The 72,089-nt window shown below is 39.2% G+C and overlaps 1 long non-coding RNA gene across 1 annotated transcript; it reads right to left on the bottom strand.

Moving 5' to 3' along the window:
• Positions 1-36,957: 36,957 nt before the first annotated feature.
• Positions 36,958-59,554, bottom strand: LOC123371010. The gene is made up of 3 exons (XR_006579685.1): positions 59,303-59,554; positions 39,484-39,557; positions 36,958-37,013 (listed from the first exon to the last, which is right to left on the bottom strand). It is a non-coding gene; the product is annotated as an uncharacterized LOC123371010 (long non-coding RNA).
• Positions 59,555-72,089: the final 12,535 nt, after the last annotated feature.

Below are 72,089 nucleotides of genomic sequence, written 5' to 3'. Positions count from 1 at the left end.
ACTCTGTTCAGTCCAAACATTGACACGTTTCAGACTCTGAGACAGGTTGAGATCAGACACGGAGAGGATGCATATCAAGACTTTGTTTTTTTTTTTCAAAAGAGCTGTAACCCTCAAGTGCATTCAAGAATAAAGTTTCTGTGGCTAAGAAAGTCCTTTGCTAAGCTTGTATTCCTTGCTTGCCTGTAACCATGTCCCCAAAGAGGTTAAACTAGAAACCAAAGTACCGACAGCCTAGGTGGAGCTCTGGGGAAGCATGCATAAGTGACTGTGGGGCTCAGAAGGCTTAAGGCACTAGTTTCAGGGTCTAGGTTGCCTGGACTGTGAAGTCCCATATCCCAGGGAAAGGACCCGATTAGGCCTCTGAGCCTGGGATTGTGCCTTCCAGACCCCTAATTAGAAGCAGTGACTAGACTATATACCCAGGCTCAGCTGGCTTGGGATCCAGCAGTTGGATCCATTCACAACTGTCTGGTGTCTATACAGAAGGGTACTGGTCCAAGTGGTAATGGTAGAGAGGAAGAGGAAGACCAATTATGTCAAAGGTGATGAAAATGGAAAAGAGGCCCTTTGCACTGGATCAGTGATGACCTCAGTGATAGGCAGCATCAGTGAACTATGGAGGGGACAAACTAATTATGGGGGACTAAGGAGGAATCTAGGGAAGCCAAATAGTATTGATGAAATGCTTAGGAAGTTTGGAGGCAAATGGAAGGAGCAAGATGTGCTATTTCAAAAGATAACCCAGTTATGTTATGGTCTCTCGCAGGCCTCATGTCTGAAGGTTAAAGGAGAAAAAGGCAGATGGGTAGAAGAGTAAAAGTGGAAGAGGTTAAAGGGAAATGGGCGGGGCAAGAGATACATTGCTGAGGATAAGAGGCAGGACACAAGGAGGGAGGAAAGTGACTAAATTAAAGGAAGAGAGAATACATTTTTAGAGGGGGGAACCCACATGTTTTTTTTTTAAATGCTCTGCATGATGTGGAGGTTATTGGGATGGTAGCATATGTAATGGGCACATGCCAAGGCTAGAAACTGAATTAAGCAGATAGAGTGGAAAGGGTGTGTGTGGGAGAAGACAGTCAAAGAAGAAAAGATCTCATATTGATGGTCTGAAGGTTGTAGAGGTAACATAGAAATGATGGAGAGATTGCAGTGCTCAAATCAACTTTCATATAACTGACCTGTGAGACACCATTATATCAGTTGTGCCTCAAACTTTTATTTTCATATTCACAATGTTTACAAAATCATTGATTTTAATAAATGATCAACTGAAATGTATTTATGAAAGTTATAGAAGATTCCTTGCTTGCCAAGCCATGCAGTACTAGCTAAAATCTAGCCCTAGAAAGGCTTGAGATATTGAATCATAAAATCCCAGCCCAAACATTGTAGCATTATTAACATAACCTGAAAATGAAACTTACTGGTCTATTTTCGTTATTCAAACTGGAGAAAATGTGAAAGGTAAGTAGGCAGTATACAGAATTTTTTCTTTAAATTCTTTCACTTTCCATAAACTAAGCTGCTATTTCTAACATTTATTTAAAAAATAAGGGGCTAGATCCTCAGCTGGTGCACATGGACATAACTCCATTGAAGTCAGTGGAGCTACACCTGTTTGCACCAGCTGAGGATCAGCAGGCCCATGAGTTTTAACCAGATAGTTCCCTTTTAAATCAGTATTCTGTCCATGGTTTAGAGCACAGCTCAATGTTCCGCCACTGGAACTTTTCACCACAGGTGAGAAAGCTAGATTTCTGCCTTTCATGTGAGATTTTTCTGACACCTTTTTCTCTACATTTTGATCACAAAACCCTTGTTGCCTCAATAACTAAAGTGTTTTGGGTGAATAACATGCATTTAAAGCTTCCTGTGTTTTTATAAACATGTTGAATACGCATAGAGAAGTACACAATACATTAGGAAACACAAACAGTGAGATAAAACCAGACAAAAAAACCTTCTGATAGCTCATGAGTCAGATAATATTCCTACTCCAGCCTGCATGCCACCTTCAGACTAGCACCACAGACAGAAGTGTGAGGTTGAGGGTCACTGCACACTATGAATTTTAAAATAATGGAAACTTTTGTGCTAAGAAACTTTGTGCTGCTCCACTGTGAGATACAGTGTTAAGTAGCCTTTAAAAGTTCTCATTTCTTGTGTGTGGTCTACTGTTTCTGCACTATACTGTAGATTTCATCATGCAAACAAATGATTCAGGGCAATTTAGAACAATATATACCTATATTATACACTGGGTCTTTGCATAGAAGTCTTATTAATGTCTTCTTGGATACTTATGACACACAAGTACTATGAAGGCCATCTAAGTATTGAAAAGTAGAATTAATAATATTGAGGGACGTACACTTTTGTACAGCTTCCTATACAGCACTCATGTCAGGAAATGGTTTATAAATTTGCACTCTATCTGATCTGAGTCCTGTTGTATGCAGCTATGCTATAGTCACCTATACTGTGTCAGCGCAGCTGGAGGGCTCTTCACTAGGCTATAACAGACGCAAGGAGATAAATACACAGCTGTGGATCTGTGTGACATAAGGAAAACCCCTACCCACTCTTTTTACTCCAGCTATGCCCTTCTCTACAATGTCAGCAACAGGGAAGGAGTGTGCATATGACCTCCCTGCATCCTTTTTTTTTTTTTGAGGGGGTGGGGGAGCAGGGGAGTTGAATGGCTCCCCTCTGGCTGACCGAAGGAAGGGAACTGTGCTTTATGGCTAGGATGGGAGGGGATGAAAACTGTTGCAAAAAGGGACAGTGTGGTCTCTGATTCATCCCCTAGGAATGAAGGGTTTAAAGGGACAGTCCTGTGCCTGAAGCTCCCTTTTACATTGAGCAGTCTGAAGCAGAACCCACCCTCCCTCCCATTTATGTGGTAAAATACCAGATTTGGTCAAGATCTGCTGTGGGCATTATGCTACCTGTCCCTTTTTTAGGGAGTCTGGGAAGGAATTTTTCCCTTACCACCATATTGGATTGGGTGCAGTTGGGGGTTTTTCGCCTTCCCCACAGCAGGTTCAGGAAGGGCTCTGTTTGAGTATGGCATGAAGGGCGGTAGGCCATATGTCACAACTGATTATTAAAGTGTAGGGTGGATGTCCACTGCAGGTACTCTATAGGAAAGGTATACAGTGATCAGATAAATGGCTTGGAAAAGGACTTAAAAAGAGGTGTTCATTAAAGGAACCAAATCCTATGATTGGTACAGCAGGGAGCCAACCCCCCATTCTTATAGCCCACCTTAACCCTTCTACGAGGGGGGTGGATGGTAAGGTCCTGGCAATGGATTTGCTGGAGGGACCTGGATGTAAAAAAGAGAGAGAGCTGGTGGGAGCCCCCCGGGTAATTATGGAATAAACATGGGGTTACCTGCATCCTTATCTACTGGGTAGTCTCAGCCATCTAATAATAAAGTTGCGGCCTAATTAAACCCATGTCAAATGTCTCCTATTCTTCTTTCAGTATAGTTAGTCAAATAGCCTTTGTCTCACTGTTCTATCCCAGACATAGGGATATTCTGGTATTATTTACTCAAGCAGGCCACATTTACGTGGCTTTGAGTGGCAAATGTTAGAAGCCCTGCTATGTTACTGTAACCTTTTTCACTTCTTCATGTGTTGCCCACAGGGAGAATCCAGGATAGGGACTCTGTTTACTCTGTCCCACAAGACCTTAAAGGGCCTGCCTTCACATACAACTTTAGTGGATTTTTCACACTCCTGAGTGACATATTTATACAGAGATAGGTCTGCAGTGTAGACCTGGCCAAACCCTCCGAACTGCCAAGTAATGTATTTACCTGTTTATGAAAGGCAACTAATATAAATACAGTAAAGTCTGGTCTGCACCACAGACCTATATTGGTATAAATGTCACTCAGGGGTGTGAAAAATCCACACCCCAGAGTTTTGTAGTTATACCGACCTAACTTCTGGTACAGACAGTGCTATGTTGGCAGAAGGGCTTCTCCCATCGACATAGCTACTGCCTTTTGGGGAGGTGGATTAACTCTTCCATTGGTGTAGTAGCACCTTCACTAAAAATCAGTTCAGCTGCACTGATGCAGCATTTTAAGTGTAGACTTACCCTAAGATGTGAGACACTGAAGTTCTTTGACACTACTGATCAGACATCTATGATAAGCTAACACCAAGACATTTGGAGCTAGGTTGTGGATAGACTCTTCATGTGTGTGCAAGCGAAAGGTGCAAGGATCCTCCCGCTACTTGCCACCCCTGCACATGGGCCCAGCCAGAGGCTCAACCTTTGTTCCCTGCTGAACATGGAAACTGCTCAGAGACAGAATCCTTTCAATCAGTGGCCAATTGAAAAGTGGTTATGGGGGAGGCAAAGCCCTGACCAACCCTACCCACAATACTGGCAATTGCATATTTTGTGTTCAGAAGGAGCTCTGGAAGTCACTGTGCCTCTTGTAGCTTTCTCTGGGGCAGTGTGGCTCCCTTATTCAGAGGCTGTGCCTTAATAGTCTTTCATACTTTGCCTACTGCACTGGAAATCGTTACATTGTTAGTATACACATTCATAAGGACAATGGGGTGGGAGATGAAGTTTTTAGAACTTTGCTATTAGGGTCCATTATTGAAATATTTCTATTTTGCTGTCTGACCAAACTGTCCCGGCTTCAATGAGAGTTTCAGCTGGCCAAGGACAGCAGTAGCGGCAGTCTCACTACAATTAAAGATGTAACATAGAAAACATTACTTTATCAAAATAAAAACTGAGAAAATACTGCTACCAGCACTGTAATAACTGTGTATCACTGGCCTATTATTACAGCTGAGTGGACAGTCATAGGGGAAACAGTATTCTACATGCTCTCCTTCCAAAACAGTTCACTGCAGGTAATTTTAATGGGGCTGTTAATAACCTGGCACCAGTCCCAGCCAGATGTAGCACATTTAAATGTTGTTCTTATAGCTATGTCACAACTGTTGACATTGCATGTCAGTAATGGAAAATTGCCACTGCACCAAACAACCATCTTCATTATATGGAATCACCTTGTTAATCTGCAGCCAAATGCAACTTGAGGCGGAAAGAGAGTTTAGATTGCACCCATCTGTATACTATCACTCCAGGTGGCAGGTCATTCTTCAGGATTAGAGATTGAATCAGTCTTTCCATCATCAATAAGCCCTCCTCCACAACAAGTGCCTGTCAATCCAATATTTTACTTTCAGTACCATGAGGACTGCACAGCATGGTAATGAAATTTCTCTATAAGTAGGCCAGGGACATCTATACCAGAGGGATACATCTCTTTAAAAAGCTCAGTGAAATGAGACAGTGTACTGCGCGCTGTAGGCAATAACTTGGTTTCAAGCATGAGCCTAAACATTTAGGGATATATATCTACAAGTTAAAACTAAATCTGAATACTTGGGGCTATTTTATTAATATAGTAATTAGTACTCGGCACATAGCTGTTATTGCTTGCTGGCCTTAAAGAAATCCATTTCTGTAACAAAGTAAGTTTATCCCTGGTACAAACCTTCTGCACTTTAACTTTCTGCCAAAGCAGACTGCAAATGACCTTGTCTAAAACTGATCCTCTTAAAGTGCCCACAGCTAAAATTGACTATGGGATTCAGGCTATTAGGATTATTCTTAGAGGAGGCTACTCAGTTCTCCCCCACAGCAAGGGGAACTTCCATAGCTCTTCTGCCAGCTTTCCCAGGCAGCTTAGCCACACTGGGATGGCGGCTGCCCTTCGGATATTCCTGTCTATTGATCAGTCTCCTCCTTTCTTACTCATTTACCAGATGAAAGCTTGTGCTGTCATGCAGGTATAATTCATAAAGTGTAAAAAAAAAGACACAAATGACCAATCATAAAAATTGCACAGACAGACCACAAATCCCAAGCTACGTCTTCACTACAGACCTTACAACAGCACAGCTATACGTCTTCACTACAGACCTTACAACAGCACAGCTATACCACTGCCATCAGAAAATTAAACCACCCCCAACAAGTGATGGTATCTATGTTGGCAGGGGAATGTATCCTGCTGACAGGGTGCTGTGCACACCACTGCTTCTGTTGGTGTAACCTATGTCAGTTGGGATATGTTTTTTCACGCACACCCTGAGCGACGTAAGTTTTACTGACTAAAGTACTGCTGTAGACATAGCCTCAGTGATGATTGAACCTGGTGATATTCTAAACAAAGAGAGCTGTCAGCATGCTTGTAGCTGTTTCAATTGTTTTACATTGTCTCAACAGACATTCTAGGCTACAGAGTAATGCCCAGAGTGACAATCCTGCATGTTTACATGGCCTTACCTGATACCTTTTTTCACCATCCTTCTTTTAATGGAATTGATTCAATATCTGAAGCTTTCAGATACTATGGTGATAGGTTTAGTATAAAAACCTATGAATTATAGAGATTAGCTGTAGCAAATAGAGTATGTAGGTAAGACTCCAGATAAATTAAAATATATTTTCTTTCTAAAATATAAATATTTATAGGCATTTACTCCTCAGCTCTACTTGGTTATGTTATCACTTTTAGAGTTTTAACCAAAAGTGGATAACTGAAATATGTTTTCTTAAAGCACTGAGATATGAAAATATCTGCATTTTGCAGTATTTCACAATCTGTTGTTAATTTGCGAGGTCATACAAGAAATGTGTAGGTTTTTGCTAAACTTCTAGCAAACTCCAAACTAACAATTATGATCATTTAACTGAAGTGACTATGTGACATTTTCACAGACTGTTAAAAATAGGAAAGCAGCTGAAACAGAAGAGATAGTGACAACAGAACAATAGAAGCAATAGAAAGGATCTAAAGAAAGACTCTGTGAAGAAAATGGAAAAGTAGATTGAAATAAATACTAGAAAACATCAGGTGCCTGAGAAAATTGGCATAAAATGGTTTGGTTATGGCTTGCTACATTGGCAATAAAAGAAAATGCTTTTAGATGATATTGGGTACTGTTTTAATTATATTTTCTTAAGATATAGGCCAGATTCTTGTTTCTATTCCAGCCACTTTGTGTTGCTCGAGTGATACAACGGGGCCAGAATTTGTATCTGGCCAGCAGAGAATTCCTGTTGTGGAGGGAAACTCCCCATTGTCATAATGCCAGTGAAGCTGCCTCCTGTGCCAACTGTTCCTCGGACCCCACCTTCCTAGTATAGGGAGAGATAGGGAGGGGCCATGCTGGATCTCTACTTGGCTGAGCTTTGACTGACATGTGGTTCCTTATGGACCATATGCCAGTGGTATAAATTAGAACTGCCTATAGGCTGCTCTAACATGAGGGACTGGTGCAAAGTAGCTCACAGAATCAGAGATCCATAAGCACATCCCTGATGGCCCCTGCATCCTGCACTGATAAGAGCTTGTACACAGGAGAAAATCTAGCCCGACCTTTTTTTTTTTTTATTATGGACAGGCAGGGGTGCAACAGTTGCATGATATAGTATTAAATTGTTATCTATATTGAGCTACAGTGGAGTATGATGCTTACTGGATGTAGTGATTCATAGACTCAGTCTGAGGTCTTTTATCAGAAATATAGCAGTAACAAAACCAACTGCCTTGTAATGAACATTATCTGTGGAATGATTGGAATATGAAGCTTTCCTTCCACTGTCCCAAGCGGTTCTATCATCTGTAAATCAGTAAGATCCTTTCCCTCTGCATGTCTTATTGATTTTACAGATGATAGAAGAATTGGATGCTATGAAAGGAAATTTCCATGTTCCAGTACAGAAAGGAAAAGAGTGGTCATGTCGCTAAAGCACAGTGCATGGAGTCAGAAAATCTGAGCTCTATTATCGATTCTAACACATATTTCTTCTTTAACCTTGGGCAAATTACTGGACATTATTGTGGCTGTTTTCCGCCTCATAAAATGGGGATAGAATACTCACCTCACAAGAGTGTTGTGAAGTTTAATTAATTAATAGTTGTAGTGTACTTTAAGGTCTCCGGATAGAAGGCAAGTGATACATTCAGTGTATTATTTTAGCAATTTGTATAGTGCTTATTGACATGGCAGGTGGGCATTTCACTTATAGAGATTAAAACCAGTAGAAAGGACAACATTATAAAAATAAAAAATCATCTTGAATTTTAAATAGGCCTCACTTCATGCTCTGAAGGTTCTAGTCTAGGGCTATGAGTGGCTTCCAAAGGGAATAAATTCCAAGAGTAAAATCCGGGTCCCATTGAAGTCAATGGGCATTTTGATATTGACTTCCACTGGCCCAAAATTTCTAACCAAAAGCTTTGAGCCACCTTTGTGTTTTCTGTGTTCTCTGTATGCACACTAAAATGAATGTACCACACGTTGTGGTCTATGCAGGAGTCACCAGTCACTCATATCTGATGTATCACTCAGGTTCTGGAAGATCATCACAGCAAAGCTTTTGACAGTATAACTCAGGGGCTGGCAACCGGTGGCTCGCGGCTCGCCAGGGTAAGCACCCTGGCGGGCCGGCCCGGTTTGTTTATCTGCCGCGTCGGCAAGTTCGGCCGATCGTGGCTCCCACTGGCCGCGGTTCGCGGTCCCAGGCCAATGCGGGAGGCAGGAAGCCGCGGCCAGAACATCCCTCGGCTCGCGCCGCTTCCTGCCTCCTGCATTGGCCTGGGACCGCAAACCGCAGCCAGTGGGAGCCGCGATCGGCCGAACTTGCCAACGCCGCAGATAAACAAACCGGGCCGGCCCGCCAGGGTGCTTACCCTGGCGAGCCGCGAGCCACCGGTTGCCGACCCCTGATAACTGAAACACTCTTTAATGTATGATGAATAAGTCAAAGTCATTTACTGTATGCACTTTTCCAAGAGTAAGGCAGAGGACAGGTGGGCCATTCTTACAGCAAGGAATGACATATGGGAATTAATTTTGAAAGAACTCATGGAGCTGGGGATGGGGAAATGGAAAAAGGACAGAATAAAAGATATTGACTCAAACTGGTAAATATATTTATATAAATTTTAATATGAACTCAGTTGTTGTATATCATAGTATATTTGCAGTGATATATGCACATATACTATGGTGATAGGTATGGAAGAGATAGATAATCACTATTTTTATTGCTTTTTGTTTTGCTAGTTTTGTGGAAGTATTAAATCCCCTTTAATGGAGTTCTACAATATGCTGACTGAACAAGAAAATATACAGAATGGTGATTTCTACCACTATATTAGTAAATGTCAGCCCTGTTATATGTATTCAGTGATTTTCTTAATGAAAACGTCAGCATAACCTTGGCATTTTCCGCCTTTCATTTAATTCTTGCACTCTTCTTTCATCTGTTAGTTGACCTTTGCATGCACTTGGTAGTTTGCCTAGGGTGCTGTCACACCTCCAATGTTATTTTCTAATGATGGTCTTTTGCTGCCAAATTGAAATAGAATCTCTAGGAAGGAGTTCCGGGACCTTGTTCCCAATTCAGTCCAATGATGAAAATTTCAAAATATTGCTACTATGACTTTTAACTCCTTTTCTCAAAGAGAATCAATGACCATTTTTTTACAAGAAAGAAAGAAAGAAAGAAAATACATAATCTGCTCAAATATTGCAATGCTACAGCATTCTATGGCTGAAGAGCTGCAGTCATTGAAGAAACAGCTGTGGTACCAGTAATATAAAACCACTGAAAAATAACTTTTGAATAAGTGAGCCAGATATATGTTCTTAGCATAAAACCAGAGGGATGATGTACCATTATATTTTGGGGGTGTTTTATAAAGGAGACAGTGATAGGAGCAATAACACATTTTACTCAACACACATCATGTTGCAGAGGAAAAATTTTCAACTGGTTTGCCTCTCACCACCTTCTGGACATCAGAACAAGTGTATACATTCTTGATGTACAATGAAACACTTCATCACCTTGTTCCCTGACTGTCCTTTCTGAACAAACTATACCCTGCTTTACCAGTATTCCAGTTATGATATTTATCGCATCAGGTGCTGTGATGTCAATTATACCATTATTTTGTTTGTGAATTAAGACTTCCAGTTCTTCCTGTTTATTCACCATACTTATTTCATTTGTATATAGACATCTAAGACGTTGAGCAGAATCTTCCATTGTGTTCCTCTATTTCTCCTAACATGCTATTGTTATTTTACATTCCCCACCTCTCTGACTTCCAGCCCTTTGTCAAGGCCATCTTTTAGACTTACACGTGGGCTTTTATCAACTGCTCTCCCTTTGAAGCTAGTTTAAAACCCTCCTCACTAGGTTGTCAGGCAGCAACCTCCAGGGATTATATCCTATAAATAAGGACAAATCTTAGTCCTATATATGGAACAGAAAGCAGGATGAAAACCTCTTTCTACTGTGTATGTTGGTTCTCCATAATTTTTATTGTTGGGTCGAGCGGCTCTGTCTCCACTGCATTATCAGGATCCTCAAGTTGGCTCGTGGACAGGGAACTCGTGTTGCCCATAAGCAACTCTCTGCATAGATTGACCAACTGCTTATTATATGCAAGCATCTTTAAAAGGCAAGACATAGGGGCTACAGTAAACACTATGGTATGCCAAAAGGGGAGTGACATGCACCAACACAATGTCTTTGCTCTACACCCTGATTGCACTGGGTTTAAAGAGATCTATGGGCCTCTTTAAAATTCTCTAGGATTGACTGTCATTCAGCCACAGAGAATGCTTGTGCCTACCTCATGAATATCAGGGAAGGTACTGAATAGATTAATTGCATCACTTTACCCCAACCTCCAGTACTTACGGACTTTGTTTGTGGGCCAAGAAAGCGGTTGGGCAGCCATGGAAGCATTATATAGTTGCCCATTAAAGGATTTCATAATTCTCAAAAGTGCAAAGTCCAGCCAGACTGTGCAGGTCAGGCCAGTTCTGCCCCACAGGCATACCAGCACCTTGATTTGTGTCTAATGAGTCTCATTAATGCATACAGAAATACAAGGAAGTGCTTTTTAATTGAATTCCTGCTTAAGGAACACAGTAATAAGAAAATAAACTATCAATGCCAGAAAGAGTTAAATGCAACGGAAAGGTGCCCTATTTGAGGAAAAGAATGATCTGTTATTTAAACGTGTTTTCTATATGGCATAACAAAACATGTTTAATAAAACAACTAGGTTATACATTTGACAGGTCTCTCCTGTATCACAACTCTATTAGTGTTGCTCAACTCTCTACGTGTAATACTTATAATCATTCTTTTCTCCTGAAAATGTGGATCAAAAGAAGTTGGAATATGGCATACAGCAAGGTGTTGAACATAATAACTAGGCTAAAGTAATTAAAGCTTTAACTAAATATTTTAGCAGTTTAGTGTGTGTTTGAAAACAAGAACTTGTTAACTTGTTTTACTGCAGCCATTAGCAGTGGTGGCAGAATGAAACCCATTTGCAATCTACCTTGTTTCATCCCTCGTTGTTTTCTGACCTCATTGTTCTCTGTCCACACTTCCTGCACTTAGCAGGACAGATGTGTATTTTCAGGGTGGAGCAAAGGCATTTCTATGACATCTTTGGATGTCTTCTAATCTGAGGACTACTGGGGACCAGTTTGCGCCTCGAAAAGGTAGAGCTGTCTCAGACTAGCTCAAAATACATGCTGTCCAGTAATATCTAGTAACGGGCCATTACATCATTCAGGGATCACCAGAGCACAGTAGCTCACCAGCCATGTTCTGTTTCCTTGGTCATATCTTCAAATGTTCTCACGTCCCAACTCTGGCAGGGAAGGGCGATGTTGGTTGGACACTAGGTGAGGAGTTACCCATGCTCAGAGATAGGATTGCTTTTCAGTCCATTTGCACTGTTCAGTGATGCAAAAGGGTCACAGCATGTGGCAGGATCTGGCCCATGGTATCTCCATACTATAGGCTGGTATTAAGGGTATGATACACATGATTTTTTCACACGTGTGATGGGATGTCTGCCTCACACTGGGCTCTAAGGGGTTAATAGAGCCCTAGGGAGGCTGCGCAATACGCAGCCAATAACAGAAGGCCTGAAGGGAGCAGCCAATCAGGACCATATAAAAAGGGAGCTGCAGGGCAGAGGGAGGCAGTTCTCTGCTGGGAGCCCAAGGAGGAAGGACTGTGTCTCTGGAGGGCTGAGAGAACTGCCAGCACCCTGGACAGAGCAGTGCTGCTAGCAGGGACCAGGGGAGTGAGAGACAGCTCCTGGCTGGCAGCTGGAAATTGCAGGCTGAGGCTCTGAGGCAAGGCCAATGAGGATGCTGGGGCCACAAGGAAGTGGCCAGACAATTTGGACTGCAGGTCCCCTGGAAGTGGGGAGCATAGGTGTGGCATGGCCAGGGGGCTGTGTCGCTGAAGACGACACCACAGTCCTTGGAGAGATGTGGGTCCTAGAGCAGGAGTGATGGTCGTGAGGCACCACCTGAAGATGGTGCACTACCATGCAGAGCTAATTCCCAAGACAGCAGGTGGCTCCACAGTAGTGAGTGCACCCCATCACACCTTGGTTCACCTGACTGTTTGCTAGTATTTACAACTTTGGGTTCAGTTTTCAAAAAGTTCTACTGCAAGACTGAAAGTCACATACTTGATGCTTAGTAGATCTAAATGGACCGAATTTTAAAACCACCTGATGACTATACAGAAAACAACACAAGAACATCAGTAAGATCTCTTTATTGGTTTCAGTGTGGAGGTGCACATAAAAAGCATACATAGAAAAGCCAAAATAACATTTCCAACACAAGTTACCATTACTGTCACATACAATAAAACCAACTGCCCTCTAATTATGAAGGATCTATACAGAGGAGGAGACTAAGGCTTCTGATCAAATTTCCAAAGCCCTTATCCCTGTCCTTTCTTAAAAAGAGACTGCAAAAAATAAATACATCTTTTCAATATTCCATGAAGGTGAAAATGTCAGAATTTTTTTAGACCAAAGAGTTCTAGAGTTGAGAACCCCCTCACACAAAACACCCTGTTGGTCACCTTCTTAGCTTAAGTTCCAAAGGGGAACTAATTCAAATACTTCCAGTAGTCACATCTGCTATGAAACAATATGCAGAGAGATGGTCTCTCTCTGGGTTCAGGTCTTTATAGTTAAACAGCATCCTTAATTCCATGCAGAATATACTTAACAGTCAATGCCTATGTCAGAACACTGGTACCATATATCTGTGAATATATATAAAATATATATATATATATATATATATATATATTTAATATATTTAATTTCTTGCCAACAGAGATGTAGTACCACAGACATGGCAACAGTTAAAACCTGAATGCTTATAAACATGTACAAATATAATAAAATCCCTAGTTTACCAACCTGAATAACAAATCATGGGTGCAACATCTCAGAAAAGAGGGTTAATATGAGTATCATCAGTTCTTCCAGCGGTTTCCCCAATTTATAAGTGCTACTTTACTCTCTTCTCTGGGTTGCTACTCTGCCACCAAGCATTTGAGATGAAATCTCATACAGGCACTGGTAAATCATTTAGTTATACCATTTATGTCAGACAAGATGGAGATATTAAACTGGGTTTCAGTTCTAATGGTTGAACAGAAGGAGCAATAAGATGCAGTGATGCAATGCTCTGAACAAGAGAACCTCCTGGTCCAAAAGATTCTCTTTCATTTTGTCCAGTACATTTCTGGAAGAAATCAGGATACTAGGCTGTCCACAGGCATTTATAATAGGAGGTTCACATGGAGTTTGCAAAGCATTGAAACCACTTGTATTTGTGTAGCTGTACTCTGACAAATGGTGGTGGGTTTAATGTTTATTGTCTTTCAGTGATTTCTATACCCAATGTGCTTGGCTTACAAGTAAAAATAAGGTTTTTTTTCCCCCTAACTTCCAGCTCTGCTATTTCAGTCTAGGATCTGACATTCTTCTTCTGCATCACCACCAATAATAGACGTTTTGTAGGCTAAGTTAGGGTTTCAATTACATCAGATTTTAATGTTTCCCTGGTGTAACAGTTACTGCTCTCAACTCTAAATCTGATGTGAGTTCAAATCTAAATAGCACTTAAATGCTTTTTAGGGGGTTGGTTCTATGCTGCTCTCGGCATGGGAATTCAAAGATATTGATTATCCACTGGAACAAATTACCAATGGAAGTGGTAGATTCTCCATCTCTTGATGCCTTCAAATAAAGACTGGAAGATACGCTTTAGTCATCAAACTCAAGTTATTGGATTCAATGCATGGGTAACTGGATGAAATTATTTTCCCTGTGTTATGCAGGAGGTCAGACTAGATGATCAAATGGCCCCTTATGGCTTAAAATCTATTAATCTTTCCAAACATGTGCCCTGAATAACATCTGTTCAGTTCCATTCCCTTCCATAAGTGTACACAGGTTTAATTGAATAGAAGGTGATAAACAATTCTACTGATGCTGCACAAGAAAGAATAGGATATAACTCACTCTAGCTGTGTTGACTCTGCAGGGCCACCAGGAGGAAAGAGTGCTTTAAAAGCTAATTTTTTCTCTCTACAAGGTCAACAGCTAGGAGTCTGAATACAGATCAAGAGCTGTACTGTTGAACAAGACGGCAGTTACACATTATCACTGTTCAGAACAGAACTGCGTTATAACTTTGCATGTATACTAGGAGTGTGCAAAAAAACCTGCATTAGCATACGGCACAGTGTAAGGCCTGTGATAGCCTGTTCCCTTGAAAGAACAGATCATAAAACGGATTATAATAAATCAGGGTAGATACAAATAAATTATTTTAAAAAATCAGTCTTTATTTAGATCAGATTTGTTTCACAACATTTAATTTAAAATACTTTTATTTAAAAAAAATACACCAATTTAGAATTAACTTTGAAACTGACAACTTATGTTAAGGCCTAATTGTATTATACCCTATTAAAATGTGCTTCATTATTAAAATTAGCAATTTAAATCATTTTAATTTAAATCAATCTACCTTGGAATAAATAGACTTGTGTGTTTATTTATTAGTTATTACCACTTTCATGATATGGATTGTTTATTAGGTGTAATCACCTGGGGCTACTATGCATTTGTATTATAAACAATCATACATTATGTATAATGCATCAAATATTGGACCTGGGCAGTTGAAGATCATATCATGACTTTAGTAAGGCTTTTGATACTGTCTCACATGACCTTCTCATAAACAAACTAGGGAAATACAGCCTGGATGGAGCTACTATAAGGTGGGTGCATAACTAGTTGGAAAATCATTCCCAGAGAGCAGTTATCAGTGGTTCACAGTCATGCTGGAAGGGCATAATGAGTGGGGTCCCACAGGGATCAGTTCTGGAACCGGTTCTGTTCAATATGTTCATCAATGATTTAGATAATGGCATAGAGAGTACACTTATAAAGTTTGCAGATAATACCAAGCTGGGAGGGGTTGCAAGTGCTTTGGAGGATAGGATTAAAATTCAAAATGATCTGGACAAACTGGAGAAATGGTCTGAAGTAAACAGGATGAAATTCAACAAATGCAAAGTAGTCCACTTAGGAAGGAACAATCAGTTGCACACATACAAAATGGGAAATGATGCCTAGGAAGGAGTACTGCAGAAAGGGATCTGGGGGTCATAGTGGATCACAAGCTAAATATGAGTCAACAGGGTAACACTGTTGCAAAAAAAGCAAACATCATTCTGGGATGTATTAGCAGGAATATTGTAAGCAAGACACGAGAAGTAATTCTTCTACTCTACTCAGGCCTCAACTGGAGTATTGTGTCCAGTTCAGGAAAGATGTGGACAAATCAGAGAAAGTCCAGAGAAGAGCAACGAAAATGATAAAAAGGTCTAGAAAACATGACCTATGAGGGAAGATTGAAAAAATTGGGTTTGTTTAATCTGGAGAAGAGAAGACTGAGAAGGGACATGAAAACAGTTTTCAAGTATATAAGAGGTTGTTACAAGGAGGAGGGAGAAAAAATGTTCTTCTTAACCTCTGAGGATAGGACAAGAAGCAATGGGCTTAAACTGCAGCAAGGGCAGTTTAGGTTGGACATTTGGAAAAACTTCCTAACTATCAGAGTGGTTAAGCACTGGAATAAATTGCCTAGGGAGGTTGTGGAATCTCCATCATTGGGGATTTTTAAGAGCAGGTTGGACAAACACCTGACAGGGATAGTCTATATAGACCTGCTTTTAGTGCAGGGGACTGGACTAGATGACTTCTCAAGGTTCATTCCAGTTCTGTGATTCTATGATCAGTTTTGTTTGCAAAAGTATCTGTACACATATTACATGGATTCCTGCAACTTTTAAAGTACAGATGACAAAGTTCAGAAAAATGTTTGGAACCAGCTTGAAACATCTTCAAAGTTCAGTACTGTTGTCATTTGGAGTTCTGGCTCTGTTAATTATAGAAGATTAAACAGAACCTTGTGATTACATTGACTGAACAGCCTAACATGATTTCCTACTGATGAAGAATAAGAGATTCATTCTAAGCAGGTGCACTTGGATACACAAATATGATTCTTGGGTTTTTTGAATTTCTTGAAAAGAGGGAATTTTCCATAATGGATCTATCAAATCCAGTATCCTGCCTCTGGGAGAGGCCTACTTTGAAGGAAAGCAATACATAAATATACATATTGGTTTATAAAATAAAATAAACCCATAGTGCCTCCAACCAGTTGTGCAGTGCTTTACACAGGGGAATAACTTCTTTCTGAACTCTATGATCATGATCATATGCCCTGAAACATTAACTGTTCCAGTTTAGAATGCTGAATTACCAGTCTTTATTAGCCATAATGTTGTAAAGCCAGATTTTAACTTCGTGGTATAGTGATCAATTTTCACAAGAGAGAGATGAACAGCAGGGTCTTCTAGGGATCAGTGCTGGGACCCGTGCTTTTGCAACATATTCAACAATGATCTGGAAAAGGGATGAACAGTGTAGTGGCAAAGTTTGCAAATGATACAAAATTATTCAAGACTGTTAAGTCTAAAACAGACTGCAAGTAGTTACAGAAGGATCTCACAGAACTGGGTGACTAGGCAACAAAATGCCAGACGAAATTCAGTGTTGATAAGTGCAAATTAATGCACATTGGAAAAAATAATTATCTGTGTGTGTACAAAATGATGGGTTCTAAATTAGCTGTTACCACCCAAGAAAGACATCTTAGAGTCACTGTGGATAATTGTCTCAAAACTTCTGTTCAATGTGTAGCAGCAGTCAAAAAGGCTAACGGTATGTTAGGAACTATTAATAAAGGGGTAGAAAATGAGACCAAAATATAACACCACTATCCCGCACACTGAATACTGTATCCAGTTTTGGACACACCATCTCAAAAAGAATATAGTGGAACTGAAGAAGACTCAGAGAAGGGCCACAAAGATGATCAATGGTATAGAATGGCTTCCATATGAGGAGAGACTAAAAAGATTAGGGCTATTCATATTAGAAAAAAAAAACAGTGACTGGGCGGGGGAGGTGAGGGGATATGACGTAGTTCAACAAACACATGTTATTTACCCTTTTACACAAAACAAAAACCAGGGGTCTCCCAAATAAATTAATAGACAACAGGTTTAATACAAACAAGTGGAAGTACTTTTTCACACACAATGCAACTAACCTGTGATGAGATGTTGTGATGCCATGAGATGTTGTGATGGCCAAAAGTATAATTAGGTTAAAAAATAATTGGATACATTTATGGAAGATAGCCATTGATGGACCTATTAGCCCAGTATTGTCAGGGGTCAATCTCATACTTGGGAAGAGCTGGCAGTGGAAAACAGGGATTGATCACTCCATAATTGTGCTGTTCTGTACACTCCCCTTAACACTCTGGTATGGACTACTGTTGAGACAGGATATTGGGCAAGATAGACAGACTATAGTCTGACCTAGTATGGCAGATCTTTGGTAATTAATTCAGTAGTGAATTCCACATGCTATGTAAATATTTTTTTCCCCCATTGGGCCAATCTGGGTTAATGTTTGATGGATTCAGGCCAATGCTAGTAGTCATTGTAGGCCTACTAGGTGGAGTGCTATGGCATATCACTGGGCTGGTTAGTAATATATGAGACATCATTTGTAGTTCCACCTAGTCAGCATTCTATAAGAAGGCTGTTGTTGCCTTGGTGGAAGTGAAGTATACGCATCCAATATGATACTTGGTTCAGTAATCTAATTTATGATGAAATGATAAAATAGGCCTTATTTTCATTAGAAAAGTGGAGTGTTTGAAACAGCATTCTTGATGTTCCAAAAATTATTTTATGAGTAGGAATAGGTGATAGAGTTATACCAATATAATAAAAACCAGCAGGATCTTATTAAGAGGGATAAGGCAAAGATGCCACATTTATTGTAAATACCATAACAAAACAAAAAACAATGTTTTTCTACTTGTTTCTATTACTACTTATTCCTTATACATACAGACATACACACACACACACACACACACACATTCATTCACACAACCATTCATTCAGGTTCTGTATAGATGTTATAGTTACCAGCCTAGATGTTGCTCATGCCAAGTTACTGGCCAGGTATCTTGGTCATGAGGATGGAGCCGAGTCTGTGTCAGATGCATCTGATGCTCCTAGAGGCTGGCAGCAGAACCATAGACTCAAAGTCCTCAGTCTTTAGAGTCCAGTTTTATAGGAATTTATTCCTATGTCAGTTCATGAGAGTTGCTTCATTTTGCTGTTGCTAAATCAATCAGCAGGTGGCTGGCTCCATGTTATTAGATGTTTTGTTTTTTCTTCCTTTGAGGTGTGGTGGGTGGATTCCAGTTTGCCCTCCGGGGGTCATCTGGTTGATCCCACTTGACACCTTCTTCAGCCGACACTGAATTCTTCAGGCTGGTGACTCCCTAACCATTCATTCACATACATTCTCTATCTTAATCACATCTATTTCACTGTCTCTTTACTTTTTGGGGTGTTACCAATTTATGTGAGACTCCCTGTCTTTTAACAAGCAAAGATAAAGTGAGATGAACACTTACAGAGGGTGGAGGTCTCTATCTATACACTATAACAGCTACTGTTTTGGCTTACTTAGAGTTAATTAATGTTTAGCAAGTTTTATACAAAGTATTTCTTTGAGCAGGCTTTACACAGACTTGCAGGTTAGAGGCTAAATGCTAGGAATTACAAATTTACTTTTAACATAAATTTTAAGTTATAAAGTATTAATTAACAATAAATTAATAAATCATTTCTCATATAAACCATGTTTATTATAAACCTTCTTTAATATTCCTACAATAGAGATAGATGGTACCACAGGTTATGAGTGTTTTAAGAAGAGGTGGGGGCAATTTTTAAAAAAACTTGGCAACTCTGCAACAAAACAGAATGCAGTTGGAATAAATAACTTTCAAATAAGCATATAGAAGATTGTTGAAGGAAAAACATAAGAGTTTAAAGCTTCAGCACAGACTATATACACCCCACCCCCCCATAGAGTAAGGGAACTTGGATAACAATGGAAAAGCAGAAAGCTGGAATTAAGATAAACCAATATTACTAGCCTACTGATCTTGATGGCTTTGTCCTCTCCTAAAATTTCTTATGTTCCTAAGATCTTATGACAACACTACATAAAACTTTATCAAATTCAGTGCAGGAAAATTGTCTGTTTGCTTCAAACCCACACCAATAATCTTTGAATATCCTGACATGAAATACAGCTCTGTGTGAGCTTGGAAGCTTGTCTCTCACCAACAGAAGTTGGTCAAACGAAAGATATTACCTCACCCTCCTTGTCTATGTCATACTTCCATCAAAAAAGAACTAGATAAGTTCATGGAGGACAGGTCCATCAATGGCTGTCCCTAGCCTCTGCCAGAAGCTGGGAACGGGTGACGGGGGATGGATCACTTGATGATTACCTGTTCTGTTCATTCCCTCTGGGGCACCTGTCACTGACCACTGTCAGAAGACAAGATACTGGGCTAGATGGACCTTTGGTCTGACTCAATATGGCTGTTCTTATGTTCATGACTGCACTTATCATCCAGGTTCCAAAATCTAATACTGGTGACTCATTATTTTGAATAGGCTTTATGTCATGATTAACCATATGAGCCATAACTGACAAGTTTTGTCAAGCACTGGATGAATGTAAACTAATCTTGTACTGTCAAAGGACAAAATTCTAGTAGGCTGATATCCCAAAAGGTTAAATAATATACTTCTTTTCTGCAAACCTTTGCCCCTTTCCCAAAGGAAGGAGACATTTGCAAAAGGAGATATTTACAATTACAATGCCATTTAAAGAGTGTCTTCCCACTTGAGTTTTACTTTGCAATATAAAACAAGAATAGAATTATCAGAATCTTTGTCTTATTTCAGCAGTAGAGAGAAAAAGAAAACATCTACTAAATACGTGGAGAAAAGGATTTTTACTTAAGTTTTTGTATTTTCTTCTAGTTCAAGCTAAATGTAATTTGGCATTACAACTTTTCTTTAAAAAAATGACAGCTCTGTTTGCAGGCTAAAACATTGGGTGGGACTCACAAGAGCTTTAATGAATCAGAAATAAATGAAATAGCCATTTCTACAGCAACTCATTAATGAAGTTTGCCTAACTACTTGTGGTATTTTTTCACTACACTAATTGTTAATCTGAGTAACAGATTGCTTGTTAATTTAAATAGTTCAGTCTGTTTTTTGATATTCATAGAAGAGTTTCAAGCTCTTCAAATTCTTCTAGATTTACCCCCAAGCAATCCTGAAAAGTTTCAAACATAAAGTTCATTATCATTTTAAATGGATAACTGTAGGTAGTTAGAGATAGTGATTTATGACTTAGTCAAGTCTAAGCATTTTAACAAATTAAGGGAAGATAATTTTAAAAGAACCGTCATTTTGAAGAACATTCCCCATATTTGAAGGAAATATTGTAGATAACTATAAGGTCTGCTGCTTCATACATTTTTCCCACATGCTTAAAAGAGGTTGTGCCTTATCCAGCTATGATAGCAGGTCACTTTTTGAAAAGTGTCTCATTATTTTGAAAGAATAAATTCTGAAGGAGTGTGTTTTCACTGACCTAGCAATTCACTAGTTCAGAATTTGAAGCAAATGTTTTAGTCAGAAATATTTTCCAAACCAAAGAAGTGTCTAAAGTACTTATGTTAGAACTGCCCATGATTGTTAAGTTCTTGATTATGTGAAGTATTCAAGCACATGCTTAAATTTTAGACATGAGTAGTCGAACTACTCATGCGCTTAAAGTGAAATTGTATGGGGTTTAAATCCCCATACAACATATACGCATAAAAAATACTAGCCAACTGGTATAATCAGAATTATTTATTATTGTGTGGGCCTGATCTTGTACCCACTGAAATCAGTGGGATATATGCTATTGATTTCAGTAGGAACAAGCCCAGGCCCAAAGGCCCAGTTTCTTAAAGGTATTTAGTCATCTACCTCCCATTAATCAATGGGAGGTATGTGCCTAAATATCATTAAGGATCTGGACCTAAATTAGTAGGGGCATGATTCAGTGCCCACAAGAGGTAATAAAAGCCAGCTAGCACCTATATTGTCTCTATAGAGGCATCTACCCATGTCATCTTTTCATTCCAGTACTATGACTTTTGACTGAATGCAGTCAGGAAATTTACTAACTAGAAAGCAAATAATTGCACATAAACAATATTGGAACTGTACTGAGAGTTTTCAAAATTAGTTGAATCAGCAAACAAAAAAATGTTTTCCTCAAGTAACAAATCTCATTATAATCAATCTCTTTATCCACACATCTCCCTATCATTGCAAATTTCAATTACACATTTAGTGTGCATTCAACATTTCAATGTGAATTCCATTTTCCATCAGCAACTTGAAACTTTTATTAAATGTCCAGATCTCCCTTTGAAAACAGTTATTAATAAGAACCTATTGAAGCATAATAATATAGTTTATGGTATATTGAGGCAGGGAATATAATTTAGAATGTTAGAAGTCATGTCTTCATTAAAACTCCACACTAAACATTTCTTGAGTGCAACCGAAGTCTTGTGTTCTTTAATAAGAAGCAAGAAACAGTCAAAACGCCACCATTTTTGTATTTACTGGCAAGGATTACAGTAAAGTTCACAATATAACTGTAGGCCATGGTCCAGTGTGCTTCAACAGCAGCCGTGAGAACTACAAGTTGTGGACTACAAACTGTGGCATGTTGGGAGAACTTCCTGGTTCCTGCCAGGATGTACCCTCTGAGCAGGAGGTCTCAGTACTGACTGAGCTGAGAGCATGTAGCAGGCAAGCAGAGAAGAGGCTGAATAAAGCCTTGTTCCTGGTGGTTTGTCTGAGTGGATCTGGTCTGAGGTGAAAACACAATGCAGAGCACGCAAAGAGCCTCAGGCCCAGTTTCCCAAAGTTGTATAAGAAGTTACAAGGCAGGGTTTACCCTATCTTGACTGGGCCAGTGAACGAGGGTGGGAGGTGGGAACGTAACCATCTCATGCTTATATATTGGAATATTACCTAGTTCAGTATCAATAAAACCAAGATAGACTGCCAACTGTAAAAAAAAAAAATCTTATACCACTATCCATTGTAAAAGGGGAGAAATGTACAAAAGTGAGCCACTGATTCTATGAATCTTTATTTCAACAGATGTTATTAACTAGTTCTGTGAAAACCTGGATGTAGTCAGGTACTGTTTGAAACCCTGGCATAAGAAAAAAAAATTCTGCAGTCCTTTCTCAAGTAAAACATTCATTGCCCAAATAAATACTAAAAGAGTGGTCTTAGAGGGAAAATCCAGCCACTCATCCTTGGCTTCAGAGGTTCTTTGGCAGCAGAATTATTTTGCTGTGAAGGTTGGAATTGGGGGATGGATACAAAGGGATTGTCTGCATGGCATGGATCTTCACACTGCATAAGCTCCCTACATGATAGCTTTAAGAGGCAGGTCATGAGGCATGTCAGAAGCATCTACTGCAAAGCACAACCTCCCATACACGCCTATACTCAATAACAGATGTATTTGTATGACTGCTTACTACAAAAGTGACATTGAAATTAGAGCTGGGCAAAATTATTCATGAAAACATGTTTTCATTTTAAAAATGCCGATTCAGATCGATAGGACCAATTTGTGAATTTTGGTCAAATTGGAGAATTGTTTCCGTTAAAAAAGGAAAAAAATAGAAATGCTGAAGTGGTTGGTTTTGTCATTTCCTAAATGAAATATTTTGACCATTTGTTTCAGAAAAATGTTTTGTCTTGGAATTTTTCACAATTTTATTTAAAAGAAAAGATGCCAAAGTTTGTTTAAAACATTCATTAATATTGTTGAATAGCAAAAAGATTAACAAAAAATGAAATCTATTCATAGATATTTCAGTCAGAGACAGGAACTAAGTAAATAAACTCATCACTGTAAAAGGCATGGAATCGGTGCACAATGCTAATAACTGTGACTCAGCTTAAAGTATTTAACATCTTGGTCAACCAACAAAAACAAAGGCAAGCCTTTTATTGTCATTACAATATTCTAACAATGTTGATTTGGCTTTTTTTTTGGTTGTGAATTGTCTCATAAGCTTTTCTGAATACAACTTCTGTATTCAGTCTGAGAACAGTAAATCAGAGATTCCATTTTAGGTTCATGTAATGGTGTGTGTATGTGTATGTTCATTTATTTACTTATTTATTTTTAGAATAAGGAAAGTGATAGTTTATTTTAACTGTACATCTTGCACAGCTTAGATGGCTGGCTGTTCTCTTTCTAAACTTCTAAAACATAAAATATGTGGCTTTTAAAGAAAGCCTAATAAAGAGGGCATGCTCTGCTTTTCATTTGAAGGGAAGAAATATGTCTGCTTTAGGCTGATTAAAAGCAATTAATTCATTAAAGGGTGCTATTTAAGTCCCAACTAAAATTATTTTGCAACAGAACACAGCATTGGAAATAGCTGTCTTAAATACGTCATGATCTCTAGTTTTATCAGTTAAATGATGTCCCATCAAAATCTACTGTCAGCAGTTATTTATTGTGCTCTCCTCCTATGAATTATTTTTTGTATTGCCACCCAAAAGTGTACTTGTAAAAATCAAAGGTTTGGAAAGCGACATATGGTATTTATAGTAAGAACATGCTTGCCTTTCTCTGATATTAAAAAAAAAATGGTTAGAGAATAGAAGCAATGTTCATCACCTACATGCCTTGTCTTGAAAAATTATTGCTTGGATAATTTTAAGATGCGGTTCCCTGGATTTAGTTTAGGTTTTGCATATACAATAAAGGGCAAATGTCTCTGCAGTTCCCTGCTGAAATCAGCATAGGTCTTGTTCTGACTTCCCAGTCTCACAGCTTGGAAGAAGGCCATTATGAAGAAGCACAGAAAAGGGAAATGAGCCACTGCAAAGAAAGTCAACAGTGAAGATATACTTCACATCACTTTTGGCATGAATCTGAGCCCTTATGTCTGCTAGGAATGGATTTGAACAGATAACACAGAATAACCTGAGGGCTACAAAGAATTTCTCCTAATCATATGGATATATTTTTTACTTCGCAGAAAAGACTAGAACTGCTAGAAATTTTTTTTTTAATGTTAATGATGTTAAATGACATGAATGAAAGCTCAAAATGAGCAGTTGTATCTGAGTAAAGCCATTATTTGCCCTACAAGGCAATATGCTAAAAGAATACTGTACACTTAAGTGTACATTCATTAATCCTACTGAAATACTGATACGTTTTGTGTTAGCTATTTCCCCCTTGATGATGGAGAAAAAGGCAAAAAGATGTCAGTCTGATGAAGCACTAGGAAATTTTACAATATTCTTTGATTATACACCAGAAAAAAAAAGCACAAATATAACATGATATCACAATCCAAACTGCCAATGTTTTTCCAAAGATCAGACAATTTCAAATCACACTTAAGCTATATATGAGAAAACACCATTATAATATTATTCTTCTGGACTCTATACTATATTTCAGAATAATTAGGAGTTGAAGGCTGGATGGCTCTTTTTCCCAATAGTGGTTTCAGTGCCTTTCACCTCCTACTGTAACTCAGTAGTGACCTGAAGTCATTATTAGTTGACAGCTTTTTAGTGATCTATTGTAGTCTAACAAAATCCAGTTCCAAATCCATATCACAAAACCACTACTATAATAAGTACAAATCAGTATGTTTGACTTCAGCTTGCAAATGAATGCAATAAATGCCAGGCACCTATGGGTGCAGTGATCACAGAGCAGTTAAAACAGAACTCTGCTTTATTATATGTTCGATTAATCGGGGCAGTGCACAACAACGAGAGCTTCACAGCATCTACCCAGACTGCGTCTGGAAGCCCAGCCCTTAAAAGCACATCCCCCAATGTTTCAGTAGGGGAAAGAAGAGACGTGTTTATTGTTTGCTGATTCTGGGACTGGTCCTAGGCTGCCCTGGTCCATGGTATAGTTTAGAATATCTTCAGGGTTGATTATTGCTCTGAGGAGCTGATATTTCAACTGTATATCAATGAAGGTACTTCCTTTGGGGAAGCCCAGCTAGAGAAGTTCTTACAAACAATTTGCATAATATACACAACTTTGCTATCATGGGATAGGAGGGAAGGTCCTCTCATGGATTTGTAACTTGTTAATAGATAGGAAACAGAGGGAAGGAATAAATGATCAGTTTTCATAATAGAGAGAGGTAAATAGTGGTGTCCCCCAGGGTTTCTGTACTGGAACCAGGCCTGTTCAACATATTGATAAATGATCTGGAAAAAGGGCTAAACAGTGAGGTGGCAAAATTTGCAGATGATACAAAACTACTCAAAATAGTTAAGTCCCAGGCAGAGTGTTAAGAGCTTCAAACGGATCTCTCAAAACTGGGTGACTGGGCAACAAAATGGCAGATGAAATTCAATGTTGATAAATGCAAAGTGATGCACATTGGAAAACGTAATCCCAACTATACATATAAAATTATGGGGTCTAAATTAGCTGTTACCACTCAAGAAAGAGATCTTGGAGTTATTGTGAATAGTTCTCTGAAAACATTCTCTCAATGTGCAGCGGGCAGTCAAAAAAGTGAACAGAATGTTGGGAGTCATTAAGAAAGGGATAGATAATAAGACAGAAAATATCATATTTCCTCTATATAAATCCATGGTTCGCCCACATCTTAAATAATGTGTGTAGATGTGGTCACCCAGTCTCAAAAAAGATATATTGGAATTGGAAAAGGTTCAGAAAATGGCAACAAAAATGATTAAGAGTATGAAACAGCTTCTGTATGAGGAGAGATTAATAAGACTGGGACTTTTCATCTTGGAAAAGAGACAACTAAGGGGGGATATGATAGAGCTCTATAAAATCATGACTGGCGTGGAGAAAGTAGATAAGGAAGTGTTATTTACTCCTTCTCAAAACACAAAAACTAGGGGGCACCAAATGAAATTAATAGGCAGCAGATGTAAAACAAACAAAAGGAAGTATTTCTTCACACAGCGCACAGTCAGCCTGTGGACCTTTGCCAGAGGATGTTGTGAAGGCCAAGACTATAACAGAGTTCAAAAAAGAACTAGATCAATTTGTGGAGGATAAGTCCATCAATGGCTATTAGCCAAGATAGGCAGGGATGGTGTCCCTAGCCTCTGTTTGCCTGAAGCTGGGAATGAGCAACAGGAAATAGATCACTTGATGATTATCTCTTCATTCCCTCTGGGGCACCTGGCATTGGCCACTCTTGGAAGACAGGATATTGGGCTAGATGGACCTTTGATCTGACTCAATATGGCCGTTCTTATGTTCTTATACGTAGTCTTACCTATTCCTACCACCTATGCCATCCTTTCTGGGTCATTTCACTGACACATTGGTCACAACACATGGAAGCAAATTGAATAAACTAATAGACATCTACAACTGTCTTCTTTTATAACATAACTACCTATAACATACAACTACCTTTTTAATATCTTGCTAAAAATTGTCTGTTTACATAGTGCATAATTACAGTTAGATAAAAAAACATTCAAATTTCAGTGGGACACAATCTATTTTTACAGCCAAAAATAAACTTTTATGTTAATAAAATAAATACAGGACAACTGAAACATCTCAAAACAGTTTGCTATGGAAGATATTAACCCTTGCCAAAAAGGCACAGTCAGCGCAAGTCACATTTGAGTTGTGAGTCAGTCTTATGCATTTGACATAAATAAAGATGCCATTAGTCCAAGGTGCGCGGCTTCTTTCTCTGTTTCATCAGAGCCTAGAAGCCATTGAGAATGTAAAATGTCTTAATCTGTTCAGATTGAGAAAGCAAGCAATTTAGTGAGAATGTTTAATTTCTTTCCTGCTTGAAGTATATTTAGTGCTCTTGAAAAGTTATTGATAGAATATTCTCACATGCACCGTTAGAGGGACAATGACCAGTGAGATATGAGAGTCATAATTTTTGCTTTTCCTACTTTTAATACATCATTAAAGAGATATTGTAAATATTTTTTTAAAAACTACTACACACACCAGACAGTGCTACTATGAATCACACATTGCTACTTATTGGATGTGTTTATATAACTGCAGCTGCTCCCATTCTTTTTCCTGTGCTTACAGCCCAGATTCAAAATCCTAAAATTAAGAGGAAAGAAAAAAAGTGGACTACATATGTTCTGAGTGGATTCAGATTACAGGACAGCACATCATCATCTGAGGAGGCAGCTGCTTTTAAGCTTCAATAGGAGTTATCTAACTAGAACTAGAAGATTAGTCCCTAGATAACCTATCACTGGAGGCATTAACTAGGAATCTGTAATACAAGCAAAAGCATTCACTACTTCAACATTAGCAGCTCTTTTAAATTGCTGCCAAGCACCACCAATAGAGTGTATACTGGCACCAAGTCCGTCCTTTGTAAAGATCTATACAAAATTGCATTGTTTCCTACAAATCAGCAGATTTAGGCCAGATTCTATTAATCTAAATTACCTTGTCTATCATCAAATTAAATGTAAAGCACTGGTGAATTGAATGGAAATCTTACCAAAACAGAATAATAATTTAAGCATTACATTCTGGGATATCTAAAAGAACAGACTATTTTGTAAAAGTACAAGCATCCATGTAGTAGATCAGATTATCTGCACCAGCATCTCTGAAATTCAATTTCTTTTTTTTTTTAAATCATTGCAAAGGGAGATGGACAACGTTTTGCCAAGTTTGCAATTTGGCAATGATGGAATGCCCCATGAATGTGATGAAAGTTAGATGACTGCTTAGAATTTCATATATTTTGTGAGAGAACAGAAGGAAGAATTATCTGAGGTCTCTAAACTGCAAGAAAAGAGGGGAAATTGGCTAAAAACTGAAGTACCAGAGGAATGGGCAAGCTGGAACTATTTATAAGAATGCTGGCAAAAGAATAAGTGCCTCACAATTTCAAATCAAAGAGTTGCTAATGGAGAGGCTGGAGAGTGAAAAGAGAAATCTGCAAATACATTTTATTTTGCTGCAGCTACGAGATGGGGAAATAGGAACAAAGAAATTAAAATAGGGTGAGAAAGTGAAATGTGAGTGATTGATTCTAATCTTTAGTATCTGGAAGTGTATCTGTGATCAGAATTGGACTCTTCATGCAGAAAATTATTGGGGATAATAGAAATGTAAACAACAACAAACTTCATAATCCAAATGTTTTAATCCTTTGAAAAAAGGACATAGAGCTACACAATGCAAAAGATAGTCAAATGAAAAAGGTATTTTAAATGCAAAGAATAACATATGTAGTGATCCACAGAAAAGTGAACTGTGTGATTTTTTGAATGTTCTCTGTAAACAGTAATTCTACTATAGACATTAGTATATAGGCAGCCATGTTACAAAAATAAATTAATACATACAACAAGGGAAACATCTATAGTAAATGGAATTGTCTAAATTACTTATCTGTCTCCATGCTAGCAAAGTTATTTAAATATTTAACAATATGCTATCTATCTGTCTTATAACTCTTATCATTGGTGTTTTCATTTATTTATTGGAATAGATGCAACAGAATCCATACTTCCTCCTGCATCCCAAATATATTCCTGTAGTACAGTTCAGTTGATGCAATTATTTAAAAATCTTCATTAAAATGTTATAATACTTGAAGTGCAAGTCTTATAATTCTCCCTACTATAAATTTTATAACCCAAAAGGTATATGTGCAAAATAAAGATACAATACTATGTAGGGATATTAAAGAAGGTTTATATTAGACATGGTTTATATGAAAAATAACTTATTGTTAATTGATGCCTCATAACTAAAGGTTTATGTTAAAAGTAAATTTGTGATTCTAACCTGCAAGCCACCAGCTGTGTCTGTGTGAAGCCTGCTCAAAGAAATACTTTGTATAAAACTTGTTAAACATTAATTAACTCTAAGTAAGCCAAAACAGTAGCTGTTATAGTGTATAGATAGAGACCCCCACCCTCTGTAAGTTTTCATCTCACTTTATCTTTGATTGTTAAAAGACAGGGAGTCTCACATAAATTGGTAACACCCCAAAAAGCAAAGAGACCGTGAAATAGATGTGATTAAGATAGAGAATGTATGTGACTGAATGGTTAGGGAGTTACCAGTCTGAAGAATTCAGTGTTGGCTGAAGAAGGTGTCAAGTGGGATCAACCAGATGACCCACCACACCTCAAAGGAAGAAAAAACAAGCATCTGACAGAATGGAGCCAGCCATCTGCTGATTGATTTAGCAACAGCAGAATGAAGCAACTCCTATCAACTAACATAGGGAAAAATCCCTATAAAACTGGACTCTAAAGAATAAGGACTTTGAGTCTATGGTTCTGATACCAACCTCCAGGAGCATCAGATGCATCTGACACAGACTCGGCTCCATCCTCATGACCAAGATACCTGGCCAGTAACTTGGCATGAGCAACATCTAGGCTGGTAACTATAACATCTATACAGAACCTGAATGAATGATTGTGTGAATGAATATGTGTGTGTGTGTATAAGGAATAAGTAGTAATAGAAATAAGTAGGAAAACATTGTCTTTTGTTTTGTTATGGTATTTACAATAAATGTGGCATCTTTGCCTTATCCCTCTTAATAAGATCCTGCTGGTTTTTATTATATTGGTACAACATTTACCTGTATCTAAATAATACATATAGGATATTGTGACAAAGTTCCTCCTCTACCTTGGTGGATCCTGCGCTTATTGGCGGATTTGCTCGCCTCAGAGATCTTCCCCTCTGGTGGAACTCAAAGTCCAGGTCAACTCCTCCTGTGTCTGATCAGGAGTTAGGATGTTTGGGGGGAACCCGGGCCCACCCTGTACTCCGGGTTCCAGCCCAGGACCCTGTGGATTGCAACTGTCTATAGTGTCTTCTGTAACAGCTGCATGACAGCTGTCTATAGTGTCTTCTGTAACAGCTGCATGACAGCTACAACTCCCTGGGCTACTTCCCCATAGCCTCCTCCAAACACCTTCTTTATCCTCACCACAGGACCTCCCTTCTGGTGTCTGATAACGCTTGAACTCCTCAGTCCTCCAGCAGCACACCCACACCCACACCCTCTCAGCTCCTTGCACCTCTTGCTCCCAGCTACTCACATGCACATCACAAACTGAACTGAGCTCCTTTTTAAACCCAGGTGCCCTGATTAGCCTGCCTTAATTAATTCTAGCAGCTTCTTGATTGGCTGCAGGTGTTCTAATCAGCCTGTCTGCTTTAATTCCAGAAAGTTCCTGATTGTTCTGGAACCTTCACTGTTACCTTAACCCAGGGGCGGCTCTAGGCACCAGCAAAACAAGCTGGTGCCTAGGGCGGCAAAATGTAGGGGGCGTCCCCTGCCGCCGGGGAGGGCGGGAGGTTGGGCCGGCGGACCTGCCGCAGTCATGCCTGCGGGAGGTCCACCGGAGTCCCGGGACGAGTGGACCTGCCGCCGGCATGACTGCGGCGGGTCCCCTCTTCCCGCGGCTCCGGTTGAGCTCCCGCAGGCATGCCTGCGGCAGGTCAACCGGAGCCGCGGGACCACGGCACCCGCCGCAGTCATGCCTGCGGCAGGTCCGCTCGTCCCGGGCTCCGGTTGAGCTGCCGCAGTCATGCCTGCGGGAGCTTAACCGGAGCCGCGGGAAGAGGGGACCCGCCGCAGGACCGGGAAAGGGCGGCGCAGCGCACCGCGCTGCTTGGGGCAGCCTGATTTCTAGAGCCGCCCCTGCCTTACCCAGGGAAAGGGGATGTACTTAACCTGGGGCTAATATATCTGCTTTCTATCACTCTCCTGTAGCCATCTGGCCTGACCGTGTCACAATACATATAATATGATACCTGCATCTACAATATATACATAATGATACCTGCATCTACCTTCAATAACTTTTCCTACAAACAAGAAATATGTAATTTCCAGCTTTTTATGGTACTTAGTTCATCTGAAACATTAGCAACATTGTAATTTCTAGACACTGTTAGCAATGGCACCAAATACGCAGAATATATTATGTGAGGGAAAGGGACAAAAGCCCAATCGACTGAAGCTTATTCAAGCTAATGATATGAAGAACTGGAAACACCCTTTTCCTCAGTTGCACTACGTATGTCCTACAGCATATTTGGTAGGTATCTTATTTGAGACAGAAGTTATTTATGTGCTTGCTCCAGAGATGAAAGAAAAAATGTACCATCTAAAAGGGAGGTGAGGGGGAATGAGCAACAATAGGATCAAGTTGTGCCTTTAAGGCCCTGTGCTATACTGAAGGCTGTTCAGAGCCACACCATCACTGAGGGAGCTTGGGGCTCATAGGCTGTAACAAGCTTCCCTGGGTGTGCATATAGGGATTGCATTGCAGTTGATATGCAAGTGAGGAGGGAGGCTGGCTCTTGCACTCTCCTACCCCCTATCTACTGTGAGTGGCATCTCCTGTAAGTGGAGCTTATTTGGGGGTAGAGGTTAGAAGAATTCACCCTTTTTTTAAATCTGACCCTTAGGGATGTTTTTTAAAGGGCTAAGGAGGAGAGGAATGGATGGCTGAATATCCAAGAGATAATTATTTTGGATCAAATTGGAAAATACACAACTACCCTGAATAGCATCTGTATTAGGCTATTTGTGGGTTGTTTTTTTAACAGTTCATCCAGACTTAGCAGCAAGGCCAGTGGAATACAAAGGGGTTAATAAACTAAAATCTGACATAGACTCCAGAGAGATTCTGCTAATCAAACACTTTTGTTAATAAAGGAAGCAAATCCAGATAATGCCCATCATCGAAGACAATGTGTCTTCACTGAGTCCCAACTCAAATGTCTATGATTTTGAGGTAAATTCTACCTGAGCTAACCAAAGAAAGAATTTCCCCCAAGATGGACTACTTAAGATTGCTAGTAAAACAAGGTGGGTGAGATCATATTTTTAATTGAACCAATAAAATATATTATCTCCCTGACCTTGTCTCTTTAATATCCTGGGAACTACACGGCTACAACACTACTGTATCCTTAACCTTGTGACAGCTGTTAGGAGGTGGCAGACATTGTTGAACATTTTAAAATGTAATCCAAACTAAAGTGGGAATTATTTCCAGTCAGCTGTTTTACCCTAAGAAGAATAAAAGGTGCTGAACGGGGTGAGAAAGGTGAGAAAGGTCATATAGTGCCCAGAGCTTCTCAACTCCTCACAGTATATTATCAGTAATATATGGGTAGTCCAAGATGGAGTCTTCATTGCTGAACTTTGTGCACATGTGGAAGGTGTGATCGGTTAAGAAAAAAATCTTTTAGTCTGTTTTCAAATGTCTCCTGTTTGGAAGTTATTCACATATATGGAACTGCAGCTATCTGGAATACATGTAACTAATATGGTTTTCTAAAAATATTTGTACAGACTCTGAACAAGAAATCCTCTTTTTTTAACTGCCCTCCATATACACTTAAAGATATTCACAACAGGAGATTGAAGAGGACGATGGTATTATTTACATGGCTTGTAGTACCTTGTTTACAAAATTATAATCATTTCAATGATTAATGTCTGCATCCTATGGAAGCATGCTTTCAATTTTGCCCTTGACTTGTCTATCATGCGATGTTGCCAATGCATATTATTCCCTGTCATACACTTCACTAACTGTGGAATCTGTAGGCAGAATAATAATGTCTTAAAACAAGCTCCCCCCACCCCATTTTTAATAAATGTGTCCCCTCCCCCATTTTCCAAAGTTGTTGAAATGAAAGTGTAGTTTCCTTGCTAATAAGTGGTGTCATCTCATCTGCCCACTGAAGCAGCAGTAGTGCCTGAAATCAAATATTCTGGATAGAGGGAAAGGTAAGCAAAACAAATAACTGCTGAACCCATGGAAGGCACGGGCGAAACTGTCATTGCAGAAAACAAAAGCATAATTAGATTCCTAATTATTAGTGTTAGAAGTGGTATTGTTATTAATAGGGGGGTTCATTTGTATACACTAATACAGGTGTGTATGGTGTTAGACAGTTGATTCTAATGGCATCTCCATCTCATGAATCTTAAGACTCTGACTGGAAGGGACAGAGACTTTTCTTTCTTCAGTTATATGAACCCCCACAAGATTTCATATTTAAATCCAAAGGACACTAACTCTTTTTGTTGTTGTTTTGGGGAAAAATAAAGTGGAGAAAGGGAAAAGAGGGAGAACCAGAAACTGTCCACTTTTCTTTTACCATAAATTATGGTAGCAACTAAAATTGTGATTTCCTCATCCACGTGTTTGAGTTTCTGTTTTTGGGGCCTTTTACAATGTTCACTGAAATGAGAATTAATTGCATTTCAGTTCATTGCTTTGTTGAAAAAAACCCTGAATTTAGTACTTATAAAGGCTTTCTTTTCTTTTATTTCCTTTCCTTTCCTTTTCTTGTTGTGTATATAAAGATTCTTGTCTTCTAACAAGTTCAGAAGCAAAAGGGCCTAACCTTTGATCTGCTCCTAGTTATTTAATATAGCCCCAAATGACCCAAATAAATTTTCTTAAATATCTGGCATGGATAGATGAAGCTGCTATTTTTGGAAACTGAAGTGCTCTATTTAGTCAGAAAGTCATCATAAGAGACATCAGCAGTGCAGCCGTCTCCACACTTCCCTGTGCCCAATTTATACTCCACCTTTACCTAGCGAGATCTCAGTCAGGAGAAGTGGATAGTTCAGCAACATGTCCATTTAGCTTCCTGTCTGTCTGAGACTGCCTACCGTGCTGCCAATTGTGGTCTGGTGGGTTTATTAAAAGGACAAAACGGTAACAACTTTCAATTACTACCACTGATCCAAGATGGCTTAGACTTGGTTTGCTACAAAGATAAGGCTCCATATCCCATTAATGTTCCCTTGATCCAGTCCCCTGCATCACTGAGTTCAACCATAGTTTCCAGGGTCAATGACAGCATTCTAAGGAGTCAGTAGGAAAAGAGGCACTTCTGCAGTCAGCATTAAAAAGCACAACGACTGTTCACTATTATTTTTTCACCCAGGTACACATCCTCTCTTCATTGTATGACATTTTTGTGGCAATGGGCAACAGGGGCATATACTCTTGCTTTCTCTCTCCTTCCCTCTCACCACTTTATACTTTATTATTGTTCAGAGAATAAAAAGCTCCAGACTCCAGCACAATCTTCTCTAGATCTACTTAAAAAATTAAAAGAAAAAAAAAGTTAGATATATTACTTGACGAATGTAGTTATTCATCAAATAATGTACAGTATTGCATAAATAGGATATGATCAGTTCTATTCTCATCTTAAGGTCTTGTAAGGATTTGGGCCCAATTCTGAACTGGAAATCTCTTCTATACTTGACCAGAAACATAAATAATCTTGAATATTAAATTAAGATCTCCATGGGAAATATCTTTAAATTCCTTTAGTATTTCTTTTTCCACCATAGAATGTAATTTGGAGTTTGGCCAGGCTTATTTTGTAGTAAGTCTTATTTTGGATTTCTTGCAGAAGGGCTGAAAATGCTTTATGGTATGATTATGCCCTTTCATTTGCAAATATGACTGTCTTACTGTATTGAGAGCCATATGCTTGCAACCAACAGTTTACTTTGGCTCTTGATGTTTGGGGCAAGAGGGCATTTTCAGAGGATACCACTGGCCATTGTACCAGTGTACATACATGTACACTGTACCTCCATGTACATGTATATACACACACAGAATATCCAGCAAAATAGACAAGTAACTTTATATTCTGTTACCTGTTTTTTCCTATCAGTGATTCTCCATATGTTGGCATAATTGTATTTAGATTTAGTGGCCAGCAAAGATAACATATAAAGATTCATAAGTATACTTAATACTATTGTATATTACATACTTTATTAAATTAAGAATTTTCAGTTACAGTCACATGAAGTGCAGCAAAGGCATATTGAACTGGTCTTATATAGCAATTAAAAGCCTTCTTCAAAGGCTAATCATTTGCAATTAGTCAGCTTCAATTAGTTATGAAACCACAGATTGCCCTCTCCAGGAAAACAGAATATATGGATGTGCTGATTAAAAAGGAACAGTAATCTTCAAATTGTGTAGCTCACAACTGATGTGCAGCTACGCTGTCTCCCAACTTTATTCTTTTCACTGTTTGATGAACTGATTGAGAAGAACAAGTTTCTGAAAACTTCCCAAAAGATGTATTGCCAATGTGAATTGAGAAGGATTTACTGAGCATTTCTGAGTTCAAATGTTCATACTTTAAATGGCTCCCCCCACTCCCAGCACCATATCATACAATTTGTGAAGCTTGAAAATTCTATTAGTAAAATTATATGTTCCTCCTTTGTCTCTTCTGGCAATCAAATTTAAATGATTTTATAATATGTAATATAATCAAAGTGCAACACTCTTAAAGCTGTTTTGTAGCTCTCTCTTAAAAGAGATATCAAGGAACGCTGTGTTAAAATTACTTTCAAAAAGCTCTAGATGGACATAAAAATCTTTGGTTAATATTAGGACAACCCCAGTCACTATTGAGCTCTGTGCTATTGGACAATTTATGAAATCATTGCATATTGGACTGATTTTGACAGGAGACTTTTATAAACACTGTCACTGCTATTCACCTTACGTATGGTCATGGATTTCCAGGAGCTGGTTTACTGGGAGCCTGGGCTTTCTGGCCTGAAGAGTCTTTGCGTGACTAGTATAGTTTATGCTAGAAGCACATGCAAACAAATATGAATCAACCATCTGAAGAGCAATGCTGCGTGGCTGAAGGAAAGCACTGTGGGTATTTAATTCAGAAAGTCAGTTTCTATTTTCTATTGGTGTCCCAGACAATAGATTGTTTGGAAGTTTTGTTTTAGTTTTGCATTAAAAATGCAAATATAGGGCAATATGCTCCCTTTTGTTCCATAAGGCAAAGCATGGCAAGCACACACAATCCATGTAATAATAAGCCTGGGTGTACGGAGCAGATCAATAAGATTGGTAAGTGGTATACTTGTCCCACCCAGAAACACCCCATGTAAATAAAAAGGAGCATTTGGTGGAATGAGGGGAAAGTTCTTCAGAAGGTTCCTCAGCATGGTTGAGGAACGACGACTCTAGGTGAAGTGTTTCCTTAGCAGAACAATGCAATACAGCAGGGACAGGCTTTGCCAGCCCTTCTGAGCCTCCACCCCATCCTTACCTAAGGCCTGATCCAAAAGTGAAGTCAGTAGGATTCAGGCCTATACCTAATGTTCCCTTAAAGCTCCCCTGGAGGGTTTTGTGAGGGATCCGGTGACCATCCAGTCCAACAGGCTCACCTCCACTCACGGAAGCAGAGAGAGGAATAGATGCATAGTTTGTAAAGTAAAGTAAGATGTAAGCTATTATTGTTATTGCATTATTATGAAGCAGCCAGACTGCCTTAATCATATACCATTCTTAAATCATTTGGAAATAACTAGACATGTACATTTAATTTCAATGATTTACTTCCATTGTAAACTTTGAGGGGCAAGGAGTTTCCACGCATTACATGTGTGTATGATACCTTGCACAGTGGGCACCTGAAAAACAGAAGGATCCCACACAATATCAATGCAAGTGTCTCTTTAATTTCATACACTCATACTCTACCAATTTTATTGACACTCTACCGGCTCTGGAAGAATTGTTTGTCATATACAGTGATAATGAAAAAAAATATTGTTCAGTGGTGTTGCCTAAATTTAAACTAGTACTAGTTTGCCAATATTAAAATATAAGTGTAAATATGATTATAATAGTGGAGCAGGTTTTATTATTGTTATTATTGTTGTTATTATTTATTTATTATTATTTATATTATTTGTAAGAGTCTATTGACAGTGTGACAATAACATGTCTTAATTCTAGTCAGGCATTTGTCCCTCGTGACATTCTCAAAAGCAAATTGAGGAAATACGGTCTAGACAAAATTACTATAAGATGGTGAAAACTGGTTGAAAGATCATATTCAAAGAGCAATTATCAATGGTTCACTAGTGTGGTCTCCCACAGGGAACTGTCATGGGCCTGGTGCTATTTAATATTTTCATTAATGAATTAGGTAGTGGAGTGGAGAGCACAGTTATAAAAATTGCAGATGTTGCCAAGCTGGAAAGGGTTGAAAAAAATACAGGATTAGAAATCAAAATGATCTTGAAAAATAGGAGAATTGGTCTGAAATCAACAAGATTACATTCAGTAAAGACAAGTGTATTAAGCACAACACTTAGGAAGGAAAAAAATCAAATGCACATATATATATTGAGAATAACTGGTTAGGCCAGGGATTGGCAACCTTTGGCATGTGGCTCGCCAGGGTAAGCTCCCTGGTGGGCCGGGCTGGTTTGTTTACCTGTTGCGTCCACAGGTTTGGCCGATTGCAGCTCCCACTGGCTGCGGTTTGCTGCTCCAGGCCAATGGCTGTAAGAAGCCGCAGCCAGTGGATCTCTCGGCCCGCGCCACTTCCCGCAGCCCCCATTGGCCTGGGACGGTGAACTGCAGCCAGTGGGAGCCACGATCAGCTGAACCTGCAGGCGTGGCAGGTAAACAAACTGAATCCCAGCCCGCCAGGGGCTTACCCTGGCAAGCTGTGTGACAAAGGTTGCCAATCCCTGGGTTAGGCAGTAGTAGTGCAGAAAAGGATCTGAGGGTTATAGTGGATCATAAATTGAATGAGTCAACAATATGATGCAGTTGTGAAAAAGTTACCATCCGTCTGGTGTGTAATAACAGGAATGTTCTATGTAAGAGCTAACTGTCCCAATCTGCTTGGCACTAGTGATTCCTCAGCTGTTCTGGGTCCCACACTTTAGGAAATAGGTAAACAGATTAGAGAGAGTCCGGAGGAGAGCAAAAATAATTATAAAAAGATTTAGGAACTTCACCTATGAGGAAAGGATAAAAATCTGCTCATGTTTAGTCTTGAGGAAAGAAGATTAGAGGGAGACCTGATAAAAGTCTTCAAATATGTTAAGGGCTGTTTTAAAGATCAGTTTTTCTCCAGGTTCAATGAAGGTAGGCCAAGAAGTAACCAGTTTAATCTGCAACAAGGGAGATTTAGGTTAGATATTAGGAAACATTTTTTAGCTATAAGGATAGTTAACCACTGAAATAGACTTCCAAGGGAGGTTATGGAATCCCCATCACTGGAGGTTTTTAAGAAAAGTTTAGACAAACACCTGTCAGGGATGATTTAGGTGTGACGTTTTACCCCATAATGCTTTATAGAAATATTCTTATAAGTGTAAATATGGCATATCTAGCATAAAACATATTCCATTTATGTCATATTTACACTCACAAGCATATTTCTATAAAGCATTATGGGGTGCAAGCCATGTAACATATCTTTGCAAAAGTTATGATCTACTGAGTGTGTTCATCCCATTTGTATGACTGTATAATTCTTGTATTTGAAACTAGGAATATAAAATATAACTCTGAGGTCCTATTCTAGTTATATTTTATATTCGTAGTTTCAAATACAAGAATGATACATTCATACAAATAGGACGAACACACTCAGTAGATCATAACTTTGTAAAGATATGTTACATGGCATATCTAGCATAAAACATATTCCAGTTATGTCATATTTACATTAATAAGCATATTTCTATAAAGCATTATGGGGTGCAACATCACACTAGGTATAGTTGACTCTGCCTCAGTGCAGGGGGCAGGACTAGATGATCTCTCAAGTTCCCTTCTAGCCTTACTTTTCTATGATCCTATGTCAATGGAATATTGTATCCAACAAAAAAAAGTTAAACTAACTTAAGAGAAGGCAATGTATATTTTAACTCACTTGTGCTTTGAGATTATAACACATAGATTGCAAGATTCTCTTAGCAGTTTGTATTCATTAGATCATGTGTTAGGAACAGAGAGCTAGACCACAATGGGGACTTTGATGCCTAACCACCACTTTAGGCACCCAAGACTAACACATAGGTTCCACTGACATTCACAAAACCATTGCTCATTTACCAGCTAACCCTGTAGACTTACCTAAATGTCCACTGGTGACATCTCCATGGTGCCTGCTGGTGGGCATGCACACAGCCACTTAAGTCCTGACACCACTAAACAGTGAGAAAGACCCACCATTAGAATGGCCTCCTTAATAAGGTGGCTAGGGTACTCACTGGGGAGGTGGGAGATCTAAGTTCAGGTCTGACATCCCAAGTGAATGCACTAAACACTGGGCAATTGGGTATAAGGTCATCATCCCCTCTGTTTTCCTTGAGAAAGAGTCAACCTGGCTTAGGCACTCAACTCCGTTTGTAATGCTGGGCCTAACACATACCTCTCTCCTCACCATTTCCTACTGCTAGTCTAGAAAACTCCCTGCTCAGCATGCTGATTTTTGTGAATCCCCTTTTTAGGTGCCTAATTTATCACATAGAGAGCCTGGGCACCTAATTTGGGGTTGTTAATTCTACCAGGTGGCAGGGTGTCTAATAGTTAGGCATTGTGTCACTCAATCTAAGCTCCCCTGTTGAATTTACCCCAGAGTTTCAGCCCTAACTTTTGATTTTCTTGGGTTTAAGTTAATTTTAACTATATTGAACCAAGAAGGTTGTTTAAGAAAACAGGCTATGATGAAAACAAAGAGTGTGCTTAATGGTAAAAATGTGAAACTTAAGACCCGACCTCTCAAAAAACTGAAAATCATCTACACTGCCCTGCCAGTGACCTTGTCTCTGGCCTGTGGGATCTGGACCATTGTTAGGTTTGACAGATAATTTAGCATCAATGTCAGTTTGTTATTTGGACTTTTTTTAAAAGTAGATTACAAATTGTCAATATTAATAATTGTACACAAATGGGGGGGAAAAATCACTTCCCAAGAGTAGTTCCATTCACCATCTATAATTCCATAATACACTGAGCATTTTGCCTTTAGAAAAAGGAATTTGTAAAACAATGGACTTTCATTTCTCATGACAATTACAGCTTCATCACTGATTATAGGGATCATCATATAATTCAAGTTCTATCAATGCCAGTTCCAGAATCCACGTTTTTTCAGGATTTTGTGGAGAGAGAATAAATGGCATATTAATGAAATGCATAGACTATACTCAACTGAGAGGACTGCAAGCACCAGTCAGGACAGACACCTTATACAAAGAGACCACAGGTTAATATATCTGGAAAAATAATAATCTTGGAGTTGGAAAGGGATTGGGCCTATCCAAATTATACCCAGCTGCTGCTGGCCACAAGAGAATGTTGTAGCAACCCCCCGACACCTAAGAACTACCCTTATGCTGGAGAAATCCTGATGAAGCAGGTTAGATCTGTTTTGTGCCATCTGGTGATGCAACGAGTGCATAAAGAGGTCATAGTGGGGTTGATAATCTGGTCCAGTCTCTTCAGTCCTGGCCATGTAGAAGTAGATATTAAAGGAGTTCAGAAAATAGCAACACAAATTATCAGTAGCTGGAAGGAATGATTTATGATGAGGAGAGATTAAAAGAGCTAAATATGTGTAGCATGGCTAAAATGAATGAAAGGGAAGTAAGGTAATACTGCAAGAATAGAGAATAATTACTAGGAATGATCCATGAAGTTATAATGAGGAATAACAGTAAGAAAATAAAGGGAAAATATAGAAAAAATGAAAATTAGGGAAGTTTTCCTGCCCATGACTTATGCAGGCTTCAGTGAAATTCACATCTCTTGGGACTTAAACAATACACTAGAAAATGTACTGTGCACAATAATTCTATATTGACTGGGGAGATAGACTGGATGAGCTAACATGGATTTTCCCTTTTGCTTTCATGATTCTTTGAACTGGCCATTGACAACATTAAACAAAATATTCAATATATAAATCTATACCAATCCATGGTACACCCACACCTTGAACACTGTGCAGATGTGGTCACCCCATCTCAAAAATATATATTAAAATTGGGAAAGTTACAGAAAAGGGCAACAAAAATGTTTAGGGGTATGCAACAGTTTCTATATGAGGTAGGGTGACCAGATGTCCCAATTTTATAGGGACAGTGCCGATGTTTGGGTCTTTTTCTTATATAGGCTCCTATTACCCCAGACTCCCTGTCCTGATTTTTCACACTTGCTGTCTGGTCACCCTAATATGAGGAGAGATTAACAAGACTGGGAAAAAGAAATGACTAAGAGGGGATATGATAGAGGTCTACAAAATAGTGACTGTAGTGGAAAAAGTAAATAAGGAAATGCTATTTACTCCTTCTTATAACACAAGAACTAGGGGTCACCAAATGAAATAATAGGCAGCAGGTTTAAAACCAACAAAAGGCAGTATTTCTTCACACAATGCACAGTCAACTTCTGGAACCCTTTGCCAGAGGATCTTGTGAAGGCCAAGACTATAACAAAGTTAAAAAAAATAACTCGATATATTCATGGAGGATAGGTCCATCAATGACTATTAGCCACGATGGGCAGGGATGGTATCCCTAGCCTCTCTTTGCCAGAATCTGCAAATGGGCAACAGGTGATGGATCACTTGCTGATTACCTGTTCTGTTCATTCCCTCTGAAGCATTTGGCATTGGCCACTGTTGGAAGACAGGATACTGGGCTAGATATATCTTTGGTCTGACCCAGTATGGACGTTCTTAATATGTCAATATACAAAAACATTTTCCCCAAAATGTTTAAGGTTAATATTTAAGAATAAGTTGATGGGAGTTGTTTTGATTCCTACATATCCTTAGGAAAATCTTTAAAAAGGGACATGTGAGACCTGTGATTTTGAGGAGAACCCTGTTCATTGAGGTGAACTGCCACTGAACAGAAGTGAAAGCATTATCTGAAACATCGATACTGCTATTAAAATAGTGTTGTCTTCTGGTGTTAAGAGTACAAGCCAAATGCTGATCCCACTAAAGTGAATGGCAAAGTTCCCATTGACTGCAATGGGACCAAGATTTAGTCGTAAGAGCATTACCAAATTAAAGGCACTACATCTGTGTCATTTATTTAGAATCTATTTATACCTGAGTGGCTGAGACTTCCTGAAAATTACTTAATTCCATAGGTCTGGATTGAACAACTTTTACTTTGATGAGCACTTACTTACAAGGTAGTTCCACCGAAGTCAGTCACTGTGAATAGATGGCCTTCAACATGAGTAAGGGTTGCACAGCCTTCTGCCTAATGTATTAGAGTGAATATGGTGTAATGGATAAATATAGGTTGTATTTTTAGTTAGCACTTTTGAGTTTTTTCAGCTAGGAAGATGGGATGCAGCAGGTCACAGAGAATATACTAAATTCCCTGCTGAAGAGATTCTTGTGTGTTTGCACATACAAACATTACTACTAAGGATAACAGATCTTTGGAGAAGTTCAGAGACTAGGAAGTTTCAATCAAGAGACACAGGAGCTGTCTTCAGGAGCTTTGTTTCTCAGATGAATTTACTTTGTACCTCTTTTGCTCTTGTTTACAGTCTGCGATTTGGAGCATATTTCTAGTTACTTCCAGAAATCAAACTTGCTAATATGTCTCCTACTTGTTCATCAACTATACCCAGCTGTGCAACAGACTAGCAAACAGAATCAACCATAAAAGCACTGTCTATTCTTTGCAGAAAATGGGATTGATGATGCCTAAAAACCATGCATTTTGAACTGCACACATTCAGATTTAAATAAATAAATAAATAAGTGTAGCTAAGACTCCTAAATTTGAACCAGCATACAGTAAGATGTTGCTATGGTGCCATTAAAACACATCTTTCATTTTGTCTTCTTTTCTTGTGTAAGGATAAGCTGAAAATGTCTTTTAAATGAATAAACAAACAAGTAGGCAGATGTATATATTCAGATTTCAGTAAAAAAAAATTAGCATAACTCAAGATGCTTGGGGAGCAGACTGGAAATATAGACACTGAGTGAGATTCTTTGGGTGTTACCAAGTTATGCTCATTGCAGGACCCAAAATTGGTGTGGGCAAACGTGGCTTAAAGCCAATCCTGGGGACAACCGAGAGCTGATTTGTCTCCTGGCCTAAATCAGAGCTGTTTCAGGGCTGCTGTAATCTTCACCAGCTGCAGTACACTCCTACAGGCCATTTCATTCCTCAGGAATCACCAGAGCACAAGGTTTTCTGGCCACAAAGCTTTATGGCCTATATGATGATGGGTCTAGGAACATAGGTCTAGGTGGCATAGAATTAGTTTTGCCACATGGAGATTCCCTGGTTTGTTATATTGATTCTGTCTGAGAACTAACAGGTACTGGTAGAGCATGGGCCATTTTACATGAAGGTAGATGCACTTAGAAGGAGGTATCAAATAGGGTAACTCCTGAGTCTTTGTTCTGGGAGTCATCTTAATATGAGTATATATAGTTGTATTTTTCTCTCTCTAGAGATATGCGTAATTTCAAAAAATGGCAGTGTTTTTGAACTAAAGACTAAAGACTAAAATATAGTCTTAATGTTTATGAACAAAAAGAGCTCTCTTCTCCTAGCAGCTTTGCTGAGTCAATATTATTAAACTGAAAGAACAGAGGCCTGCATCAGATGAACACCACAGGCTCAATTTATCATTGTAATCTGGCTACTTTGCACCATGCTGGCAGCATGAAGCAGCTACCATCAACTTAATTGCTCCCAGATGGCAGAGGGATGCCATAGTGACTCCTACATCTCACCTCATCTTGGCCACTAGTGTTAGGGGCTCAGGCAGGGCAAAGGAGAGGTGTGCGTCCCTATGTCAGGCTGATCCGTGGCTACCAGAAGAGTCCTTTGGGGCTATGAGCATCTGAACGTAAGTCAGAGCAGACTTTACCCAGAATTTGGAAAATGTAAAAGTGTCTCAAAGCCCCCTCTTGCAGTTTGGCCAGACTGTCAAATCTAGTCCCTTATTTATACCCATATTTAGACACACATCTGCAGTTTTACAGATACAGTGGACAGTGCACACTTTATAGAATGCACATTGTATTTGTGTTTTATAAAGTGCATTTGGTGCTAATGCATACTTTATGAACCACATATGGGCTGTGCAGTCATTGATCCAAAGCACTGAAATGCTTTAGCTCCACAGGGTGGGAAGAGATAAGGTAAGAGGAGACCCAACAGAAGGAGCAGGTCTCATCCTTCTACCATGGGTGATTTTTTTAAAGAAGTAGAAGGATCTTTTATAACTTACTATATCCACAACATTAATGAGGATAATGTTAAGTGGTGAAATATCTTCCCTGACTTTCCAGCTCAATCTTTTGCTTGTTCAGTTAAGTGAACCAGATTTTCATGTTATGTATATGTTTTAATATTCTTCTCAGAGTGAAAAGTTTGGCCTAGGAGAATGCTCAACAGTTTGGCATGTCGCTAATAAAGTAGATCTCTTAGGGACTGGAAGTGTGTCTTGCTGGGACAGTGCTAAGTATAATTGCACTCTGGTACTGTCACAGTGAAGAAAGAGTACATCTCCTTCCATTCAAAAATGAGAGATGATACTTAAGGAACAGCCAGCAATTGACAGCTCCACAAAATGTAGCACTTTAACCTTGAAGTTTTCCCTGGTTAATCTTATTTCCGTGTACTGTTTGTGAACTAATCCTGTATTATAGAGCAGAAACTCACTCAACTGTTTAATATCATATCAGGGCATTATAATCACCTGTGGAAGTACAATACTCATCATACATTTCCCAAGTGTTTTAGTTTGTAAACTCCTGATCAAATCTGGACTATACTTTTAGCATTAGAAGGTATCATGTGACTCTTCCTCACTCTGTCCAAATAACCAGCACAGTTACAATAAATGGGTGACTCGATATTCACTTTTCTATCTAGCTGTCTTTAAGATATAGTTTCATGGACTTTTTGTACCAGGGATTGATTTACCTAATTGAGGAATAGCTTTGTATGTGATTTTTTAAATCCCATCTATTTATTTTAGGAATAATTGCCATGTTTGTAATTATTTCAAAGGAATAATACAAATAATGTTTTAAAATAAGAATACAATAAATAATAACAAAGAGTGACTAAGGCTCTGACAGCCAAAACAATTTTTTGCTTGTAAATGACTACGCTGATTAGCCACAATGAAATATTTACTCAGATAACATATAAACCTAATTTTTTACCAGAGCCAAAGTCCACTGAGATCAGTGCAAAGATTCCCAATCCTGGATGAGGGGGAGGTACCTGGAGAATGAGTCCACTTCTCACTCATCCATAGCTACAGCTCCTGTCTCATGAGGCTAGACTACTCTGAGAGTTGCAACTTGGCACTTAATATTGTAGCATCACTCACTCAAATTTGGCCTGACTGTCCCTCCATCTTGACAGAGATGCATCTGGGCCAAACCTGAGATGGAAGGCCTGTGCAAGTGCTCCCAGTGCACATTGATTTATCTGGGCCTGATTTTGGTGGGTGCAATTTTATCCAGGAACACCTGCACTTCTGAAATCCAGGACACTTATTTATGTATCTAACTTTTGGTGTCTTTTGGTGGCGGGGGAGGGGGGAAAGGATCTTTTTCTTATTATGAAATTTAGGATGGGAGAGTAGGATTTGTGTTAACTGTCTTCTACAGTTAAAACATGATCTAAAATGAGCTAATTGTTTCAAAAAAGAATTTAAAGCCACTGGTTTATCAGCGTGTATAAGCAGATAATTGTAATTATATTTTAGTTTGGAAACTTCCCAGAAAATACCAGGATTAGAGTAAACACAATAGAGTGTTTAAAACTTTTAACAGGTTCAACATTCTCTTTAAGCCTTTCAGGGAAAAAACTTTGTTATATTTTCATCCATATAAACTGTTTGGCCATCATTAATGAAATCATTAGCTTTGAAAGCTGACAGCTGTTTGGCCTTTTCTTTATCATTGGCTTCTCTGGATCCAGAGAACACTTTTAATCATATTTCCTATAACTAATGTATGAGGGCCAAACATCTCTTATAACAATTGTATATAGCTCTCTTCTATCAATGGTACATGTCAAAAATGAGGATGTATATAGCACTTATAATTCTCTACTTTATACTGAAAGTCCTAATAAAGCAATTCCAGACTTTTTTAGGACTTCAGAAAATGTTCCTTAAATTGGCAAAAGACTTGGCATGCTTTTTTTGTTATTTTTTAAAAAGGTAATTGTCCATATTTTACTTCGACTTTAATGGATACTGTATATTGGTTGAAATCCAAGACAAGTACTATTGGGTTACCAATTTCTTGACATTTATTTTTATGAGTGCTGTTCTTTATATTTGTGAGTAGAGTACTTTTGAACAGGGAAGGAAATCCTGAAGCAATATTTTCAAAAAACCAAGACAATTTCAAGGCAGAATATTTTAAGATGGGGTTCAGTTTGTAAGTAGCTAGTAACCATTTAATTCACCCATGTGCACATGACCAGCACAAAGGCTATGTTCCACGTAAGTTCTACTTAGAAGACTTAAGAGGTGCTACACAAGCAGTGAATTCTATCCTAATGGATAAAGTTCTAGTTTTGCAAAATATAAATATGTGAGAGAGGCTGAAATACAAAGTTAAGGATTATACTTAAAAAAAAAGGAAATATGAAACTACACCACTGTAGAAACCTAAAGAAAACTTTGACTTTGCATTTCCTACATAATATTTGCGTTTCTTACAAAAGCTATAATGTCCCCTTAAGTGTTTTATCTCTTAAGTAACTGATAGATATTTACAACCTTAGCATGAGCTTAATGACTATTTTTTTAAAATGAGAATTTAAATAAAGCCTTTTCCACAAGCTATGGAACTATAATTAAAAGATAAATTTCATTTACAGAGTCTAAGTCTGTATAAGAAATACAAGTAGATTAGAGATGAACAAAATGTTAGGACAGATTAAAAAACAACATAAATTCATTGATTCTCATGGAGCTATGCCAATTTAAATCAGTTGATATTCTGGTCCATAATTTCTATTTGTCCCTATGTAAAATTATCAAGTAGGTTTTTCTTATTCTCAGTCTATATCTAGTTGTTCATTCATCCACCCATCTAAGCTTCTGTGGAGAGATAGAAATACTGTCCCTTTCCAGACTCAACTGTTACCCCTGCCACATGGTCGACTACTCATACAAGGTGAAGTCCATTTCACCTCAACAAACTCAGATTCTATGCAGATTAAATGTGGATAGGTTGGGTGCATTTACCCGCCAATCGAGAGGTGAAGAGTGATGCTGTTCAGCCTATGGAGGTTGCAGAACACTGGTATGGCCAGAGTCCAATATAAAGTTATATTTGGGGAGCAGATTTTCAGATGGTATAAATCAACATAGTTCCATCAATGTCAATATGCAAATTTACACTGGCTGAGGATCTAGCCCATGGAATCCACTTGTGATTTCTCCTGAAAATAGGATTTATTTCTAAAATAAATGTTGCTAATAAGGAGAACATTGGTAAGCTACTGGGGGATCTAAACAGCTTGGGAAAAAAGCATAAAACTGGAATGTGAATTTCTATGTCGATAAATGTTAGAGCTGGTCAAATAACAACAACATTATTCATATATAGTATATTCAATGATTAGTAGAGGGACAAATATTATCCTATAATCTGTAATTACTAATAAATAAGATAATGGCTCCTTTTCATATATTCTAAATGTACTACTTACTGTTTCAGCTGTAAGGTAAAAGTACAGCTTTATATCTCAGTCTTAAACCTCTAAAATTAGCTTTAAATTGCCATAAGAACTGCATAGAGTTAACAGAAAAATCACTCAAAATGCCCTCAAAGTGTTAAATGTGCAGTGTTTTTTATTGTGGCATAACTTCATTTTGATATTTCTGAAGAGATTTCTAAATAGATACACCACACTACTTGCTGGTAAATTAACAAGTACAGTCACATGCCAGCAGTGCATGGCAAGAGACAAACACTGTCAACTCATCTGGCTTTTAGCTAACATTACATACTGTGAACCAGAGATTATCACAGTGTAAATCTTCCATTCAGTTTGTGATTTAGTCCTGATTAGAGCTACATTAAAATTTTTCAGATTAAACTTTTTACGCCAAAAAGTGCAGGTTGGAGTCAACTGAAACATTTTAGTGAATTTGTTCTGAAATCTGAAGAAATCAAAATATTTTGGCATTTTAAAAATGAAATGTTTCCATTTTTCATTTTGAAACTACTTTTTCTTTCAAATGTTTTCAGCTTTTTGGTTTGCTGAAAAATTTGAAAGCTTTTAGGTTTGGGTCAACTTAAAATAATTCTTTCCCCCGCATGGTTTTTCAATTTCTCCAGTAAAGAGAAAAATCATTTATTTGCACATCTCTCGTCATGATATTTTCTCCTAGAGCATAACTTAGACATAAGTTTGCAATGAGTCAGGGTTAAAAAAAAAATTAAAAAAGGTCCCAATGCACTTTTGTGCTGCATATGGAAAGGCATCATATCACAGGAGAAGGGATACAGTTCTGGAGCCTTAAAATTCTATCTGCCCTGCAGGGTAAATTTCATTAAATAACACTGAGTTGCCATAAAGATGACACTCCCTTTCTGCAAAAAAAAGTGGAATTTTAATGCTCCAGGACTGTAGTATAGTTCCTCTTTATATGATGTACTATAGAGGGAACTCCAGTGTTACTAGACCTATAATATTACATTAAACTCTGAGCACTTCAGAGAAAATGCAGGGAGTTCAGAGAAGAACAATTAAAAAAAGAAGATCAGGAGCTGGAGGCATCTCTCTTAAAAACACCAGATATAATTTTCAGGGTACCTCTTCTGGGGTACTTTTGACCTGTTCTGTGAGCTGCCGCAGAAATGCCCTCTCAGGCCTCTGGCTGTCACTTCTCTCTGGACAGAGTCAGCTATTTCAAAGCAGAATGCATTTATTTAAGGAGAAAACATAAAACAATAAAAGGATCTAAATCCATATTTAAGCTTACCAAAGGCCTACCCAATCCCCACACCTAGTCCTCATTGGAGTCCCTGATAGGTTCCCAAGTGTTTCAACCCCTTCTTTAAGGGTTTGCCTTACTTGATTATGATGGTCATGTCAGTTTGTAGCGGCACAAAACCCACTGTCATTTCAAGCTCAGCCTTTGTATCCCAAAAGCCTTTGTTCTCAGGCCTCCTGAAACAGGTTAAAAACAGTTGCTGCCCCTTTCCCCAAGCGCTAAGTCTTCAAAAGCTGGGCATCTGCATAACCAGCCTTGGGATTTTGCATTAGTCACCTCCTAGTGATTCCAGATTCCACAAGGAATCCACTCTATGAGCCAAATACATATAAACACTTTTTGATACAAAGGTCTATGAATATTCTGAGGGTCCATCTCGTTTTGCTCCTCTCAATGCAATTTTTTTTTTAAGTTTTTCATGCTTTCAAGGGCTGGCTCAAACATACAGATGATGTTAAATACAATCACCTCAAGATATGCCAGTGTTCATCATATCTGGCAAACTAGGTTTTTTTGGACATTCCACATTTTGAGTGAAACATGCTGCCTTTTCTCATAGAATCATATAAGATTAGAATTGGAAAAGACCTCAGGAGGTCATCTAGTCCAATCCCCTGTTCAAAGCAGGACCAACCCCAACTAAATCATCTGCTGCACTGCCAGGGTAGGCAAAGTTCTAGAGCCATAAGAGAGTTTTCTAGTCCAAAGACCCTTTAACCTAGGGAAAGATGCACTGCGTTGAGAGTCGGGTGACCATGAGTTCCAATCTAACTGATGCTGCCTACTGTTTATATTCCTGTGCAATTCAGTGCCAATATTAGTAAGCAAGTCTTCTTACCCCATCTTAGAAAGGAGTCAAGTATCACACTCCCCATTTTATAAATAAGTTAACTGCTAAGTTGTTCCAATCATTTCAAGCAGTTCCAGGACTAGAGCTCAGGTCTTTAACATAGCAGATACAAGTCTTAGTCACTCAGTCACGTTGCACAACATAACACAAAAATCTTTCCAGCATAATAATTCAAAACAACAGCAACAACTAAGTAGTGAAAGTCCAGTTACCTGGGACTTTCAAAGCTTGGTTACCAAATGCAATGCAGTGAACCATCTTTCATTAGCAGACAAATAGACTGGATGATCTAATAGGTCTTTCCTATTCCTACCTTCTATAATTATATGAGTTAATGAATCAGGAAAAGAAATGTAAGGTAACAATTTTATGCATGGTACAGAGAACGGTTGTTTAAAAGCATTTTTTCCTGCTTAAAAAAACCCCAAACACCATACTCAAAAGGTCTGAATTTTTATACTGACAGATTTAAAAAAAAAAAAAAAGAACTATGGAAACAGCTTGTTGATATGAATGCCCTATAATTGGTACCTCTGGTGTTTTGCTATGATTAACTGCTGCAACACCAAAACATATTGTTTTTCTCCCTTTATAGGATATTATTTGAGAAGATCATTAACTCCCAAGGATAAACCCATAGAAGAGGGCCTGGAACAGAGGAAACGAGGTCAGGTTCCCTCCATTTTCCATAATTATTCTGTTGTGGTGGAGTTTGGTCCTCTGTGGAAAGTACAGGGTGTTTCACTCTTAGAATCTGTGTCTTGTCTGAGATCTTACAGATCTCAAGATATGTCTGCTGGAGACATAGTGCTATCAGTGTGAAAGCTATGAATAAGATTCTCGTCCCTGCTCTGGCTCTTGTACACTTGGTAAAGGGACTCTAAAAGCCCTGGATCCAGTCATAGAAGAATTTTGTCAGCACAGAAACTGAGGAAGATAATGCAGGCTGTTTTCTGAGGACCCCCCTCACTATCCCTAGCACAAGGGTGTGCTGGGGTTGTGGCAGGGTGAAGACACATGTCAGAGTTGGGGCCAGAATACATAGGAAGCTCGGGGGCTCATAGGCAGCCAGTGACAGTCTGACATAATTTAGACAGCTCTTAAGGACTTGTCTACATAAACATTTGGACTGCAGCAAGATAGGGTGTGAATCTACCCCACACTAGCTTGCCATGTACTAACTGTCCATGTGGAGCGTGCTAGTGCACACTAACTGTTACTGCACTTTAATCTACTCTTCTTTCAAAGCAAGGTAGATGAAAGAGCAATAACACACTATTAGTAACCTCAGCAGGGTCCAGTGTGGGATACATTCACACACCTCAGCTTCCTGTGCACTAAATGTTCATGTAGACAAGCCCTAAGTTACATTGGGGTCTGCTCTGGTGCTGGACTAGCCCAGTATCAGGTGACAAAGATAACATAAGGCCACCTTAGCCCCACTACCACTACTACTACGGCCAGCCTGTAAATTCTGCTCACACCCTATGTGCCTCTGTACCTGTTCTGGGCCCCCTCCTACTTTTTTAGCAGTGTGTGGTTACTATGGAAACACACTGACATGGTTTCCCATGACTGCAGTTGTTCTTGGAATCCCCATTTCAGGGAGCCTCCTACTACATTAACATGTAGTTGAATACCTGTGGTCCCACACTGGCAGCCTCCCCTTAGGCCTCACATGGCTCTCTATCTGTGTAGGAAAGGGGAAGGAAAGTTTTCAGCCACAACCTTAGATCATACCCCTCTTCCAAGGATCCAGGGAAGACTCTCCATGGTGCTAGCATCTGCGTGGAGGAGAGACAGGGTGGGAGAGACAGGGTGTTCCTTCATTAGGTGTAGAAGGGGGCCAGGGAGCACAAATTTCTTTCTGCCAGTCCCAATGATATTCTCCAAGAAAGGTAATACATCATAGACCTGTATTGCCCTTCCCACAGAGCCAGTTGTTTTGGGAAATACTCATTAAGAGGGGTTTCTAGGGACAGCTATGGACTGGGAAAATCCCTAGAAATGCAGATGCAATAGAGAAGGGTACGGAGGAACTTCCAGGTATGTCAAGCCATGGGACTTCCATATGTTTGCCCCGACATTCTGCTGATCTTTTCAGACCCATGCAAATCTGAGGAATATGCAGAGACCAGAGGCTACTCCCATGGCTTCTGGTCTCATGGCTTCTTCCGCAAGACGAGGAAACAAACCTTGTCCCACACACACCTCACCCTCACAACGAAACAATTTGAGAGAACTCCAGAGATTTCCTTTCCCTTCACACCCTCCCATGGAACTTTCATGAAAGAAGGTTTTACTCTAGAAGGGGCAATCCAGCCTCTTTTAAAGACCCCTGGATATCTCTCGATAGATAGATAGATAGATAGATAGATAGATAGATAGATAGATAGATAGATAGATAGATGAAACAGGAGATTCTTCTTTGATCCTGAGGGAACAATTCCTTCATATTGGAACACACAAAATTTCAGGGATGAAAGGAGTTGCTATAAGACCATTCACTTGGCTTTGGATCCTGTTTCTGTTTAAGCCAGTGGGAATGCTGCCATTTACTTCAAAAGAAGCAGGATTGGGCTGTTGATTATCAGCTACCAAAACATTAAGATAACATTCCACATTCAGATCAGCTGGACAGGGCATCTCAATTCGTCCTCTTATCTCTTCCTACCTTAGAAGCTTAAACAACCATTTGAATAAGCCAGAATGGATTTTTCTTAATATGTCTCTGTCAAATGATGGGCAGTATCAAGACAAACTGAAACAAATCTATCCATTTTAACCTTGCATTTTTCCATCTCAAAGCCAAAGTGGATACAATTTTCTATTACACAAAAAAATAAAATAAAATAAACAACAGAAAAACTGCAGATGTGTCTCTATAAGACCAGGCCTGATTTTAAATACATGCTATAAGTCTGATCAGTGCTTATTGTTTTCTTTGTTACTATTACACACTTCTTGTTATTCTTATGTCAGGGCATAAAATAAAAGAGCCTTAACCTCTGTTGGAAATTACAGTTAGCCTGAATTACGAACCAGTCATCAACCTGCTGTGAAAGCTGGGAATGGCTGCACTGTCTTTTAAGCAGGCAGGCTTCACCTCAACTAAGATTAGTAGAGCTGGATAATTTTCATAAAATAAGGCTTTTTTGGACCCTTTTTTGGACCTTGCCAAATGTCAAAAGCATTTAAAATTAAACCTTTTTAAAAGAGAGAATGGAAGAGGAGCAACTTTTGTTAGCTCATAAATAGCCTGTTTCCTCCTCCTGTTCTCAGAATAGCAAATTGACCTTTTGCGTATCTTGTTCTAGATGTTTAACATTCTGTTCTGCATAAATTTGGAATGTATCTGTTTTGGTTTAGACTTAAGTCTGCAAGAAATTAAAGGAGCACGACTAGGAGAAGGATGCACTTTTTAAACAGCTAGTTTTATTATCCATATGATTTATTTCAGATCATTCAGTTATAAATTCTGTACTGGGTCAAAATGACTCAGCTCCCAGGTGCAGAGAGGGAGCATACATACCTTTAAAAAGTGTAGCGGGCTCCCGCTTCCAGACAGCTCCACTGGTTGGGGTGCAAGGTAGGCAGAGCCATAGCTCCTCCTACTCTTCACTCTCCCCACTCTTTTTAGGGCACTGTCCATCCCCAGGAGAATGGCTATGGTGCTACACCTGTGCACTACTGTATGCAGGGACTGCAGTTTTGGGCTTATTGTGCAGGTAGGGGATGCTCTTTACTTCCTCCTCAACTACTGAACAACCATAAATTACCAAACAGTGAGAACTTTCAGTATCCTAGTATCCTGTGCAGGATTTGAACAGACAAGTTAGAAGAGAAATAATCTCGTTGCAGCTCCCTAGATCCCTCTGTCACTCTATGGCTATATATTATTAAATTATGATTGGAATGCCACTCGGTACAACATAACCCTAGTAATACTCACTTAATACCTGCTACTACCATCCCTCATATTTACTGAAGAAAATGGGCTACTCACAGAGTTATGTAGCACTCTAAGTAAGAGTGGCAGAGTTCTATAATTAAGTACTACTCATCATGAATAAAGGTGGCCATATTCATCCCACTGAAGTTAGAGAGGTCTGCCCAAGAATACACGCTCTCAGGGCTGTTACCAAGGTGCTCCCTTTGGAACAATTTGCTTAAAAGGAGGGAACAAGAGCAAGGATTAGGCAAAAGTCTGGCTCTGCTGCTCATGTGCCTACTACCTGGAAGTATGCTGCACCCCTTAAAGGAAGGCACAGATTAATTTTCCCCATGCAACTGGGGAGCCTCAGGAGCTACCCAATGTGCCCCATTATAGTGGATTGTGTTTCCAGGGGACTTCTTGCAGAGCAAGTTATTATGCGGGGGGAATGAGGATTGGTGTATCTTTGTCCTTTATTTCAGATGTTAAGAGTAGATCTAAACAGCTTTCTCACCCCATTGTACCCATTCTTGTGCACAGATTTTTAGCTACAGTCTTCCACTGAGCAGGTTCTAGAGTCAAAAGATATATCTTCAATAAAACTCATGCACTAACATTATAGCCTTGTCTTATGCAGCCATGCAAGGGACTAAACAAATGTAACACCTCCCTCCCGCCTAGTCCTCACTCCCTTGCATGGCCAAGTAACACCTAACTTTATTCCATGATTTAGTCTGATGTGGAGCTCAGCTCCTGTACTCTCGCTATTTCTCTGCATAGGGCAAGTGCGTAGGTAGTGAGGACAGAGTGGGCAGCGCCTTGGCTGTGGATTACCCCAGCAGAACTGGACAGGCATGAATGGAGAAGCAAACTGCATCCTTTAAAAAGATTCTATAACTTACTGCCTCCTCCGTACATGCATGGGCAATAGAAAGCAGGGAAGACATCACAATTCCTGGGCAGAGCAGTTATGCACTACCCGTTAATCAGACATAAGCCTAAGTGCTCAGTTTATCCCTTTCTGTGCAACTGATTTAAACATTGTTATTATTATAATCATGAGTATGCATAATTATGATTTAGCAGGCCAATGCTCAGTGGTTTGAGCATTGGCCTGCTAAACCCAGGGTTGTGAGTTCAATCCTTGAGGGGGCCATTTAGGGATCTGGGGCAAAAACCTGTCTGGGGATTGGTCCTGCTTTGAGCAGGGGGTTGGACTAGATGATCTCCTGAGGTCCCTTCCAACCCTCACATTCTATGATTCTATGATTATTTATACTGTATTGTGGTAGCTACCTAGGAGCCTACACGAGGTCAAGACCCAGCTGTGGTAGACAGTGTACAAACATATAGTAAATGGTAGTTCCTACTCCAAAGTACTTATAATGTCAGGGGACTATCTAAACACTTGAATATATATTTCTAATTTTGGTAAATATACTCTTTTTAGCATCCTAAAGCCTTTCAGCTTGCAAGGGTATAGAATAAATTGAGTTTTAAAATGTCACCAGAATATTTGAAGGCATATATGATTCATTTAAAAATAGAAAGTAGAATTTATCCTGCTGTTTAAACAGAGTCTGACAAAACATTAGACACAAATCTATGACATTTTGGGGGACAAACTTGGAATATTAATGAACTGCTTCCAACCTGTGTATTTAAACAGCTTGTAAAACTGAAAATATGTTCCTATAATCATAGTATTAACATTTGTTTGAGTCCTCACTAATTATAAGAAAGCAGTAATACAGTCAAAAGATTTAGCCTACTTCTAAAACAGAAGAAACAGAAACACTTTTTTTTTATCCTGATGGTTAAAACTAGTTTGATGCCTCTCAGGATCAACATATTCTTAGATAAAGTACAAACCAAGCATGAGATTTGCATCTCCACTTCAGATTTCTCACATTCGGACTTCTTTCTGCCTTATCAATATTGCTACGAAAAGCTTAGCAAATGCAGCTAGAGTGGAATCTTTCACTGCAGTTCTGACTGAAAACTTAATTGTTCATGTCCACTTCTAGCAGCAAGCCATGCCTGCAGACTTGTGATAAATCCAGCTGCAAAATAGGACAAACTAGGGGATATATGCAAATAAAATATTAACCTACTTCTGTAAGAGTTAATGTGCCCAATTATATTATACATATTATGCACATAACTTAATTTCATTTTTGCCTTAAATTGAATGGCCTCATCAAAATGAGAAATACACTACCTGAATTTCAAGCAATATGGGTCAGTTTAAATATGCTTAATGTTACCATGTCCTTAGCAAATTTTTTCTGTCATTTAGATCAAAGGCATATATTTGCAGGATTTTCCATGCCTGTTCTACCGATATAACACCATTGCTTTCAAATGAACCTAGTACTAATGCTATTGTAATTGTTCAGAAAATTTTAAAATCACAGAATTAAATTCTGTGAAAGATTCTCTTTAATAAAAGATCTCTTTGCTTTTACTTATGACTGTGTCATTATTTATTCTATTCATGCAGTACTTTTCACAAGTTTCAAAGTGTTTGACAACAAAAAAAATCAATTAAAAATCCAAAGACAACACTACAACATGAAAGACAAATAATATAAATTAAATTCATAGTTCTGAATTATTCAAATTAAAAGTTATTAAAGGTGTCCATAATAATAATTAAAAAAATCTTCAAAAGAATAAAAAATGCAACAAAGGGTTTGAAGACTATTTGTTTTAATATCTGTAATTGATTTAATATTTTTAGCAATACTTTTGCCTCACAATGTTATAACTGGCAGTTGACTGACTTGCAAAGAGAAAATTATATATGCAGTTACGTAAAAATCCATGGTTTCCTCAGAACTAGTTATGCACCTTTACACAGCTTTGACTCTGAGTCTGGCTGAATGTGGTAATGATATTTTGCACCTCTCTGGTACCTTTGATCCAAGAATCTCAAACCATTTTAATTGTGTGTTGAACTCCCACAACTTCCTTTGAGATAAATACAATCCATATTTGACATATGGAGAAACTGAGGCAAGAAGATTAACACTAACATTTTCAAATTTGGGTTCCTATCTTTAGTGATCTAAATCCATATTTCAGAATCTCTATGAAAATGATCTGATGTTGAGAGGTGGCAATCATCCACAATTTGCACTGACATCAGTCGGTGCTTTAGATTCTCACTGCCTCATAAAGTCAGGTCACTTTTATTTAGGATCCAAAATATGGACTTGAAATTTGAAATGTTGGCCTGATTTGACCACTTCACAAAGAAAGTCTGTGGCAGAGTTTGGAACAGAATCCCAGACTTTTTACTCTCAGTCCTGTCCACAGAGCATTTTTCTATTAAACATATTTCTAACTCACCTATGCTGTAGTATCTAGGGATCAATGCTACTAAGCACTCGTATAGTATTATCTATCTATCTATCTATCTATCTATCTATATGGCCTTCATCACACAGTATGTGAGCACCTCAAAAACACTGATTAAGTTAACCTCATAATGCCTATGATGAAGTATTATTATCCCAATTTTACAGATTGAAAACTGAGGAACAGAGAGATTAAGGAATTGATTATGATTTTGGGAGACCCTGTGAGCAAGGGAATATGTATAAACTGCAGCATTTCAAGGAAAGCCAGGAATCTGCGCTGTCAGTCAGATACCTTCCTCTGTGCTACAACTGTCTCTGTGATCCCTCCTTGCTCTGGGCACCAGTAATGTCAACACAGATGCACTGGCCAGTTAGTAGCAGAGTGGAGCTAAGGCTCTACCCATTCCCTGCCCCTCTGCCCACTCCTCATCAGCTTGCTCTGGAGCAGGGAAGGGAAAGGAGGGGATAAGCAGGTATAAAGCACCTGCCTACTCCTCAATGCCCAAATCCAAGTTCTGGTGAGCTCTTGAAGGGATGTCAGGGTAGTTCTTACCCCTCCCTACTCCCTTGAATGGGCATGAAGGTGAAATCACGATTTATCCCTAAACTACTTGCCCCATGTGGTAAAGCCATGAATGGAAAGCACATTACCTATATCTCAGTCCCCTGCCTGAACCACAAGAACTTCCTTTCTCTCAATACTCAAAGCATTGTACAAATATTAACTCATTGTTTATTAAATTATTTAACCTATTTTAAGTTTTTTTCTCCCATGCCTATCACATTTTAGTTTAAAATAAGTCAGCTGAAAATGAGCTTTTGTGGTTCTCTTACTCGACAATATGAAACAAAATAAATTGCTTAAGGTAGTTTGAATTAGAAATCAAATAGAAAAGGGTAGTGTATATTTTACTTAATTCTTTTTCTGTATTTGAAATGTCTCTACTATTTTGAGGGTCTGAATCTCTTGCCTCTTCCATTGGTTTCACAGCTGAATTGACGTCAATGGATCTACTCCTGCTTTACACCAGGAAAAGGATAATCAGGCGCTGTGTGATATGAAGGACTGTTTTTTTTATAAGTATACAAAAAATACAGTTAAAAAAAAGCTGTAGTACACCAACAAAAGTACACCAAGAAAAAAGTAAAATAAGGTCAGTTCTGAAGCACTTTATCAGAACACATTTTAACCTCATCAAGATTTCTGGCTAGCATCCTTATTTCCATTGCATTGAAGGGTTCCTTGTTCCTTACTCAACTTTCTTACACCTGTTACTAAGGATCTGATTCTGTCATGGAGATCCCAGATTCTGTCACTTCAATGGACCTCCATAACATCTTTGACTTCAGCTCACTGCAGCGGTGGGGCTGGAGCAGCTGTCAGCTGCCACCCTTGAGTAGCGGCAAGGCCAGCATAGTGGCCACTGGAGCTTCTGGAGCAGGGACCACTGGTTCAGCCCCTGGGACCTCTGGAGCAGTGATCTGGGGCTGCCACAGCAGCAGTGGCTTGGGCTGGATCAGCCCCTGGGGCGGGAGCAGCAGCCACCACTATAGGAGAAGCGTCTGGGGCTGGATCAGCGCCACAGGAGGAGTGGCAGGGCTGGAGCAGCAGCCAGAAGTCAGCCCCCACCAGGGTTCCAAGTTTTAGTCCCATCCCTGGGTATTTTTAGTAAAGTCAATGATAGGTTGCAGACTTCCATGATTTTTTGTTTATTGCCTGCAACCTGTCCATGACTTTTACTAAAAATGCTAATGACAAAATCTTAACCTTACCTATTACCAAGGTGATATTCTTGTAACATTCCTGTGATTTCCTTTTACTTCAAGAAAGCATCCACTGGCTGTAAGTTCTTCCTTTCTGTTTTTGAAAAGTTCTTTCTAGGCACACCTTTATTAAAAACACATTTTAGGTCATCATACTTTGTCACTTTTAACTGCTCATAGGTTATAATAAGCAGTTGACTACCCTAACTTTCAACTGTCCATTTGAAGTCACACAAAGTCTTAGAGTGTTGAATTATTATTTTCAAACCAAGTCTCATTTCAGAGACATTGTGTTGTGTATTTGGTTGTCATGGTTTTTGTTGCTATGGCAACTGAGTTAGATTATTATGGGTTAGCTCAACCGGTTTCAACCGGCTGAGTGAGCTCTCTGTATATCTGTAAATAAAATGGAGGTTTTGGTTAGCTGCCTGCTCTCTGGCCTCAAGTGATTGCTTCCTACACCGGCTGCCCCAAGGATATAACACTGGCGACAAGGATGGGATCCTGGTGCTGCTCCAGTAACAGAAGGAAGTAGAAGTCAAGGTAAAGAACAAACAAACAAAAAAAGCTGCTTGTTTGCACTGACTGTGAAAGTGAAACTAAAAATCATGGCTACTCTGACCAGGCCCCTGGAGCCTTTTGATGAGAATACAGAGCAGTGGCATGTGTATACTGAGCGTTTTGAGCTTTTTGGTATTGCAAATGACATTACAGAAGCGAAGAAGGTGCCAATATTCTTAACTGTTGTAGGGGCTAAAACCTACTCTCTGCTACGCAGCTTACTGCACCCTGTTAAGCCTGAGACTAAATCTTACAGTGACATTGTGGAAATCCTGGGGTCTCATTTCTCCCCAAAACCACTGGTAATTGCTGAAAGATATAGGTTCCACAAAAGAGACCAAAAGGAAAATGAAACAGTTGTACAATTTGTAGCCATTTTAAAAAAGCTAGCAGAACACTGTGAATTTAAAGAGATGTTAAATGATGCCCTGCGTGACAGGTTAGTGTGTGGCCTCTGCAGTGAAGCTATACGGAAGCGCCTACTGACAGAGGCTCAGCTTACATTACAGAAGGCTGTTGATATTGCAGTCTCCATGGAACTGGCTACAAGGGAGGCACAATACATCGGTGCATCCCCTAGGGTGCAAAAAGTGTCACAAGAACTGACCCACAAAACGGTGCAGAGTCAAGAATGTTACCGCTGTGGTAACCTGGGTCACCAGGCATCAGAATGCTGGTGTAAGGACCTGGTGTGTCGACACTGTGGCAAAAAGGGACACATTGAGTATGTCTGTAAACAAAAGAAAAAGAGACCTGTGGTCTGGCCGACAAAAAGAGGAACCTTGCATACCCTAGAGCAGACCCAGGATGATCAAGGTGACACCTCCTCACAAGAGGAAGTGCCACTGCATGTTTTGTCTTTGGCAGCGGACTCACATGAATACTGGGTAACCCCTTTTTTGGAGGGCAAACCTATACGCATGGAACTAGACACCGGTGCAGCTGTCTCGCTGGTTCCTGAGACTGTGTATAAGGAAAAGCTACAGCATCTTCCGCTTAAGGCAACAAAAACTGTTCTGAAGACGTATACAGGTGAAGCTGTGCCCATGTTGGGCACTATTGATGTTAAGGTGGAGCTCAATGGACAGGCAGCTAAATTGCCACTGTTTGTGGTGAGAGGTGACTACCCAGCCTTAATGGGTAGGTCTTGGCTTGGGAAGATTCAACTGAACTGGGCAGAAGTGCACCGGATGACTAAAGAAGAAACCAGTCTAACCCCTATTCTAAGGAAACATGCTGCTGTTTTTGGAGATGATTTGGGAAGTATGAAGGGAATCACTGTGACATTGAACATTAAACCTGACAGTCCACCAAAATATCTGAAAGCCCGAACTGTGCCATATGCCATCAGGCCAAAAGTTGAAGCAGACCTGGAGCGCCTGGTCACCAATGGAGTCCTAATACCAGTTACCCATAGCTCATGGGCCACTCCTATCGTTCCAATCGTGAAGAAAGATGGCTCTCTCCGGATTTGCGGTGATTTTAAAGTCACTGTCAACCCAGTGTTGTGTGCAGAGCAATACCCGCTTCCCCGCATCGATGACCTCTTCGCAGGCCTGGCTGGGGGACAAAAGTTCAGTAAGATTGATCTGAGTCAAGCATATTTACAGATGCACGTCGATGAAAAGTCCCAAGAGCTGTTGACTATTGTGACTCATAAGGGGCTTTATCGATACTGTCGCCTACCCTTCGGAATAACATCTGCTCCCGCCCTGTTCCAGAGGGCTATGGACCAGATCTTGTGTGGCTTGTCAGGAGTTCAGTGCTATCTGGATGATATCCTGGTCACTGGAAGAAATGAAGAGGATCACTTAAAGAATTTAGAGGCTACCCTACAAAGACTGGAAGAGTATGGCCTACGAGTTCGCAAAGACAAGTGTGAATTCTTCAAGCCCTCTGTTGAATATTTGGGACACATCATTGATTCTGCAGGTCTTCATAAGGCCCCTGCAAAAGTTAAAGCTATTGTGGAGGCTCCCCAACCTCGAAATGTAAGCCAGCTGCGCTCGTTTCTAGGACTCCTGAACTATTATGGAAAGTTCATCTCACAGTTAGCCACACTGCTAAAACCACTTCATGAGCTCCTTGGGCAGAACAAGGCCTGGAAGTGGACTGAAGCCTGTGATGTTGCGTTTAACAAAGCTAAGGATGCATTGCTAAATTCTGAAGTTCTAACGCACTTTGATCCATCCTTACCACTGCAATTGGCCTGCGATGCCTCCCCTTATGGAGTGGGAGCAGTCGTGTCACATATTATGCCTTCAGGAGAAGAGAGACCTATTGCTTTTGCTTCACGCACTCTAAGCAAAGCAGAAACTAACTACGCCCAAATCGAACGTGAGGCATTAGGAATTGTTTTTGGAATTCGGAAGTTTCATCAGTACCTGTTTGGGCGAAAATTTACTCTTCTCACAGACCATCGACCTCTGACATCAATTTTTGGACCCTACACAGGCATTCCCCCATTAGCTGCTAGTCGTATGCAACGTTGGGCATTGTTACTTTCAGCACACACATATGAAATCAAATATCGGAAATCCACTCTGCACGGCAATGCAGATGGCCTCTCAAGGTTGCCTTTGCCGGTCAAACACCAAGATAGTGCCCAAAAGGAAATCTTCTACTTTGAACAGGTAGAGAATACACCCATCACTGCTACTCAGATAAAGAAGGCAACTCGCGTTGACCCAGTATTGTCCCACGTTATGGACCTGGTGATGCATGGAAAATCTCGACAAACCTCTCCGGTCTCATCCGACCTTGTTCCCTACATGTCCAAGCGGATGGAGTTATCGGTCCAATCTGGTTGTTTGTTGTGGGGGAGACGTGTCATTATTCCACCACCACTGAGATCACAGATGTTAGAACAGCTACATTCCGGTCACTGTGGAATAGTGCGCATGAAGGAAATTGCACGAAGCTATTTTTGGTGGCCTGGACTGGACAGCTCTATTGAAGAGAAGGCAAAAGCTTGTATGTCATGTCAGGGTGTGAGGAATGCACCCCAGTGGGCACCCCTACACCCATGGGACTGGCCTGAAAACCCGTGGCAACGTATTCACGTTGACTTTGCTGGCCCCCTTGAAGGAAGCATGTTCTTGGTGGCAATAGATGCCCATTCTAAATGGCCAGAAGTCTCTATAATGCAGTCCACTTCTGCAGAGAGTACTATCCAAAAATTACGAGGACTCTTTAGTCGTTTTGGTCTGCCAGAACAACTTGTGAGCGACAACGGACCGCAGTTCGTTTCTCAGGAGTTTCAAAATTTTATGAAGGCAAATGGGATACACCACATCACGTCAGCACCATATCATCCGTCCACCAACGGATTAGCTGAAAGATTTGTGCAGACAATGAAAAACGCTTTGAAATCAGCAAGGGGACAACACTCCATTCAAAAGCGTCTGGATACCTTTTTACTTTCCTACAGAAACACACCTCATGCTAGGACCCACGCATCTCCGGCCTTTCTAATGATGGGACGACAGCTGCGCACTTGCTTTGATCTGCTGAAACCTTCTGAACCCTGACAAATTGTGCAACATCAGCAGCCATATCAAGTCATCAGACGGGCACCCAGAGCAAAAGACCGAACCTTTAGCCCGGGACAGCCAGTTTTGGCTCGGAATTATACTTCCAGAGCTAAATGGGTTCCGGCCACAGTCATCACTCAAACAGGACCTGTTTCCTACACAGTCCGGACTGCAGAGAATCTTACCTGGCGGCGACATGTAGATCAGCTGTTGCCAGGTCATGCCAGTCCTCAGGACCCATCTGCAGTTGAGGGGTCTGACTTCACCTCTTCTAGTGAGGGACCGAATCACGAGTCACCTGTTTCTGACTGTTCTCCTCCATTACTGCCGGCGGCTGAGATACCCCTTTGCCCAGCACGAGCTGATACCACCTCCTCACCTGTTCGTGCTGCGGACCCTGAGCCCCTAGTGCTTTCGGGTGCAATAACACCAGAAGTTCGCCGTAATCCACCTAGAGACAGAAGGCCTCCTCATCGGCTGGATCTTTAGCTAGGGCGAACTCACGGTTATGGGGCAAAATAATCCCCAGGGTTTAGCCGGGAATGGAGGCAGTCTACCCTCCTTCTCTAGTCTAGTGTGTGTTTTATTTAGGGGATGTTCTTATTAGGGGGGGAGGAATATGTTGTGTATTTGGTTGTCATGGTTTTTGTTGCTATGGCAACTGAGTTAGATTATTATGGGTTAGCTCAACCGGTTTCAACCGGCTGAGTGAGCTCTCTGTATATCTGTAAATAAAATGGAGGTTTTGGTTAGCTGCCTGCTCTCTGGCCTCAAGTGATTGCTTCCTACACCGGCTGCCCCAAGGATATAACACATTGTGATCCTCTGATCAAGCAAAGTTTATAATTTCACCAGAATACATTTAAGGATCTTAGTTACTGTCTCCATGAAACACTAGCCTTTGTGTAGTTTTCATACATTTGAAAATGTGAATTTCCTCTAAAAACTTTACTCAGGTAAATCTTTCGCACTCTCTTTTGGCGTTATTTGTTCTCTTTGGTTTTTGCAATCTGGACACACAGTTTGAATTTGCTGCTCCACATCAGGCTCAATTGGCTGAACAAGAGTCTTTGAACAAGGAATTTTTGCCCATTGCTCCTTTATTTCTGCCATAACCTTCACATATTTTACATTTTTGAAGTGTCAGCTTCTTTGTAACTCTGTGACAAGGTTTAATTCTTTGCTTGATTAGGGGGCTGGAGCACATGACTTATGAGGAGAGGCTGAGGGAACTGGGATTGTTTAGTCTGCAGAAGAGAAGAATGAGGGGGGATTTGATAGCTGCTTTCAACTACCTGAAAGGGGGTTCCAAAGAGGATGGATCTAGACTGTTCTCAGTGGTAGAAGATGATAGAACAAGGAGTAATGGTCTCAAGTTGCAGAGGGGGAGGCTTAGGTTGGATATTAGGAAAAACTTCTTCACTAGTAGGGTGGTGAAGAACTGGAATGGGTTACCTAGGGAGGTAGTGGAATCTCCTTCCTTAGAGGTTTTTAAGGTCAGGCTTGACAAAGCCCTGGCTGGGATGATTTAGTTGGGTTTGGTCCTGCTTTGAGCAGGGGGTTGGACTAGATGATCTCCTGAGGTCCCTTCCAACCCTGAGATTCTATGATTCTATGATTCTATGATTCATTTTCCTGAGAAATGTGATGAAGGAAAAGCATTTAGGACAAGGCACTCCATGTTAGACAAGGAAGTGTCTATGTGTAACTGGGATTTCAGGGCAAATCATGTACAATTGTTATTAAGCTGGACTGCAGAATAGGTAGATAACTATTTTCTGCATACTCGGGTCAGAATTTTACTTTTTTGAGGTTTTTCAGAAAGTGTTATGTACACATATACATAGCCTTTCCCCTCTGATGTTCTTCAGAGATGACTTCCTAGAGTATAGTGTAGCCTAAAGCATAGGGTAGGGATCAGCTTTCTCTGGCAGGCCAATAATGTGCTTGATCATAGCCTAAGAGAGAAGTGATTTAAACCAACAGTATATTACTGCATTAGCCATAAGGAAGGGGCAGAGCGTCTAGTTCTATTCCAGGCTCTGTATAACGTTTAGCAAGTCACTTAACTTGTTTTGTGACTCAGTTTGCCTTTGAATAGAAAAATGTAACCACACGCTACTTATTCTATCTCACACGGCTGTTGTGAATTTTAATTAATTAGGGCTAAATTCTGCTCTCAGATACACATTGACTTTCGGTGGGAGTTGTATGTGTATCTGAAAGCAGAGTTTTGCTCTTTAAGTTTAAAAAACACTTGAGATCCTCGGAAGAGAAGCACCTATGGAAGTGACCACTATTATTATATTAACTCATTTTGTATGGTGTTGACTAGGACATCTTATCTAATCATTAACATTATCTAAACAGATGCCACATTTTCTCTTTCAACAGAATCCCACAGTAAAACCTTATTGATGTGGATATCAGTAACTCTGTGTAGTCTCTTATGTACTCCAACTCTTGTTAACACCTGTAAAGATCTGGATTTTACAATACAGTTATTAACAGTTTCCCTGTTATTAACTGTTTATGTCAATATTCTGGATGTTTTATGATTAGGTGTTTAAAACATACATATTTTGATAATTACATATTTTTTATTGTTTGTATTTTCAGGCAATCCTTTTTAAGGGTTTCTTTACCTTTGCTTACTTCTTGAATTAAATGATGCAGAAAAGGGCTTACAGGTACATTTTAGTGCTGATACTGAAGAAAGGTGAGTGCTGAGTGTTAGATATTTAGCATGACTGTACTGAGTAAAGCTTTCCCACACTAGTTTATGTGAACAAAAGGAACTTTTCCCTGCAGATGTGATCTCAGTTTTATAAAATCATTTGCAAAATTAGATATGTCACATCTTTGACAGAATCATAATCAATGTCACAACAAGACATTCACTGCTGAACATACTTTTATCTGTGCAATGTTGTGTACATAAACTGTGTTATGCGGGGAGGGAGGGGGGAGTGCCACTCTCAAATTAAAGATTAGTGTAATACACACATTTCTGATTAGGTATTAGGCATGTTCTCTATTTAATAACATGCATAAGAGATGATTTTTTTCTCCATAGGGATTCAACTAATCTCTGTCAGTAGTGATTTTATTCCAGCATCTATCCCCTATTGACCAGAATTACTTATCTTATTTTAGAAGGAAAGGATCCCAAAATCATGTTTGCTTGCTTTTCAGCTGTTCCCCTTCCAGGCCTTCATAATATAAAAGTTAAGGAGTTTCTTTAAAAAATCCAGAATTAAAGAAAAAACAAAACCTTTTTTTTTTAAATGGAGCAATAATATTGAGGTAAATGTCTTCACTCCATTTCTTCAATAAACTTTTGGCTTCAGGAAAATCCTGAGGTTTATATGATAAAAGGAATGGATAATTAAATGAGAAATGTTACAAGTAAATAGTTTCTTACAAGTCACATATGAAGGAGGTTATGTATCTCATAAAGCATCCCAGTATCCCTATGCTTGTGAGATTTTTAATTGTTGACCTTACGCAAGTCTTTCTATCGGAAAACAGATTAAATGCTCTCAACTGATAGTATATATATATTTAATTAATCCCTTATTTATATGCAGTACTGTGCTATTTCACAATCATATAGGATTTATTTATTTTTGGTCTGTTTCACACTAGGCCGTGTATTTTCAAAAGTTCTCAGTATTGGCCTAACTCTGCTCAAGTTGGAAGTTTTACCCTTGACTTTAATGGGAGTAGAGTTAGGCCAATTTCTAGTCTTTTTTTTAAAATTCACCCTAAAAGCTAAAATGTGAAGAGAACGTATGCAGGCTATCTACTGTTTGGTATTAATTTTGGTACACTGAGGTATCTACAACTATGGGTAGAAGTGTGCTCGCCATATGATTTTATCCCGTTCAGATACTTTATAGGGGGGAAAAAAAAGTAATATTTTGCACTTACATACTACCTTTGAGATGAGAATACTCTAAGATAGCAACTATTATGAACATCCCTACTTTGGGAAGACTAGAGCTCTACAAATAATGGATTTTTTGGTTTAATTAGTTGTACTGAAAAAACAAACTGAAAAAAACAATTTGTTTCAAGTCAATCCAAAACATATTTTTTTGTATTTTCAGCAACCAAAAAGTAGAAAAAAATTGTTTTATGTTGTACAAAAGATATTGTTTTGACCCAAAATAAAATGTGGATTTAGCTTTCAACCATTTTAAAACATTTTTTAAATAAAAGAAAGGAAATTTTAAAACAAAAAGTCATTTTGAATTAAAAAAATATTTTGTTTTGAAAATATTAAAACAAAACACTACTTTTTTGTAATTCTTCTGTTTTTTGTTTTTATTGAAAAATTCAGCAAATTCAGCATCAATTCGTGAAAGGTTTCAGTTGATCCAAATCTGCATTTTTCAGGTGAAAAATTTCACAGAGCTCTAATGATGATATTCCAATTCTGTTTGACATAGGCATCTCAATTCTTCACCTCCATCCATCTTTGTCTATACCACATGGTAGTTTGTTCAGAGATAACAAAGAAAGATGTACATTGTCTTACATGAGTAGAAACACATAATCAGTATCAATTAACAGAATCAGAAAAACTGAATGAGCGATGACTGAATATTGTATACATTAGAGAACAGGCTTATGGTGATACCTCTGTGATGTTTCTCCCAAAAATGATTGCAGACAAGTGAAAAATAGTTCAAAATGTTTTTTTTAATTAATTGTGTATATAAAGAAATTTTGTTAACTTTAAATAGGTTATATGTGCTTAACTCATATTATATGCTGAGCTGGGTCATGCAGTGTGCTCCTTATTGGCATTAGAGAATATAAGCTTTTTGCAAAGGTTATCCATCTTCCCAAGTCTTTTATGGGTTATTCTGAATGCAGAGGTGAGCAGTCATCAACTTCCCTGTAACTCTCTTTCCTTTATCTGTATGCATATAGGTAGGACACATTTAATGATGTGGCTCAATGGTGAACATTTCTAAAGGAGGGCTGTTTGTAGGAAAACTTGTATAGCAAATATCCAGTAGGCAAGAATATCTGATGAATAATAGGAATCACTGACGAGTTCATGCAGTGAAGAGACAGTCCAAAAGACAATAAATGGCAAATGACAGAGGATGGAAAGGAATTACCTCTTCCATGAAAATAGTGGTATTCAGGTGGAAGAGGTGGGGTCAGTGCTGTGGAGTTGATGGTGGCAAAGTTTTCAGTGATGATACATAAGTGGAAAAGCAAATTTATCTGGATATCCCAATAAAAACAAAGGTTATGGAGATGTAAGGAGAGTTCCAGAACACTCCCAGCTAATGACACTCCAAAGTAGCAGAGTATGTGTCCTTTTCCTTCCCGGGGCAGAGGTGATAGCACACTGCACACTCTAAAAGGATGGCACAGTGGTTGTGTTCCTTTGGAGTTCCAGAAAGCATTGTGCCTTCAAGGTACAATTGAGCCCTAAGGGCCAATTCAGTATCCCAATGGAGGGGGACATACATAATATATAATTCTGATGGTTGATAGGAAGTTATTTGTTATACCCTGGTCCCAGAGTGGTTGGCCTTTTATGGGGAGATGGACCCAGCTGTACCTGTGACTAATCAGTTACCTCCCAGCTGATGCAGTAAGGCCAGGGATCAGCTGGTAGGTGAAAGATCACCTGGGAATAGATCCACAAAGGGACTTAAAAGTTAGATGCTGCAACACCTAAGAGCCTTGCAACCCAGTGGAATCCATAGCCCTCAGTTTGCCCCTAGGGTCCTTATACAATGCGTGAAGTGATATAGGAATGGGATCCACAAAAGCCAGCACAATGAGCAAGGAGATGCCTAGGCTAGCTAGTAGGAAAGGCCAAGGAGAAAGGTGTGGCCTAAGGCTTGTCCCTCCTAGAGAATTAGACACCAAGTCTTGGCCAGAGGGAGGCACCTATCTCTGCTTGGACTTTTCAGCTGTGAACCCTTGCCTGGAGTTAGGTACCTAATTCCTTCAGTATAGCTAGCTCCTGGTCCTCTTAAAAGCCAGCAAATAGGTCAGTTGAGCCAGCCAATCAGCCAGCACTACCCAGCTAAGTTTATGTCTGACTCTCAGGTAGATGGCTTGTGGAATGTAAAAGCTTCAGAGGGTAGATGGGCTTCCATAGAAGACACTGGGTCAGGGTAAAAGGACCTGACTATTTATGCTGAACTTTTGTTAAATAGTTTTATTTTCTGGCTAGTGAGTGTTCTTTGATACATGAACTGGTGAGATAGTTTACCAGCTTACAAGTCCCCTCCAATGGGCATGTTCATAGATTCTATATAATAATGTATGACATGAGAAGCAAAATTGTAAAAGAGTGTATAAAAGATGGAATGAAAGTATTGTCTCATTTGCCTGTTGATTGGTAAAGTTTGGTTGGGACACTAGAGTGGATGGGAAAGTAGTAACATTCTTTTTGTTATCTCCTGGATTAGTTAGGGCACTTACATAGATGTGGGAGACGCAAGTTCAAATCCCTGTACTGCCTGATTTGAAACAGGGATCTGAACTTAGGTCTCCACATCCCATGTAATTTTATGCTAGCCACTGGGCTATAGAGTCATCTCACTCACTGAATATTCAATTATTTATACAAAGTGGAACAGCCTAAACAGAAGAGATTGAGACATCCACCCTAGAATGTCCAGGTGGTTAGGTTAGTCACTGGGGACGTGGGTTTAAATCCCTGCTCCAAATCAGGGACTCAAAACCAGGTCTCCCACATCCTAGACAAGTGCCCTGGCCAGTAGCATGGACACATGCACCCCAAAAAACCTCCTGACATGCTTACCCCCAGCTGTCATTTGTTACAGATATTAGGTTGTAGAAATCCTCTGAGCATGTCTATAGGATCAGGACCAGATAGTGAGATAGGGGAACACCTTATTTGAGAATCTACCTCAAGGCTACCTGAGTTTCAGCTTGAGCTAGGGCTCCAAGCAACTTGTTAGCTGTGGAGCAACAACAGGGCTTAGGTGGCTTGGTCAACAAGCAGAAATTTGAGTAGCTTTAGGAAGTGATTTTGAGAACATCAGTGGTACTTAGCTGGTGAACTTAGAAGCCTAAAGAGGCAGCTAGGAAGTTAGGAGCCTACATATTTGTGTCAATCTGGTCCTTAATGAGTAAGCTGAGTGTTCTTGCATTAGGCAGCTGAGCATGACCCCATGTCATTTTATATCAGTTTAATTACATTACAGCTTCACTAGAACTGTATAAAAGACATAAGATTTCCATTTCTTATGTAAACTTTATGGATAGTATTTCCAAAGGAGCCCAAAGAGCAACCCATTAGATCTGAGTACGTAACCAAACTAGGTGCCTTTGAAAAGCCCATCATATAGGGTAAAATCCTGCTAGCCTTAATCTCATTTTAGTTCGTTAAAAATCCCTTTGGCCGCAATGATTTTGAGTATTTTTTATTCCAGTTTTCTTAGCCAAATCTTGATTTGGTCCATATCAGTGAGTCATGTATGACAAGCTGTTAATATTAATGTACTTGGATGAAATATTTGTCATAATTAATTGGAAGGCAGAAAAGTGATGACTAACAAATCTAGTTTCATTGCCTCTAAATTAGCAATGCATTTCAGTATGATATAAATCTTTTACTAGGAGAGGACTATTATAGGTCCTGATTTTCAGTATTAAAGGTCTTGGTGGTTCCTTGTTTAATCTAATTACTCCTTCGAAAACAATTTCCTGAAAGACAGTCTCAGGTTTCTTTGTCCAAAATCCAAAACCATTTAGAATTTAACATAATACTTAATATATTAATATTAAACAGTAAGTATTTGATAGCACTTGCAATAAAGTATCTATTTTATGGATACTAAATCTGGGTGAAATTAGTGAAGAATTCTGCAGTAAAGTTTTCAGCAGTTCATTTCACACTCAGAAATTTCAGTCAATTGGATATTTTCTTACTGAAGGAGGTATGGAAAAAAAATGTTTGTGTTTTTCAGGAAGACTAGTTAGTAGGCCTAATCTAGATTCAAGCCTTGAAGGGACCTTCTGTATATGGATCTTTTCCTCAAATATGGAAAGGGGGTCTCAGATGTCTACACACTACAAGTGGGATGATTTTGTAAGGCCAGTAAGGTAGAAACAGAACTCAAATAATTATTTTACTCAAAATTCATTCTCAGTTCATTAGACCAAGTTGTTTCACGGAAACAAACCCTCCACCTCCAGTAGAAATGGAATAAATTCACTTCTAGAAAATATACAAGAGCTATTTTTGATGCAAAAGCAGATTTTTGATTTGACTAATATACATTGAGGAAATATTTCATGCCAATGAAATTGATTTTTTTTTGAAATTTTCAATCCTTGTGACAGATTTAGCCACATGCTGCAATTTTGCAAATTAAACTTATGCATATTTCATTGGAATAGCTTTCTATGACAAATATTTCACCCAAATCTAAAGGATACAGATTGGCTTTAGAATGACTGCTTTTTTATTGTTATTTTTAAAAAAATGGTTTCTCTTCAGGTTTCCTGCCTAAAAGAACTACTTCCAAGACATGGTGTTTCTTTATAATACATTTTCTATAATGAATTATAATTTTATGCATTCTGATTATTGATTAAAACTATAGATATATCTAAATGAAAAGACAGAGTCTCGATTGGTTGAAATAGTTTTCCAGTAATTCCATATCTCTTTAAAAAGTTCTAACCAGAGC

The sequence above is a fragment of the Mauremys mutica genome, chromosome 5 (assembly GCF_020497125.1).
Source record: "Mauremys mutica isolate MM-2020 ecotype Southern chromosome 5, ASM2049712v1, whole genome shotgun sequence".
Classification (NCBI taxonomy): domain Eukaryota; kingdom Metazoa; phylum Chordata; order Testudines; family Geoemydidae; genus Mauremys; species Mauremys mutica.
This window is presented reverse-complemented; position numbering and strand designations above follow the sequence as displayed.